Raw genomic sequence first — 72,089 nt, 5'->3', positions numbered from 1 at the left:
CAGATGAGTATTGAGGCTCATGTCTCTCATCAAATCTCTGACTGAGAATACTGTCACTCAGAGTATATGCAGATATGTAGCCTCTCAGCTAAGGAAACATCATATCTCATGAATACTGAGCAATTCCAGTAATTACTTCCTTATAGAATCGCAAGATTAGACGGATCCTAGACAGCTCGCCTGCTAGTATAGAACAATAACGTCTTCAGGATGTAACAATGTTTTCCCTGACTATATAGAAGGAATATGACGCTTTAACAAGCTCATATCACTAGATTCTTCCTGAATAATTAATGCTCCTAAACGATTGTACTAGTATAGAGCCATCAATTAATTATTCCTAAATCATTAGATTCATTCACTGAATCCTTGAAAAATATTCTACGTTATTCATAATATTTCGTTACTTCAATTCATGGTTTTCCCAACAGAATTCCATGGGTTAGTGATAAATATTCAACGTACGGGCATCTGAGCTACCTTCGAGTAAGCCCCGACCAAAAGGATGCAAGTGTACTCAACAATAATGTACTAATGAGCACCTGAACACGCGAACGAGCATCTCAAAATACGACGGCACAATGAACCTATGCAAAATAGGAAAGAAAATAATAACTAGTAAGATATTAACCAAGGCGCTGGGGGACAAGGCCTACCGGCCGGCCTGTCGTGCCGTGACCAGTCCCAGTCCCACTCCCAATTTTATATTTTATCATATTTTTATTATTTTCCTTGATCTCATGAAAATTCCCTCATTTGAGCAAAATTCCTCCGTTTCAAGGAAACTCCTCAGTCTCATGGTGTTTCCTTCACATCAAGGAAATAATAAATTAATTAGGAAAGGTGTGCGGGACCAAGCCTACTAGCCGGCCGGTTATGCCTAGTTATGGCCGGTCCCACACCTTGCATTCTTTATTATTTTATTATTCTTATTTTCTTGATCCCATGAAATTCCTTGATCTCATGGTATTTCCTTAATTTAATGATATTTCCTTCAAGTCATGAAAAATAATAAAAATTAGGGAAACTCGTGGGACCGAGCCCTAGCCGATCGGTCATGCCCTAGTCGTTCCCACACCCCCCTTATTTTATTATTATTATTTTGTATGTTTCCTTGATCCCATGAAATTCCTTGATTTCATGATATTTCCTTCAAATAATGGAATTTCCATAAAATCATGAAATAATACATACAATTAGGGAAAACTCACGAGACCAGACCCTAGCCGGCCGACCATGCACAAGCCGGTCCCACACGCTCTTATTTTATTATTATTTGTTTCCTTCATCTCATGGAAACTCCTTCACTTCAAGGAAACTCCTTGATTTCAACAAAAACTCTTTTATTTCAACAAACTCCTTGATTTCATGGTATTTTCATAAAATCATAAAAAATATAATAAAGTTAGGAAAAATGCTATGGGACCGGGCTCATTGGCTGGCCGGCCATGCCTTGGACATAGTCGGTCCCACACTTCATGATTCCTTCATTTTATTATTATTTTTCCTTCATCTCATGAAGTTTCCTCAGTTTCAGCAAAAACCCTGATTTTGTCCTATTTTCTCAAAATGTTGCTCAAACGCATATCAGAAAATATCAAAATTCTCAGGACTGAGACACGGACAATCTGGCAACGTGAGCATGTTACCTTGACCGACCAAGGTTGGCTCTTTGGCTTGTAAGAAGACGATCCCACGCATTTTCATAATTTGACCTAATTTGCGCAATTGCACGTATTTGGGTCCAAAACTCTTCCAAACAACTTGGAATTTCATCGAATGATCGTCAGACGATCCCGTGACCAACTAGGTCTGGTTTTATGACCCTTGGTCGGTCCCTCATCTCTTCATAATTAATTAGGTTTTATCACCTAAGGCTCAGACGAGCATTATTTTAATAATAATTGATTAAACCAGCATTTGATCATCCTTTCACCGACTCTTCAAGAGACCTTGGTATTCGCTCACTCGAGCATACATGTGCTACATGGTTGATACATGATCCCATGTAGCCGGTCCCTCCTTCACTTTGTGGTTAATTTTCAATGAACCATCAATTGATCAAATTAGGGTTTCGAGTCCAAGGTTCATAGTTCCAGATTCGAACACTAATAATTTTATGTTGATCTCATGATCAACATTTTATTAATTATATTCGGTCTAGTTGCCAGTATCTTAATTTAATATTTTATCTGGTCATGCTACCAATTATTCATCAAACGAGCAATGTTTGCTCAGATGAGCAATATTTGCTCAAACCAAGGAATATTGGTTCAACTATCAATATTTAACAATTCATCGAATGAGAAATATTTGCTCACCTTAACTATCGACATTTACTTGAGAATTATACCTCTGTCTCAACAGACATGTTCAATTCGTGCATTTCAGAACATTTGCAAATCATGTTTAACTCAGCAATACATGGACCCATCGTCCCATGAAGTCAGCAACTTACTAACCAAATACACGTCTGACTTGCAGACTCCCCAATCACGAGAAATCAATCGTGTCACATGGGGGATATTAACTAGGGTTTTGGTCTGGCGGTCTACGGCACGTGTGTTCATACACACGATGAGAATGTGAGCAAGTCGTGCAATTAGTTTAAGGAGTTAACAAAGTAGTAGATGGAAAATCGACCAAGTCTCCGCACGTTGAGCAACTGGCTTTAACACGATTTCCACTTCTCCACTCTTTGATTCCATCAACTGTCACACTTCAAGGATCATGGTGTTTACAATTCTAGAAATATAAATAAGTCTCTGAATCATGATTGAAAAGAAGAAAATCTTACGTTAAACATACAACACAAGATTAACAACTAAACGTCTGAGCAATTACTCTCAACAGAGCAAATTCAATCATTCAGAACTTCTCTTATTTTCATAATACACAACACACCTACAATCTTCGATCACTATTGATCTCACACCTTTCTCAGCTTCCCTCCTACAGATCGACCCATCCTCTCTTGTGACCGAATTTACTCTGGAATGGCCATTGTCTTGGTTTAGGCCGGAGTACTACAGATTGATCTCTCGAATTCAAATCACTCCCTTTTTGCAGTGCATCTGTGAGAGGTTTGACAGTTCACTCGGTTCAAGTAGTTTTCTCCGCATGGTCGTCTCCTCAATTCCGTAAAAACCAGCAACTCGTTTTCCCCCATCTACAAGTCCATACTTGGGTTAATTTCTTTGATGGGTTATGCTTAAAATAGTCAAATAATAATATTTGTGAACTAGTATTTAGTTTCGTATAATTTTCTCTCTAATGCAATTTGATGGTGCATGCTTGGATTTACTCTTTTGATGTGCTATGCTTAAGGTATACCAGTGACATTTGCGACTATAATGCATATAATAGGTGATGCCAATAGAACGGACGATAAATATATATTCAGAATTGTGTTTCATTTCAGTAATTAAATAAAAATAGTGGTGGATATCATAAAACCCTGGTTACCGATTCTCTCATCTTTGGTTACGTTTTTACTATTTTGCGTTCGTAGTTATATAAATTTCCAAAATATTGAATTTGATTGGTTATTTTTGATATTAGTTAGTGGTTTTATTTTCACACTCCTCGTGGGAACGACTTGTACTTGCCGTTATCTACTAGTTAGACACCGTGTGATTGCGGTTATCACATATAGGGTTTTCCTAAATCCTATCACCTCACAATAACCTAACTGATTAACAAAATAATTTATTGAGAAATCACAAGAGTCTGAGATGAAGAACTATTGTGATTACTTTTAATATCTAACCTATCAGAGATGATTCTCGAATAAATCTTAGAGAAGATAAAACTCAATACGCTAGAACAAGTAAGATCAAAATATGAAAATACAGAGAAAATAGTTTGATCTGGCTTCACGAATCCCAAATGAAATCTTCAAGTCGTTAACCTAATAATGGTTTTGGAAAAACCTAGGTTAAAGGAGAATCGACTCTAGTTTGCAACTAGGACACACGAGCGTGTCGGGATTGGGTTTCACATATCCTTTGGATCGTATTCCAAACAATAAAGGAACAACAAATTTGTTTGGTAACAACTCTCTTGATTCTTTCAGATGAAGATATCTCAAGTCATATGCAAAGGCTCTTCCGTTTAACGAATAAACTCCTTTACCTGGTTAGATCAATCTATCCAACATCTACCGAAGTAGCAGAGTTTAGATTTTCAATCAACCAATATAGGATAAACTATAAGGTGATGTCGATCTTACACAATTAATCAATTTAATAGATCCGATTCTAGTTGGATCTCATCCGATCAAGGTTTATGCACATCCAAAGATTTTGAAACCAAATCAGAAATCTTCTTTGTCTTCAAATCTTCTTTAATCTTCAATAAACACCTGCAGAACACCACTTGAATCTCTCGTGATCAATCACGCACAGAACGGAGTCTGTTAACAATGGATTATCACAAGACGTTGTTAGACCTACAAACAGTTCTAAATATCCCGTCGACACTTCGATCTAGTTTGAGTGAATCTTATATCAGAAACGAAGATTCTCAAGAATAAACAAACTAGGTGCAACAAAGTTCAAAAACCGTTAGTCAATCAAATCAACCGAAAACTAAAATAAACTGCAATTATCTAGTTTCCCACCAACGTTACTCGTAGAGCTTCTTGATCCCATGACAGTCTTTAAACGAGCGGTCGAAAGAGACTTCGCCTAATTAGGTTACTTTCCTCTCCGGATAGACGACTCCACCAGAAACAACAAAAACATGAAGTTTGCCTGGCTCTTAGGATAGTTTGCTCGAAATGCAAACTTGGGTATTTATAGACCAAGGATGTTTGGACACCAAGGAATTTACAAAACCGAATTATTCTCAAGATATGCAATAAATGCCAAAAATCGGTTTTCCGGAAATGCTTTGTCCAATATTTCCGAAATCTCTCAAGAAAATCTTCAATTAGTAAATGCACCTTACTAATTTTTATTTTCTAGAGATATGCATTTAATTGCTGGTAATTAAAGCATATAAAAGTAACAATCTTAATTAAAAAATTCTTAATTTATTTCGGTCCTGGATATCCTTGATTAATTAAGGAATATCTTTGAACAATAAAAGATAAGAGTTATTATTCGTGTTCAAAGTATGTTGACATTTTTTCTTTGTAAATCCTCTTTCATATTTACAATCTTGGAATCGATTACACCATACTTCCAAACGAGTTTAGAATTGGTTCATATGTATTCCAAGACAACTTGATAGACACATTTTTGTGTCTTAGTTGTTCTCAATTTTCTGTATTGTTGGTACTCAATTTTGTACTTATTATGGTGTTTTGTGTGCTTGTAGGTGTTCTTTTGGAAATAAATATTGTTGGAAAATTCGGCTCGAAAAATCACTCGGAGCACCCCCGGAGGACATTTGCTATACGGACCCCGGACTTGGCTAAGGAGCACCTATGGCTATATGTAGCCCAATTTTGTCCACGGCACCCATCTTCATCTTTTGAATTCTGAAATTGGAAGGCATTGTAGAGAGACTCAATGGCTCAGATTGATGGTGGGGGACTCTACTAAGGTTAACAGGCAGGATATAGTTGATTCGTCGATTGAAATTGACTAGATAACTCTCAAGAAGAAGTCAGAGCAACACGCACACCGTAAGAGATATTCACGTGATTACAACAAGTTTTACGTGTGCTTCACGTGTTTGGATACCACTTGGTCTCTGAAGAAGCGTGGAGAAGTCAAATAAGGAAATTTCAGAGGCAGCAGACGTGTATGAGAAGGATTTTTGGAAAGAAAATATTCCGAGAATATTACCCTTCACTGCTGAATAAAGAGAGATTATTGTGAGTTATTATGGAGGATTTTCTCCGCCCGTTGAGTATAAATATCATCCTGGGGTAGCAGAGAAGGGGCATAGAGTTTGGGAGAGTTACGGCACATCAACAGAGCCGGAGAGTTAAAATTCAGAAAGTCACCATTGCTGCTGATGTGAAGAACACGAAGAACATAACACGCACACCCTTGTGTCGTTCATGCTACAGTGATTGCGACGGTTCCAGCGCAGTCTTAGAAGCTACAGTTTCAGCGACTGTCTTGCAAAAATCTTATTTGCCACAGTAACAACGACGGTCAACATATATCGTTCTCTGTAATTTTAATCATTCCCACACTTTCATCATTTGTAAATCATCTTTGAGCATAAATGAAATCAACTTTTGAGCGTGTTTCCAACATGATGAGAGGCTAAATTCTCGCATAACCAAGGCAATGGATGAAGCTATTTACACATGAATAATGGGTAACTAATTCATTTTATCTAATTTTTTATTATAATTCACTCACACTACTTTTGCAGAGTTTTTAAATGTTTACATAATTTTCTTAATTACTTGTGATTCAATTTGATAGATTATACTTTGTTTAATCAATTGATAGTCTATGTTTAGGGAATACAATTAATATTTGAGAATATGTTTGATTATTTGTGGATTAAGAAATAAAGGATTTAAAGGCTAATTAGAGTTATGAAATATTTGACGTCATTCATTCATGTGTAATAGTGGATTCTAGTGTCTTGGTTATCTCTAATATCTTGAAATCAAATTTTGAGTTAAGTTTTCTTTATTCTTATTAAATCTAGAATCTTTTTCTTTCACAAGTCTCAACGAACTTATTACTACAACTCAATTGAAAATCCCACCACAACTATGTGATTGATCAAATATCAATTCACCAATCATGGGTTTACGGTTCTACCAAACACAAGGATCGTTTCTACCTCCATATGGTTACTGGGACCGGTTACATCAGTTACCAAGATCGTTATGGTATTACTTGTGATCGGTTACACCAATTACTAGGACCGGTCAAACCAATTACAAGGATCGCTTACACAACTCTTTTGTGATAGGTCACACCAATTACTAGGATAGGTTACACTAATTGCAAATATCGATCATACCATCTTAGGTGATTGCTTAGGATCGGTTATGAAAAAGCGGGGGTCTAAAAACCACACCAATATTTAGTTCGGCAAGCTTAATAGGCAAACTCCAATATACTTTCAAGAGAATCAACTAGACAGTCATACTCAATTTAGAGAAAAGTATATCAAAGAGTTTATATCTTTATTTCTCAATTCAATCCGCAATCAACAAATAGGAATTTGCGATCCCAATTGAATAAGAGAAATAACTTGGATGGTATCACAAACCAATATCCAAGTGTCAATCAATTCAATCAACAACCCAAAGGTCGGATTAAATAACTGATTGAACTTAACACACAACCTGTGATATTTCTATTATATAACAAAATATAATGCGGAAAACAAATAACACAGATACCAGAAAGTTTGTTAACGAGGAAACTGAAAATGCATAAAAAACCCGAGACCTAGTCCAGTTTTGAACACTACACTGTATTAAGCCACTACAAACACTAGCCTACTGCAAATGAACTTCGGATTGGAATGTAGTTAAGCCCTAATCAATCTCACACTGATCAAGGTACAGTTGCGCTTCTTACGTCTCTGAACCTCAGCAGGATTCTACGCACTTGATTCCCTTAGCTGATTTCACCCACAACTAAGAGTTGCTACGACCCAAAGTCGAAGACTTGATAAACAAATTTGTCTCACACAGAAAAGTCTATTGGAATATATAAATCTGTCTCCTACAAAAATAGCTATGAGTTTTGTTCCGTCTTTTGATAAATCAAGGTGCACATGAACCAACTGGTACACCGGACTTATATTCCCGAAGAACAGCCCAGTATTATCAATCACCTCACAATAATCTTAATTGTATGGAAGCGAAACAAGATATTATGGAATCACAAACTATGAGACGAAGATGTTTGTGAATACTTTTTATTTTGCCTATCGGAGATTACTCTCGAGCAAATCTTAGAGAAGATAGTACTCAATCACGATAGAACAGGGCAAGATCAGAACACGCAACTACAGATGAAATGGTTAGGTCTGGATTCACAATCCCAATGAAGTCTTCATGTCGTTAACCTATGGAGTTTTGTGAAAAACCTAAGGTTAAAGGAGAATCGACTCTACTCGCAACTAGTATCACACATGAGGTGTGGGGATTAGGTTTCCCAGTTGCTAGAGTTACCCCTTATATAGTTTTCAAATCAGGGTTTGCAATATAAGTTACCTTGGTAACCAAGCATTCAATATTCACTGTTAGATGAAAACCTGATTAGACTCAAGCTAATATCTTTCAACCTTTAGATCGAACTTAGCTTGTTATACACAAATGTAATGTACCCTCATTTAGATTTGAGCAATCGTACCTAAACGTGTACACTAGTTTGGCTCAACATTAGTTAACCAAAGTTAGTTATATGAACACTTTCATATCACCCTTATTCATCTTAACCACAACTAGTTCAGATGACTCAAATGAAACTAGTTATAGAGTTGTTAAATTGATATATTCTCATAGAAGTATACAAGAACACAATTGAAGCTAAATCAGTTTGATTCACTCGAATCAATCCATGAACATTATAGCCATGGTTTGCAAAGATTGCATTCCTTATTATATAAATGTATTAGTTCATGAACAAACCGTTCTAGAACAATAACCACTCAAGTATGCGAACGGGTACGCATACTTAAGAAGCCGGACTGAGATTTGGTTCATCAGTATCCGAACGGGTACGCATACCTCAAATCCCAGTAGAAAATTCCGGACCCAAAACTTACTTAAGTATGCGGACCGGTATGTGTTCTTAGGTACCCAAACTTTCACAAACCAACAGGTATGCACACGGGTATGCATGCTATGGTTCACAGACATGGATCACATATATGCAAGTACGCATACTGTGCTTATATACAATTGTTTTAAACTCTATTTCAATCATTGAAACTTTCTTAGAGGATGACAAAAGCTGTTTTCACGAACTATTAACATCAAAGTAATTTTCAAGTTATTGAAATAATCATTACGAAACATTCCAAGTGTACACCAAATGATTGTATCACACAAATCATGTAAGATGTTACTCGGTAATTTTCACATGATCATCTTTTGACTTTCGTCAAGAATATAAGATGAACTTAGTTGAAACGAAAGCTTACCAACACATATTTCGAGAAATATTTAAGCGAGTTAAATTCAGCTCGAAATCTCAAATGTGTATAATTGAATACTATATAGTAATACGACTTTTGTCTCAATATAGGAGATAAGTAGAAATAGACTGATAGGTGAGTTTCAGTCTCCACACATCTTTTGTTGATGAAGTTCCACAAGCTCTCCTTAGTAGTTCTTCATCTTCAAATAAAGAATGTCGTGAAGTCTAATGCTCAACTACACAATCTACCCTAGTCCGATACATTACTATACGTAGAGTAAAAATCAAGACTTATAGTTTTTATCACTAACATTGACAAACAAGCTTGAGATAGCAACGCTTGCGAGTTCGATCGAGCAGTGCTCTAACAGGTTACACTAATAAAAGTCATACCAATACATAAGTCAGTCACTGTGACTAGTTATACGAAGACACATAATAAATTATGATCGGTTCTACTAACTCACACATATTGGTAATTCGAAGATATGCAATGAATAACGATACCAATAAGCCTAGCGATTTCCCTTTCGATTCATAATATAAGTTCATGAATGTACTTCCTTTAAAAAAATGTAAATATTGTTTTATGGGATGAAATCTTCACCTTTACCCATACACATAATCACAATAGCATTCACATGATTATGTCGATGTCATATATACGAAGTTCAAAAGATAAGCGTTATACTTCGTATCCTAATTCCTTAATACCATGATCATGTGAGCGTGTCACTAATAGAGTATAATCATTCACAACTTTGCAGTTATGTTTTAAATATAGCACGACTTGAAAGATACATTAGGAATGAAACAGTTCAAATCAAATATTACTAACCTCAAGAGGAAGGATGATGTTGTCGTTGTAGCTTGTTACATCTTCACATTCTTCAAGTCTTCGAGTAATACTTGTATGTATCATAATCCTAGACTTTCCAGTCTAACCTATGCGAAGTTGTCTCTAGTACATAATCAAGCGACTCTTTAGATGAGTTTTGATTCACTAAAATACGACAACCAAACTTGACATACCTACGCTTGGTGGGTTCAACCGAGCTATGCTACAATCTCCCTCTTTGTCAACTTTAGTGACAAAACTCTTGATACATATAGATTAAAAAATTACAAGAATTCATTACACATACGCTTGATTCCAAGTTTCAACAGCACAATAACTAGCATAGATTCAATCCATAAATGCCGTTGTTGACATTTAAATAACAAAGCTAATACTCCCCCTAAAGGTGAGATAGGTAGATTTTCAAAAAAAATAGTTTTTCTTAACTGGAAACAATTGAATCACACACACACACAGATTTGCTCGAGATTTTCCGATAGGTAAGAAATAAAAATTAATCACAAGGTTCTTCGTCTCATTCTTTGTGATTCCACAATAACTTCTTCTACTACCATATAGTTAAGTTATTTTGAGATGATTGATGTTTCTAGGATGCTCTTTGGGAGTATAAGACCGAAATATCAATTGGTTCTTGTTCACCTTGATTTATCAAACGACGGAACAAAACTTCATAGGTACTTATGCGGAAGACATATTTATCTATTAGAATAGATTTATCCGCGGGAGACAGATTTATTTATAAGTCTTTGACTTTGGGTCGTAGAAAATCTTAGTTCTGGGTGAGATCAACTAAGGGAATCAAGTGCGCAGAATCCAACGTGGTTCAAGAGGCGTAAGGAACGACAATTGTACCTTAATCGGTGCGAGACTTGGTTAGGGCTCAACTACGTTCCAGTCCTAAGGTAACTTGTAGTAGGAAAGTGTTTGTAGTGGCTTAATACAGTGTGGTCTTCAAATATGGACTAGTTCTCGGGGTTTTTCTGCATTTGTAGTTTCCTAGTTAACAAAAATTCTGGTGTCTGTGTTATTTCTTTTTCACATTATATTTGTTTATATAATTGAAATATCACAGGCTGTGGGTAGTCCAATCATTTAGTAAATCCGACCTTGATTGTTGGATAGTAATTGATTGGCACTTGGGAATTGGTCCTTGGTACCATCCAAGTTATTTCTCATATCAGTCAGGCTCACAGATTTCTATCTGTTCGATTGTTGATTGTATTGAGAAATTGAGATATAACTCTTTGATATATTTCTTGATTTAACTTTCCTTTTAAGTTGGTGTTTTCAAAATTATATTGGAGTTAGTCCATACAGATTGTCGAACGAATTATTGGGTGTGGTTGTTATACCCCCGCTTTTTCAGAACCAATTTATGAACATAATGCCACGGTTTGTAAAACTAGTTCACATACCTTATCCCATTAAAGTTCTAGGGACTTTAGTTTGCAGACGAACCTGAGTTCATGAGTATGAAAATCCATACTTACCGATTTTATAACTTGACCATTGTGTTCGCAAACTGAGTACACGAACAACAGTTATGAACTTTGGCTTTGTCTAGCCGTTCGCAAACAGGGTACGCGAACAAAAGCTCCGGACTTGGCCTTGTCCATCCGTTCGCAAACAGGGTATGCGAACCCTTTTCACAGGTAAACTCGTTTGTAAACATAGTTCGCAAACAAGAGTTCCAAACATATATTGACTTAATATTTAGTTTCCGATAAATAAATTATCTACAACTAAACTCGTCAAGTAGATGATGAACTTAAAATCTTCCAACACATATTTCGATAAATAGATAAACTCGGCTCGAAATATCAAATGTGTATAATGTAAAAATCTATATAGCTATACGACTTAGTCTCTTTAGATGATAGAATAAAATAGACTTCTGAATGATAGATAAGTTTTAGTCTCCATATACCTTTTGTTGATGAAGTTCCTCCAAGCTCTTCAGTATAACTTCTTATTCAATTGGTGAACGCCGTGAAGTCTAAAGCTCAACTACACACTTCTATCCTAATCCGAGACATAGATATAAGTAGACTAGAAATTAAGTATATAATTTTGATCAACTAAACTTGAAAAACAAGCTTGAGATAGCAACGGTTGCGAGTTCGACCGAGAAGTGCTCTAACACAATGGTTGTTGGGAAATTTGAGCTTCTTCACGTGTCGTAGTGTTCTAAATCAATGTTGGGGCCACGATCTCAAAATATAAAGTACGAAACTGATACAGGGACACTGACACGGGGATTTGTCAATTTTTCAAAAATATGGGGATACGGGATACAGTGGGATACGTGTACTTATTAAAAAAATATTTCATATTAGGAAGAATTTGAGTTTGACTGAAACTCTTAATTTTGCTTGAAACACCAGTATTTGGAAATATTAAATTAATATTTTTTAAATATTTTTTATGGTAGAGAGTTATAATGGTTGTAAACCACTTGCTTTGCAAACCATATGGTCCATTGTTGTAGTAATAATTTTAATGCGGTAAATAAGAGTTCGTTGCTCGGACTTGTAAAGATTTAAAAACATAAAAATATATACAAACGTTTTTCACAGGATCAAGAGACACTAGGACTCAGGATTCCACCATAATCATTCACATAATCAATATATTTATTCCCGAAACAATTATAGCTCACATAAAAATAGGGACTCTAATTCTTGCCAAGGTAGATTTTTAGAAGATTAACTGTAAATCGAAAGCATGGCATATCAAAAGTACTAAGACCAAGCATAAACCATCAAAAGAAATGACAATCAATTAAGAAAAATCATAAAACTATTTATAAAAAGTGCAAGAAGTCATAAAAGAATTAAATAAATTATTATATGCGTGAAATATGGCTTCTTCCATCATCCCAGTATTGGGGTTTAGCTAATAATAATAATCATATTCTCAAAATATATTTTATGCTCAAAGTATGATTAAAAGAGTTAAAAATTATAAAACATTGTTTCTGAGACTCACAGAAGGCGTTCAGAGAAGAACGACAAAAGATAACTGCAGCTAACTGCGACACTTCTCTGATGTTGTTGATGCTGCTGAAAATAAGTCTGCCCTGGAGAGTCCGTTATTCGTGTTCTTGAAGCTTTTTAATGGCAGCAGCAGGTGAACATTGTTGTTTTTCCTTCTTCTTCGCTCCTCCTGGCTCTGGATCGACCCAAAACTCTTCATCCCCCTTCTCTGACATAAAACCAACTATTTATAGGCTTTAAATCCCCTTGAAACTCGATCAAACCCCTTGGAAATCTCCATTATTCTTTACGGGTTGTTTGAAGAATAATCTTCTTCTTGTTGCGTTACAGGCTATTTATAGCTATTCTCTCGTCTCAAATATCTTCTAGGACTTTTACGCAACTGTTTTGATGTATATCCCACGCAAGATATCCCATAAATCTCTCAAACTAATCTCAAACCCTAAACAGAAACCGTGTTCACTGTCTTGACTTTGTGTGGATTTTCTGACTTATCCAGCCCAATTAGATGGGTCTAATCGCTTCTAACAGGTCCCTTATGTCTTGTAGAGTCCGTGGGTACCAAATTTGCCCATTTAATCGCCTCCTAGGTCGCTCAAATCCTTGATCCAAAACTGTTGACGCTGCTGCCTTTTTTTCCGCCAAAATCCAGTTTTGAAACTTTGAAGATGACCTCCCCCTATCCAGTTCCGGTGTCCCTTTAGTACATACCCTGAAATGGGGTGCCCCTTAGTAATTAGGTTACCCCTTATCCAAAGTGAGAGTCCGTATAGTAATTTTCTCCCACGAGCGCAAAAACCACTTTTTAGCCAATTTCGCCGCAAAAGCTTATTTCTCCAAAAACACCTACAAAGACATAAAATAACCAAATAAGTACAAAATCGAGCACTAACAGTATAAAAAATTGGGACAAATTAGACACATAAATGCGTCTATCATCCATGGAACATGATTTGAAAAGATATGGGAATAAGAAGTTTTGATCAAAAGAGAAACTCCTTGAAATAGGAAACTCAAACAATATAATATTATAATAAAAAATGAAAAGGAAAAGGAAAAATGAGTGGAGGTCCAGCGCACGACTGGTCGGCCATGTGGTTCCACCACACAATTTATTTATTTATATTATTATTTTTATCTCTTCCCTTTCCTTATTGATCCAACTTCCATATCCTAGTTCTTCCATGTTTTTGGATGCTCCTTTGAGAATTAATACTAAATACACCCTGCCTTTTTCGGGACTTACTCGAGGGCGCCCCTTATGCTCGAAGGTGAATAGTTCATTACTTGTCCATGGGATTCATCGGGGGAAAACCATGAATTGAGGTAGATGAATATTGAGGTAAATTAGTGTATTTCTTCTTGGAATTCGTCCGAAGAATTTGGAGTTAGAAGAAATTAGTTAAATGCTTCACACTAGCAGACAATTTGTCCAACATCATTTAGTATATTCAGGTTGAGATATGAGATAGCTAGTCGTCATATTCGTTTTGAATATTTTTAGGAATTCATCCGGATGAATTAACGCTAGATTAACGCCGTGTAATAGCAGACAACATGTCTAGAGGCGTCTTAATTAACCGTCTTGTACTAGCGGATAACATGTCGATAAGTGATTAATTGATTTAGACAAGAGATGGTAGCATTATATTTTTTCTGAATATTTGATCATATAGTATCAGACATCTTTCAAATGTGAAAGGAATACTGAGCTTCTCAACATGACATACATGGAATATTGAGAGATCTTGAGCAAGAGGCCCTGATATTGACGTAATGTATCATTGTTTTGACGAGGTCATAAAATTGTCATTCACTTCTTTTACGGAAGGTGAAGACATAAAATCCCTTATGCTTCTAATGTGATCAGAGACAAATAATTCTCAATGTAATTTTACGAATCTAACCTTTGCAAAAATCCACCATCAACAATCTCGCTCACCCATCACTCTATAATATTATCTTCATCAAATGTTGTCATTTCTAGTTCTTTCTCTTCAAGTGAAAGGTTTCCTACTTCAAGTTCTCCCACATCTTCAAGTAGATCAAATGTATCTCCACTAATATCTCACATTCTAGTTTCTCCGATCCTTTTGTAAAAGATTATTGTGAGCAAATAAATTCTCAGCATCTAGGGTTCAATATTGTTTATTTTAGTTGAATGGATAAGGTTCCATGTGCTCCAATTTCTCTCTGAACAACATGAGGAATGATAGACGCATTTATGTGTCTATTTTGTTCTCAATATTCTGTATTAGACTCGATTAAGTACTTATTGTGTTATTTTGTGTTCTTGTAGGAAATTTTAGAGAAATAAGCCCTTGCGGCGAAATGGGCTCAAAAAGTGGTGTTTTACACCCCCAAGATAAAGTATTAAAGGAACCCCAGAAATGCACTGGAAACGTCACAGAAATGTCCCAGAGGAACCAAGAAAAATTACTATTTCCACCCAAAAATTACTATTTCAGCCCCAATTGCTAAAGGGACACCAGAACTGGATTAGGGGGAGGCCAGTTTTCTTCCCAAATTCAAATTCCAAAATTGGCGGGAAAATTTGGTTATTTACTGGCATATTTGCCAATCGATTTTTGAAGGAGTTTCAGGCCGATTCAATGGCTGCAACCCATTGGGTATCTTCTGCTGGGCTATACAGGAAGGATATGGGTGTTGGATGCGATCAAATTTGGCTGGAAAATCCATCAGATGAAATCATAGCAGACGCGTGCATGGAAAATATTTCACGGGGTTTTGATGAGTTGGAAGTGTGCTGCTCGTGTTTGGATGGGGCTTGGCTATATTCTGAAGTGTGTTTGAGATAAACAAAGAAAATCTACTCACCATTTACAGCTCCAGACGCGTATAGAGATAATTCAGGGAAGAAAATATTCCGAAATATTTTTCTTCAATGGCCGAGTAAATGAAGATTATTTGGAGTTAATGGAGGAGATTCAATGGTTCAATTACGTATAAATATGTTCCTAATGTGCTACAAAGAGGTTGTCGAGAGTTTGGGGAGTCGATAGGAGGGCCAGAGAAGCAGAAATCAAGAGTTGATGAAACTCTGTTGCTGCTGCTGCTGATGATGAAGAACACCAAGAACACGAAGAACGGACTCGCAAGGACAGTCGTTTATGAACAATGTCTAAGACGCACAACCGTGGGTCGCAGCGCAGTCTAAATAGCAGCATCACTTGCCATTTATCGTTCATTCTGTGACGCTTTTTGTGCGTCGCAGATTACAGTTTACACCATTTCTCTTCTTCTCATCATTTGTAAACCATTTTTGAGCCATAATAAATTATTTTGAGAGCATTTATACTATGATGAGCTAATTCCCTCGTAACCAAGGCAATGGAGGAAGCTATTCATGCAACATAAATGGGTAACTATTTCATTTAATTATATAATTCACCTAATCGCTGCTTTTGCAGAGTTTTAAATTGTTTGAATGATTGTCTTAATTATTTGTTATTCAGTTTGATAGGTTATGCTTGGTTTAATCTCTTGATAATCTATGCTTAAGGTTTGCAAATAATGTTTGAGAATCTGTATGATTGATAGTGAATTAAAGATAAAAAAGGACTTAAGAATTGAATAGAGTTTTGAAATATTTATCATTCAATTTTGCATAATAGTGGAATCTAGTGTCTTTGTTACCTCTCGCACCCATTGTTAATAATTTTGTATATAATTTTATTAAATCTTTAAATTTAATCTTCACAAGTCCGAGAGTTTGAACCTCATTACTACAACCACGAAAAATCTTTAATCATTTTGGCGCCGCCGACGCGGATTTGTGTTAGGTAGAATTTTTAGGTTTTTATTATTTTTTTTTACTATTATTTGTTCCTTTTTACGTTTCTTTTTGTGTCTTTGATTTACAGGTTCGAAGTGGAATACTAAGGACTTGGGAACAAAAAGCTTAAAGCTAAAAGCTAAAAGAGAAGAAAAAAAAGACATAATTTTTTTTTAGGATTTGTAAATAGGCTTTATTTTCATAATTTTTGTAATTTTTGGACTTTTTATTTGGACTTTATTCTGGACAATTGGACTTTATTCTTTTTTTAACCCTACGGAAGGGTATTATTATTAAAAAAAAAATTATATAAACTGTGTGCAGGGAAGGACGACGATTACTATATCGTCTCGGCCCCTCGGGTTCGTACACGGCATAGGAGTCGTGGCCCGAGTCGACGACAACGGTTCATCCCCCGTCTGGTACGGGAGGTAAGTCCAATCGAAACACTCGCGAATCCCCTGCAAGCGAGTTACTGTATGCCTTAAGGTGATAATTGTTTGAGGACGAACCGGACTGTCTTTATTTTCCTAGTAAAGGGCAAGGCCTGGCCTAAACAAGATAAGGGTTCGGATTTCATCACCGTTCCCTTCTTGCCCGTTTTAGGAAAACAAAACCTAACGCGAACCCAAGCTTTAAAATCTGATTAGAAAGAGACCTATAGGGTATCGAGCTTGTTAGGAAAATTTTCGAAGGATATTGGTTACCTTTTAAGCAACTTCAAAGTTCATGGACTTCTGGGAGTTGAAACAAGCCGCCTTGTAACGCCGGTGAGGCCTTGGGTATCAAAGCTCCATTGAGCTTCCCTCGCCTCAGTTTCATCTCACATTAGCTCGGATTGATCCAGAGGGTTGCTCAAACTGTAACGAATTCCCCTTCGAGAGATAGAAGCGGTCTAGAAAATCTAAGTGGAGCCATCATGCTTTTTGTGTTGATAAAAATCTTTAGGTTTGCTTTGGTGGAGTCGAGTCGGCCTTGTTTGTGATTGTATAGAAATCCCTCAGTAGTTTATTTCTTCGGTGATGAATCCTTTTGAGGAACGCCACCTGCGATGACGTTGCGAGAATATAGTCTAGAAATTCTCGTTATCAAGAGACGTCTTCGGAAATGACTCTGGTGAATATATGCGTGGGCAGCGATATATGGATACTCCACTTTTATTGAGGAATCACCTCTAACGATCTATGAGAAATATTATAAACATAGACCATGTAGTTGGGAACAAAGCTTGAGAATTCGTGAATATCAAAAATTATATTGTGATGATGATGAGGAGGAGGATGGTGATGATGATTATAATGATATTTCTAGTTCAAATCCAAATAATTTTAATAATTATTTACCTATTCAAAAGGACGAGGATTTGACTAGAAATACCCCGTTTTAGACGATGATTACGAAACCGATGATGGTTTAGAGGAACCAGTTTATCTTGAGAGTACTGTTTTCGAGTCAAACGATTTAGAAACAATAGTCTTAGAAGAACTCGTAGAGATTAGCGGGGATGAACCTGACTTAGAAAAATCAATCGCCCACTTTCAGGAATCTGATAACCTAGAAATTAGGGAGATTATGACCAGTCTACCTAGAGACGCCGAAAACTCTAAGTTTGGGGGTGATTATCATTCTCCATGTTCTTTAACTCTTAAAAATATCCCTCACTTGGGACTTGACATCAATGCCTCACCCATCTTACGAGACTATCTTCGTACTCGTTTTCCCGAACTTAATAATATTCAACACGAGTCTCAACTGTTAGAAACCATCCTCTGGTTGATGAGGTTAGCTCAGGCAATAATCCAAGATTGACTTTGTTTTCCCACCAAAAACGTTTCTACCAATTGTGGGAACTTTTGATTTTAAGATGTGTCGGTTATTAAGTTTTGAGACTAAACCTAATCACTTTAGGATATTAGGGTCGACACATTTTCTTAAGGAAGACCACCTCTTTCATTGTGGTCAGCTGTGTGAGTCAAATCTGATTGACTTAGAGGATCCCCAGTTATTCAGGTTGTTGTTATGTGCTTATAAGTTCTTAGTTGAGTTTTTCCAGACTCTAATACCTGAACCGGATCTTAGCTTTGAGGAAATCCAACCGATGAAAACCTTTTATTTAGACCCTTTTATAGAGCCTGAACCTGAACCACAACTAGATGTAGTTGTCTTAAGCAAGGGTATGTTCGGTATCTTCTTGGTCTGTTGCAGTTTCCTCTTCTTGTGGGTAACACTTTTTGATCCAGATGACCCACAGTTATTCCGGCTACTACTATATGATTCTACGTGGTGACTAATCCTTGCTTAGTCTGGCTGAAGACTTTAAACTTAGCACTTCTTGGGAGGTAACCCAATATTCATGCGACATGGTAATATCTTTCCTTATCTCTTTTGCTTCATTGGTAACAGTTTCTCCTTGTTCATGCTTTTAATTTTATCTTTAGAACATCGAGGACAATGTTAGATTTAAGTTTGGGGGTATGGGAGAAACATTTTAGTCGCATTTTTGAAACTTCTAGCGTCACATAGTACCCGGTTAGCTAAGTTTACATACTGTTTCTCACCGAAAAGATATAAATTGGAATGCTAGAGATAACAACCTATTGAGACATTAGAGAAAAAGACATTGAGATCCTTGAAATTCAGGAGAGAACTTGTTCCTTTTAGAGGGTAACCGTGATGGACCTAACCATCCATGATGGAAAGGCAAGTAGGTCAGAAGGAAATGCCAGAAAGACAGAGCAACCTCACAATGTAGTCTTAGTTACTGGATTACGACTCTATCTCAGTAGAAACTTATCATCATCAACAAGCGGAGTTACATCAAAATTTATGAAAAAGTTGAAGACGTTTAAGGTTTAGAAGCAACAATAGAAAAGAATAATTCAAAAATCAAAGTTGAAGACTTAGTTACAAGAAGTTGCAAGAGAAAATGATATAAGTTGTTGAAGTTCATGATACCAAGACATCACAAGTTGTGAAGATCCAAGTTCTAAAGTCCTTCTCTCATGGCCATGTAAATTTTTGTCTTGTAAAAAAACAAAAAAAAAAAGAAAAACAAAAAAAAAACAAAACAAAAAAACATCATTACGTTCTTTTTGTTCAATAAGGCCATAGGGAAGAAGAAATTTATAAGTCAAGCAAGAAATCGAAGAGAAGAGTTAATTGTCAAGGTTCTATGAGGTTCGAGAGTTTATCATCAACAGTTGAAGACCGAATAAGACGTTATTTCTACTGAGCACTGTGAGAGAGTCGAAGAAAGATGCATTTTGGTTGCTTTGTTAGTCTGCTTTCAATCTGGCACAAGATCTTTCTAGCACTGGTTTAACTCATCACACGTAATTAGTCCAGCTGTGTAGCAGATGTCTCTCTCATCTTTATCTCTCTCTTAATCTTATCCAGCTGTAAAGCAGCGGACGCATCTTACAATGTTTATCTAGCTGTGTAGCGGATATCTCTTTATCTAGCAGTCGTGCGGATGTGTCTCCCCTTTTCTTCAGTCGGCTTTAGAGCTGACACCTTTAATTTCTCTGGCATTCTAGTTACTTGGAGATAGGTTGAGAATATGTATGTCCTCATAGCTCTTTGGATACTTGTGACCAATTAGAAGTCATGGTTTTTGTGGGTAAACCTCTGTTAAACCCACCCGAGATTAACTCGGTTTTATTTTTTAGTTTTGCTCGAGGACTAGCAAATAATAAGTTTGGGGGTATTTGATAGACGCATTTATGTGTCTATTTTGTTCTCAATATTCTGTATTGTTAGACTCGATTAAGTACTTATTGTGTTATTTTGTGTTCTTGTAGGAAATTTTAGAGAAATAAGCCCTTGCGGCGAAATGGGCTCAAAAAGTGGTGTTTTACACCCCCAAGATAAAGTATTAAAGGAACCCCATAAATGCACTGGAAACGTCACAGAAATGTCCCAGAGGAACCAAGAAAAATTACTATTTCCACCCAAAAATTACTATTTCAGCCCCAATTGCTAAAGGGACACCAGAACTGGATTAGGGGGAGGCCAGTTTTCTTCCCAAATTCAAATTCCAAAATTGGAGGGAAAATTTGGTTATTTACTGGCATATTTGCCAATCGATTTTTGAAGGAGTTTCAGGCCGATTCAATGGCTGAAACTCATTGGGTATCTTCTGCTGGGCTATACAGGAAGGATATGGGTGTTGGATGCGATCAAATTTGGCTGGAAAATCCATCAGATGAAATCAGAGCAGACGCGTGCATGGAAAATATTTCACGGGGTTTTGATGAGTTGGAAGTGTGCTGCTCGTGTTTGGATGGGGCTTGGCTATATTCTGAAGTGTGTTTGAGATAAACAAAGAAAATCTACTCACCATTTACAGCTCCAGACGCGTATAGAGATAATTCAGGGAAGAAAATATTCCGAAATATTTTTCTTCAATGGCCGAGTAAATGAAGATTATTTGGAGTTAATGAAGGAGATTCAATGGTTCAATTACGTATAAATATGTTCCTAATGTGCTACAGAGAGGTTGTCGAGAGTTTGGGGAGTCGATAGGAGGGCCAGAGAAGCAGAAATCAAGAGTTGATGAAACTTTGTTGCTGTTGCTGCTGCTGCTGATGAAGAACACCAAGAACACGAAGAACGGACTCGCAAGGACAGTCGTTTATGAACAGTGTCTAAGACGCACAACCGTGGGTCGCAGCGCAGTCTAAACAGCAGCAGCACTTGCCATTTATCGTTCATTCTGTGACGCTTTTTGTGCGTCGCAGATTACAGTTTACACCATTTTCTCTTCTTCTCATCATTTGTAAACCATTTTTGAGCCATAATAAATTATTTTGAGAGTATTTATACTATGATGAGCTAATTCCCTCGTAACCAAGGCAATGGAAGAAGCTATTCATGCAACATAAATGGGTAACTATTTCATTTAATTATATAATTCACCTAATCGCTGCTTTTGCAGAGTTTTAAATTGTTTGAATGATTGTCTTAATTATTTGTTATTCAGTTTGATAGGTTATGCTTGGTTTAATCTCTTGATAATCTATGCTTAAGGTTTGCAAATAATGTTTGAGAATCTGTATGATTGATAGTGAATTAAAGATAAAAAAAGGACTTAAGAATTGAATAGAGTTTTGAAATATTTATCATTCAATTTTGCATAATAGTGGAATCTAGTGTCTTTGTTACCTATCACACCCATTGTTAATAATTTTGTATATAATTTTATTAAATTTTTAAATTTAATCTTCACAAGTCCGAGAGTTTGAACCTCATTACTACAACCCCCACAAAAAATCTTTAATCAAGGAACATGGCTTCCCAAGAAGCCTTGAAGCTAAAATTTTGTAACACTTGATATGAAGCACCATAAAATAACCACCAAGTCTTCTTTCTTTATAGACAAAAAGTTATTGAGTTTAACTATAACTATTCGATATGTTAATGAGTACAAATATCTATATATTTAGATTTAATGTATAAAATTATAAATATATAGATTTTGTATATAAAAATATATGTTAAATTATAGGAAGTATCCATTCTTAGAGTACATGAGAGGTATCCCTTAAACTTTTCGTAATTAAAAGACGACGATACTTTAAATTGAGTATCTGATATATATCCCTGGGTTTCTCCAAGTATCCAATACTAATACGCCGCCGATATGGATATGTTACTAATTTGGAAGTGTATGTGCTTCATAGATCTCAAAGCATTGGCCGACTATTGTGGTGGTGATATTGCACGACCTAGTGTCGGCATTGTTTCTTATTGATTTGAGGGTTTGTACCATTGTATCAATTGGTAGCAGCCTTGGGATATATGGTTTGACATCATGGGAGTTATGAAAGGTTATTGACGAATGTTGTCCCAAAAATGTACCCGAGATAGCCTCTATGAGGACGCAAATTGTGGTTATCCACTCTGTAATAATTAATTTATGGGCTTCAATAAGTTGTTTTAGAGTGTTTATTCAACCAAGGATTTCGTCTAACTTGATATTGGATATGCGTTCTGCAACAAAGTCTTGTTGGGCAGGTGGTATTAGAGCATTGCTCGGTTGAGCTCAACAAGCATTGGTATGTCAAGTTTGATTGTTAAATTTTAGTACCAAAACTCAAAGCTGCTTGATTTGATCACTAGAGTCAACTTCGTTAGATTATACTAAGAACATAGAAATGTTGAAGCTCACTCTTGTTACTCATGAAAAATCTAAAGACGTATCGGCATCAACTGATACATCATCCTTCAGTTCGAGGTTAGTAACAAAAGACTTGACTTGTTCTATTTCTATCTTTGTTCTTTCAAGTCAATTTTCATTGATAACATAACATACGTAGTATAGTTTGTCTATCTGTTTCTAGTATTGGTGACTTGGTCATTATACCATGAATAACTAAACTGTGAAGGAAATATTTAATAATTGTTTCATACAACTCGAGTACATAAAGTTACGAAGTATAATTCGATGGACTTTGTAGAATCTCCATAACATTAATTTAGTGCGTTGAGTTTCCAATTGAATCCAGTGTGTTGGAATTGTATTTAATTACATATATTAACGGAGTAGATTCGTTAAAGTTGTTTCGTAATTGAATAGGTGATTCAAAGGATCTACACTGGGATCAATCCCTTTAAAGGATCTTTATTAGGACCGATCCATAAAAGACTAGGACAAATTCTTATATAACTAAAATTGTATTTTCGATTTTTTTATCATATTTGGGTTTCCGTAGATATCAGACGTAGTTTGGTTAAAAAGGAAAGTTCACAAAACGTTGACATAGTGATTGAACATGTGTTAAACTTTTATTATTTAATGTTCAAACACTTTTAAGGCATGATCCTAAAACCGAAATAATTAGATATCTTTTAGATATTCGAAATTATGTTCTTACCATATCCCAAAAGTTTGCATATCTCTAGTTATTATATTAGTAGAGTATATGTATGTATGCTAGATAATATTAGTTGTCAACTAAAAGTGATTTCGGTAATAGTTGGATTACAACTGAAATTTGCCAACACCAAAAATATACATTTACTGCATATCTTGAGGATATTCAGATTTGGTAATTCCTTGTTGTCCAAAGAAGCCATGGATTTTGTGTGTGAAGCCAACTCTTTGATAGAGTTGATCAATCTAATTAGGTAAAATCTCTTGCGTTGCCTTCATTTAGAGTCTTAATTGTGATAAAGAAGCTTTTATTAATACCATCGGTGGGATTCTAAATCGTATTGTTATTTTAGTTTTTGACCATTGATTTGATTAACTAACAATATGGTTAACCTTGATGAAAATACCGTGGGTACCAAAATACACCACCAACTTTTTTGTAGGAAATTTGTATGGAAAAACTCAATACAACTCCTAGAGCTAAGCTTAATCAAGGAATAGTGTCTAGAGTTCTCTCTCTCTCTCTCTCTCTCTCCCTCTCTTGTAATTATAACGTTTAGATAACTAAATCCGTGAACCTAATTACAAAGAGATAACTTGGATGGTACCAAACACCAATATCCAAGAATCAATCAAGTCATATTCAACAAACAATCGGATATATCTACTACGATTTATTATCGTACAACCTGTGATATTTCAGTTATAAAGATAAACAATATAATGCGAAAAATGAAATAACACAGATACCAGAAATTTTGTTAACGAGGAAACCGCAAACTGTACTAGCCTACTACCAATTAACTTTGGTCTGGAATGTAGTTGAGCCCGAACTCAGTCTCACACTGATTCAGGTACAGTCGCTCTCCTTACGCCTCTTGAATCCCATCAGGACTCCGTGCAATCGATTCCCTTAGATGACGTGACACTAACTAAGAGTTGCTTCAACTCAATTGAAGACTTTAAACTAAATCTGCCTCCCACATATTAAGCATATATAAGTGATTTCCTTTACGATCAAAACGGATTTCGATCAAGGTGGTTTGGAAATCGATAGCAATATACAAAGTCTAGCTAACCTTAAAATTTGTACTTATGCAACCCGAATTGCATCCCTGATCATTATTCACCTCACAAGTATGAAGCTTGCGGAATCACAAAGTTTGAGACGAAGAGAACTTTGTGATTTCTATCTATCTTGTTCAAGTGATAAATCAACAATCAAATAAGATCAGGATACCCAAGTTATCAGGATAAAAGATAATTGGACATGGCTTCACGAATCCTTGTGAAGTCTTTGTAGTCGTCAAACCCTAAAAGGGTTTCTGGGGAGGATGACTCTAGATACAACTAGGACATACCAAAAAGTAGTGTCGGTATTCAAAGATCCCAGTTGCTTGGAGTCTCCTTTTTATAGACATTCAAAGCATAAGTTGCTTAGGTTTAAGCTAAGATAGATTTGGAACCAAGCAAAAAATATCCACCGTTAGATAAGTCTTTGAATATGATTTTTACATAAACAATATATACACTCTAGTTAAGTGAAACCGTAACCGAACCATGTATAAGGACTATGTTCAAGGTGGTTAGCCGAAACTAGCCGATTTGAACTTAAAAGCTTAATATTCATTTTCATGAACACTTAAGACATTAACCTTGAGTCACAATCATGTGATCAAATAAGTCTAGTGTTATTAGAGAATTAATCAAATGCTAATTATCTCGTAGAAATAATTTAATCACACTTGAAGATAATCGACATGGTTAGCAAATGCACAAAGTACAAATACCATAGTTTTTCGTGACTCAGCTCAGTTAGAGTACGTGCAGCTTTTTGTAAACATTAAACCAAACCAAGTTCCTGAGTTAGAAAAATATTTCAGGTATGCGTACCGGTTTGGAAATCTTAAGACTACGACCGGTTATGGAGTTCACGAAACTATTTTGGTTTGCGTACCAGTTTGGGTACTAAGACGAGTTCAGGAACACATAACTATTTTAGTACGTGTACCAGTTTGTAAACTAACTCGATTTTGTAACCATAGTTCCAAAATGGTTTGCATACAAGTGTGCATACCGATCCGGTTCATGAGTTGAACAAATTTTTACATGGTGTACATAAGAATGTGCGTACCACAAATCTGCAAGTCGATATATATAGCTAATCCGCTACGTGTATGAGTACATGTAATATGGGTTCAAACTTATAACAGTTTTCCCAGTTTGTAATACTGATAACATTGTCTTATATCCGAATCTATAATAGTTCTATATTTATCTCTAAATCGATTTGAAACAGTCCGAATCACATTAATGACACATATCAGTGTTCCAGGCTATTTTCAAATGATAAAAATTGAATCATGATTTTGATTGCGAACTATAAATTATCCTTAACCGAAATTCATCAAGTATGAAAAATGTTCATTAAGGTTAGTCATTATATTTCGAGAACTAATTATCAAGATAAACTTGACTCGAATTTTTGTCTATGCATGATAGTCTAATTAGTTACGCGACAACGTCTCAAGGATAGAAAAGTGAATATAATTTGAGAAATAGGTGGTTCAGTCTTCACTTACCTTTTGGTGATGAAGTTCTCCAAAAGCTTCGGTTGATCTTCGCCTTCAAACGGTATAACGCAATGATGACTGGTTCATTTATTAACTACCTCTATCTTAGACCGAGACTTAACTAATTGTAGACTATAAATCAAGATATAGTTTTGACAACTAAATATGACAACAAGCTAGAGATACCAACACTTGTGAGTTCGACCGAGTGATGCTCTAACAATCTTCCCCTTTGTCAATTTTAGTGACAAAACTATCAATACATATGGATAATAAAATAAAGTTTTTAATACTCTTCGGTCCATCATGTCTTGATTTCCTTGGTTTCTTCAACTCCTCGAACTCTTTGTAATTTGATGTTGCAATGATTCTGAACGTGTTCAACTCAGCATCATTGTTGTTGAAAATCTATATCTATAGCTATAAAAACTTTTGAAAACAAATATTCTCAAACGTCGTTATACAAAAATATAATATTATTATCTTTTTCAAAGTTCAATTGTATCTCAACCCTGAAGTGATACTACGGTGATATGTTTCTCCTCCTTAATCAATACTTACATCTTTTGCATAATATGTGAAACCTATAGATTATTGATTTACTTCCCCTTATATAATGATCCATAAACCATATGTATGTAGTACGAAACTACTAAATAATTCTCCCCCTTTTTGTCAACAAAATTGGCAAAGGTACGAAAATCGTGGGATCATAATGAATACAACCAAAAGATATGTCAAGTTTTAAGGAAGATTTTGGATTCTACGTATAACATAGTTAAAATGCAACTCCTCATATCAATTTATTTAGATGATATCACATAATAATAAATACTTAGCGCTCATATAGGATATCACAAAGATATAAACATCCCCTTTAAAATTCCACAGCCACACACCCCACAAAGATACAACAATTAAGCACAAGTTCATTTAAAAACTCTCCCTCATTAGATGTCATCCCCAAGAGAACAACATGAGTGACCTTGCTTTTATGAAAAAGAAGGGTTTTGTCGTACATTAACATATCACAGAATTTGTATATGGAAAATTGATAAAATAATCTCAACGCAAGTTATGGATAACAAGATAATTTTAATCGGTATAACTCAACATAAGAAAATCTTACGGAGTGTGTTAAGCATTAAAAACACAAAACTGTGATCGCGAACATATCAATATTTCGAGAAAATTCTCAAAGATTTTTTTCTATTTTCAGTTTATAAAAAACATAATGGATTTAACTTCTGAGCATATATGAAATATCAGCACGATTCTCGAAAAAAAGAAAAGGCGCGTATATTTCATAAGACTTTTGCAATAATTAAAACAATAATGATTACATACTGCAAGTTCATCTTCCAACAACTCTAAAATTTAAATAAATAAATCTAAAAACATGCAAGATGAAAATCGTTGGAGATAGATTGTGAAATCGCAATTTTTGTTATATCAAACCCTGGTTATCCTTCTCAAAAGTAAGAATAAATTCTCACAAGAAATTTCCTAGAAACAAAATAAACTAGATTTTTTCAGACTCTTCATTGGTATTGAGACCCTTGAGTTTATCATCAACTGTATCCACGAGCTCTTCTGAGAAAATATCCCATTTAAGAAGTTCACGAACATGAGATTTCATGAGAACAAGGCCAACATAAACCTTTTTCAACTCAGTCTTCAACATGTCTAGACCTTTTAGCGTTTTAACAAGTTCTAGTTTCGCTTTCTCAAATTGTTTAAGAAAATCATAAACAACATCTGTAGAGATCATCTCTTCCCGTTTAACATCTTGATGATCATATGCAAAATACCAATTCACATCAGACAGTTTTTCATATGAATCAACACCTTCGTCATCAACCAGAGTTCTCTTCTTTCCTCTTGTTTCAAAACCATCACAATTAAGAGCTTTCTCCATGCTTTCGAGGATTCGTGACATAGGAGACATGCTTGGTTGCGGAACCTTGGATGAGAATTTATCAATCAAAAGTCACGGTATATAAAAGAGTTTGTAAGGAGGTATTCTCTGGGATGTCGGTCGGTTCGTGACCTGTTATATTAAGGTTTTTGTATGGTCATAAAAAAGAGGTACGTGTACCTTCTAATGGTACGGGACCCGTTGTTCCTAACAATTTTTAGAACAAAACATTTGAGGGTAGAAAAACAATTTTTTAGAGAGTATACAACAATTTTTCAATACTGCACTTCTTCCTTATCTATCACAAATATTCTTCCTTGATTGTTAATACATTCTTAGCTCAACAAACGTGAGTTTAGAGCACAAGAGAACTAATATTCATGATAAGACTTTAATTAGAAAATGATAGCTCAAAAATTCATAACATTCGAATCTAATCAAACTTATCATGAAAAGGTTGCATTATGAACACGATTATTGCTCATCATATTCAAGTACTACTTGAGATAAATAATACACATCTTACGCAGTAATCCTTATCCAGCAGGATTTTTCATGAATAAGGTTCCAAGACTTGTGCCTAGTTTGCATAAAGGTGAGTTGTACGCTCACCACGGGAATTATGTTGTTGTTTTCTTTTGTTCTTCCATTTGAAACGTGAAAAACGATCATAGAAATTACTGTCATCAAAATAAGAGATATGATTTGAACTCTTACCTAAGATCACTTGACTTTAAACGGACAGTTTATCAATAAGTTATATCTTGTAATGATTAAATTCATGTTAACTTGTTGAGTTGTTTCAAAAGTTTCTACCCGTTTAGGAGAAGTATAGGAATTCTTTTGAACTCATATTTGAGATGGTGTCACCAAGTTCTTGTTAACCAATTTTGCATATTACCCTTTTGACTTGTTCAATATTCGTGGACCATGAAGTACTGACATTTCTAGAAGCAGATTTGCTTGAATGTGATTTCACCTTAAGAGGTTTAGACATCCGAATATTAGTTACACCCTTCAGAATTAAACTCAAGGTGTCCTGAAGACGGTTATACTGATATTTTTTCAACATCAGTTTACATTTTATTTGAGCATGTCCTTTAGTGTTGCAGTAACATCACACTTTCTGAGTTTCAATGAAAGCAAAATAGGTAGTTTTATCATACCTATCTTGCAAAGAACTTTTCCTCATCGGAGACACTTTTTTTTCTTGGTCAGAGAATTTTAACTCATCATCTCTTATTAAAGTTGTAGTACTTTGTTCAAAATTTTCCGATTGCGATTTGGTTAGCATATTATGAATGACAGGTGTTCTTACTTTTACCAACTCATCGCTCTGCACAGATAACGTATTCACGATAGTTTCTTTAGATTCACTATCGCAACATGGAGTAAGGTTCTTACGCGACAAACGTTCGATCTCTAAGGCATCATCTTTAAGATCAATTTCAAATGAAAGACTTTTCGATTTCACATAGGCGTGTTCATCAAGAAGAATCCTTATTTTGGAATCATGTTCCGAAAAGATACCGATAACAGCATTGACTTTGTGTTTCAGCCGAGTGACCTCAGAAACCTGAAATTTTATACGTTTGAAAATTTCAGAAATTTCTCTGGATGCTACCCGTTCTACTTCCGAGTCAGACTCATCAGTAAGATAATAGGGGTGACACTTGTCAATATATAACTGTTTTATGGAAACATATTGTTCGTCTCTAAGAGAGTTTGAAAAATCAGACTCATCTACAGAATCCTTAGAAACTGTTTCTTTTAAACCACTCCAACGTTTATTAGAGAATTTACTCTCGTCCATATAGTCAGACTGCTTCAAACACATACTTGTTAGGTCTTAACGTGTTTGCCTGCTCTAATACCAATTAAAAATACTGGGGTACCAAAATCCACCACCAACTTTTTCGTAGGCAATCTGTATGGAAAAACTCAATACAACTCTGAGAGCTAAACTCAGTCAAGGAATAATGTCTAGAGTTATATCTCTCTCTCTCTCTCTCTTGTAATTAAAACGTTTACAGAACTAAATCCGTGAACCTAATTACGAAGAGATAACTTGAATGATACCAAAGACCAATATCCAAGAATCAATCAAGTCGTATCCGACAAACAAGGTTGGATATATCTATGATGATTGATTAACGCAAAACCTGTGATATTTCAATTATAAAGATAAACAATACAATGCGGAAAAAGAAATAACACAGACACCAGAAATTTTGTTAACGAGGAAACCGCAAATGCAGAAAAACCCGGGACCTAGTTCATATTAAACACCAAACTGTATTAAGCCACTACAGACACTAGCCTACCACAAATTAACTTCGTTCTAGAATGTAGTTGAGACCGAACTCAGTCTCACACTGACAGCTACAGTCCCGCTCCTCACACCTCTTGAATCCCAGCAGGACTCTGCGCAATTGATTCCCGTAAATGACGTTACACCAACTAAGAGTTTCTTCAACTCAATTGAAGACTTTAAACAAAATCTACCTCCCACATATTAAACTTATATAAGTGATTTCCTTTACGATCAAAACGGATTTCGATCAAGGTGTTTTGGAAATCAATAGCAATAGACAAAGTCTATTTAACCTCAAAATCCAGACTTATGCAACCCGAATTGTATCTTATATTATTATTCACCTTACAAGTATAAAGCTTGCGGAATCACAAAGTTTGAGACGAAGAGAACTTTGTGATTTCTATTTATCTTTTTCAACTGATAAATAAACAATTAAACAAGATCAGAATACTCAAGTTATCAAGATAAAATATAATTGGAACTGGCTTCACGAATCCCTGTGAAGTCTTTGTAGTCGCTAAACCCTAGAGGAAGACTCTAGATACAACTAGGACACACCAAAAAATATTATCGGGATTCAAAGATCCAGTTGCTTGGAGTTCCCCTTTTATAGATATTCAAAGCATATGTTGCTTTAGGTTTAAGCTAAGATAGCTTTGGAACCAAGCAAACAATATCCGCCATTAGATGAACCTTTGAATCTGATTTACATAAACAAAATATACACTCTGGTTAGGTGAAACCGTAACCGAACCATGTATAAAGACTATGTTCAAGGTGGTTAGCTGAAACTAGCCGATTTGAACTTAAAAGCTTAATACTCATTTTCATGAACACTTAAGACATTAACCTTAAATCACAATCATGTGATAAAACAAATCTAGTGTTATTAGAGAATTAATCAAATGCTAATTATCTCGTAGAAATAATTTAATCGCACTTGAAGATAATCAACAGGGTTAATAAATGCACAAAGTATAAATACCATAGCCATTCGTGACTCAGGTCAGTCAGAGTATGTGTACCTGTTTGTAAACATTAAACCAAACCAAGTTCCGAAGTTAACAAAACATTTTAGGCATACGTACCGGTTTGGAAACCTTAAGACTATGACCGGTTCCGGAGTCCATAAAAATATTTTTGGTTTGCGTACTGATTTAATATTTTTGGTGGTTGTAGTAGTGAGGTTCAAACTCTCGGACTTGTGAAGATTAAATTTAAAGATTTGATAAAATTATATACAAAAATATTAACAAAGTGGGCGAGAGGTAACCAAGACACTAGATTCCACTATTATGCAAAATTGAATGATAAATATTTCAAAACTCTATTCAATTCTTAAGTCCTCTTTTATCTTTAATTCACTATCAATCATACAGATTCTCAAACATTATTTGTAAACCTTAAGCATAGATTATCAAGAGATTAAACCAAGCATAACCTATCAAACTGAATAACAAATAATTAAGACAATCATTCAAACAATTTAAAACTCTGCAAAAGCAGCGATTAGGTGAATTATATAATTAAATGAAATAGTTACCCATTTATGTTGCGTGAATAGCTTCCTCCATTGCCTTGGTTACGAGGGATTTAGCTCATCATAGTAAAAATGCTCTCAAAATAATTTATTATGGCTCAAAAATGGTTTACAAATGATGAGAATATGAGAAATACAATAAAACCAGAGACCTACGACCCTCAGTGACAAAATAAGACTGATGTGGATCTGTCGCAAACGCTGTGGAAAATAAGACTGCCTGATGTACGACCCACATGTGTGAGTCGTTATCACTGTAGAAAAACGACTGTTGTTGCAGGTCCGTTCTTCGTGTTCTTCATGTTCATCATCATCAGCAGCAGCAGAAACCGAGTTTGGGAAAACTCGAATTTCTTCTTCTCTGGCTCTCCTCATCCCCCCAGACTCTCGACACCCTCTCTAGTAGACCCAAAGAGCCTATTTATACCCAACAACAACTCCAAATCTCGCCAACAACTCCAATATAATTCTTCATTATGCGGGCAGTGAATAACAATATTTTCCGAATATTTTCTTACCAAACTTGGAATTTCTTGCGTAAACTTCCTCCCTCCACGCTCCAAATCGATTCTTCACGACCCAAAGTGATGCTCGAGCCATTCCACATCATCAGAAAACGTCCATAACTCTCCATGACGCGTGATTATCATCCTCCAGTGCATGCTTGCCCTGTTTTGAACTCGAGAATCAAAACACGTATTCCAGCCAAATTTGATCGAAACCATCACCCAAACTTTGTTCCTTATGCCAAATCACATCTTTCTGCCAATTTTCAGCGATTGAATCGCACTCTAACCCATTCATTTTGACAATCAAAATTCTGCCAGTTGAAAACTTCATTTCCCGCCAAAAAGCTGTTTTTGAATTTAAAGAGAAGATGGATGCCCCTTAACCAGAGCTTGGGTGCGAATAGCAATTGTGTGGAAATAGTAATTTTTGGGTGGAAATAGTAATTTTTATGGGTTCCTCTGGGACATTTCTGGGATGCTTCCGGTGCATTTTTGGGGTGCCTACGATACATTTCTCCGGGTTGTAAAACACTGCTTTTTGAGCCCATTTCGCCGCAAGGGCTTATTTCTCTAAAAACTCCTACAAAGACATAAAAGAACACAATAAATACAAAATTGAGCACTAACAATACATACAATAGAGACATATTAGACACATAAATGCGTCTATCAACACCCCCAAACTTATTATTTGCTAGTCCTCGAGCAAATTTATTCTAGAAAGGAAAATCATTTGAACCCCTAGGTGGCCCTAGTGGCGGAGTGTTGTCTCAGGAGGGTTTACCAGAGGTGTACCCACAAAACCTTTACTCCAGACCCTAGCTATCTACGCAGAACCTTGGAAGGCACTAAAGAATCTCCTTGGTTGGCTTACAATCACTGACTACAGGAGGAAGTACCCTGATGCGAAATTCCAATTGTTGTACACGAGTTTACACTCAAGCATACTAAAATTCATATAAAGTGACAGAGCTCTACTCAGATAGTTGAACTATGGACATCATATTCGGAGTCAAACTAATCATATGGATAGAAAAAGGAGATGGAAATAGAAAAATGTAGATGGTTTTGATGTTAACCAAATGATCGATGTTTCACATATCTGTCTGAAGGCCACTGCCAAAATGAACCTATCCTAATGGACTGAGATACCGGTCTGACTAATATCAACACAACTGGCATATACAAGGGAACCAGTGGTCAATAACTTAAATATAGATCAACAAACTGGCAAATACAAGGGAACCAGCAGTTGACTACACAGAACAATAACCATTTTTTTTTAACTTAACGGCATGAATAGATCTTTTTGATCCAAGCGCATGCTTCTTGTCAGCAGATTACACGATAGTTCCCACGGGTCCTGCATTCCACGCTTGCTTAGGCGACGGAAACAGGGAGAACACACGCATATTGCTATCCAAGTGTTAATACTTATTCCGATTGGTCTAACTGTAATATGCGTGTTAATCATTGGTAGGAATCAAGTTGTTTGTGGATGTACTTTGAAGGCTTAAGATTTTAAAGAATTTTTCTTTTTGGTATTGTGATACTTGTGATATTTGTGATACTTCGAGAACACTTGATTCTACAGGATCTAACAAGCAATTTATTTAGGTAAACGTTATACTTGTGGAAATATCAGGCAACCTGGTTAGTTGCTTTTCCTTGTAGAATTGCTTGGCTAGAGTTTGCTAACTGAGATAGGTTTATAATTGTCTTAAGTTTATATTGATTAAACAGAAGATCCTTAATACTCAACTTTATTTATGTCCATTGCGGGCTTGAAGGTATTTCTATCCATTGCGGGCTTGGAGGTATATAATGAGGTGGTTATTGGAACATGTTAGTTCTATCTGTTTCAGGTTACGATCTAAAGAAGTTGAGAGCAGAAGTTTTCATAGCAGGTGAAGTGACTTAAGATAGTGGACTCCATCATGTAATTTGTTCGGTAGATGGAGCGCCTGTCTGTTGGCCGTTCTCAAAATGAAGTATCAATCTTTCAACTGTGAGACCTTCATTCTTTCGAAGTAGAAAACGTTTTGCATAAGGAACCCGAAAAGCGTGATTGCTGCTAGAATCAGTAAGATCACCAAAGAGACCATGACTTTGATCAGAAAATACATTTTCATCCCCAAAATGGCATTCCAAATATACCCCAGTAAACTAGAAGAAGTAAGGTATACGGTGATGAAACTCGAGGACAATGAGAACTTCCCTGTCACTAACTTGTAACTTTGGTGGATAGCGGAATTCCCCTAAGGGAGTTTTTTTTCATGATTCCGATACAAACTGAGAGATGAGTAAGTGAAATGATTACATTGAAAACTGTACTGAAGACAACGAAGTGATACGCCAAAATGAGTAAATGTTTTAGCTAAACTATGACGTAGCCATCAGCTTTGAAAGAAGTCACGTCATAGCGATCCGGGAAGATGAGCCGAACCACAAAGCGCGCAATCAATTTGTTAACAGAGTGTAGAGGAACGACTAAAAAGTAGGGAAACACAATTCTTGGCACTCGTTTAAGCTTAGATCTGAAGGATATGTGTTTCTTGATGAACTTATGTGCTATTAAGAACATCACAATGCTGCTACAAGATAAATAATAATAATGGAACCTAAGCAACGCGATATAGTTTTAAATAACATCACCTTCAGCCAACACAATGTTGTTCTCCAAGATAAACCAAGCCCCTGGAAGAGGCATCACCAAGAAATAAACAAATAACAGCTTCCTAAATGAGAGCAACTTCACCATCTTGCACCCTTGCAAGATCATAGGGATTGTGAACACGCAGATCAAGGTCATCTGAGTATTCACAAACAATGCGCGCAGACTCATGACAATATAATAAATAGGATGCGTCTGAGGGGAACAGGTTGGTTATGTCGAATCCTTGACTGAGGGGAACAGGTTGGTTATGTCGAATCCTTGACTCAGAGTTCTAATACTCTTCCTCGTCTCATCAACTACAATCATTGTCCTTAGCTCATACAATAAGATAAATAATGGACGAAGTATAAAATGTACGAACATGATATGCTATAAATAACAAATTGAATATATAAAGTATAGATGTATGAACATAGACGAAACGATTAACTTATATGATTCTCACTCAGATCACTGTCTCCGGGATTGGGTTTTTCATTATATGGTGGGGATTACCGAAATAGTCGAATGACTTTGAGACTAATATAAGCCCGCGTAGCAGGAGGAACCTCACTTACACTTTCTCTGTCTCTCTCCTATTCTCTTCTCAATGTTTTTCCCTCCCCCTCCTTCCTCTTCACTTGGGAGAGAGGGGTATTTATAGGTTGGTTACATGGGGTCCACTTCTGAAGCCCGTTATAACCTTATCCTCTTGTGTCTTGTGCCGCTTACGCAGAGGTCTTCGTGTTATCGGTCTTCTCTGCGTGTTCCGTTTGAATATTTAGTGCTATCTGCGCTTCCTCCACAGGTTGACTGACACGTATGCTGTTTGAGGGTATTTAATGCGCGTAGTTGAGATGTCTGTCCGTGGTAGACAGTTGTCCTCTGCCCCTGTCTTGTCTGCGTCAGTCTGACTATCCCCAGCCGTAGATCTTAGATCTTTCTGGGGATAAGATAAAGTGAATCTCGGGTTATCCTTCAGTGCTTCGCAGTGTTCTAGTGTTTCCGTCTTCCTCGATCCTCTACCGTTGGATCTGGTGGGTGGCGATGCTATCTTGATAAGGCGTGTCTCTCGGCTGTCCACGTGTAATATCATATCTTGATGTTCTCAGCCGCATGTCCTCCACGTGTGTCTTTGTGGACACGTGTCGGAAGATGAAATGTGTACCTACAAGGATCAAATTTATTCCTAAACCAGATTGGTCGTAGGCACAAAGATACTGAAGGAACTGCGTAACTAGGAGTAGTTTACTTGGTATCATGTAAGTTACGGTAGTCAATTCGTATAACAGTTTAATTTGAGAGTATTCGAAACTAGACTAGGTCTCAATTTTTCTGCCTTGCAATTTCCCCAATTGATAATTGAGGAGGAAATAGGGTTTTACCTATTATCGATTTAAAAAGGGGTAATGAAAAATGACTATTTACTTCGAGGGGGAAACACAAAATTTTCCCAGAAAAAAGAAGTTATAATGCCTAAAGTTGGCTGACCCCTGGTTAGTAATACGTCTATCACAAACAAATCAGAATTCCACTGAATGACTCGGGGCCGAATAAAACAGGCGTATTACTCCAACCCCGAACCTGGTTCGCGTTTAATACGAGCCTTCGAGTTTGGGTATTGTTTGCCCGTCCAATGCGGTAGCTAGTTTAGCCAACTCAGACAGATTCATGCACATCCAATACCAGTCTGCCATCTTTTTCTTCATTTTTAAAGTTTTTTAAAAATTTACGAGTAGAGGGGTTTGATTTTGTTCCCTTGACGTCTGGTTTGCTATACTTGTAATCGACCATTGGGCCACAACGTAATTGCTGATGGTAGTCCCTATGCTATATATATGATGCATTTTTATTTATATATACTTCACCAGAATTATATTTTCATGCTGTATTATGTTAAAAACATGTCCTGTCCAATAATTTGATATGTCGATTTCGTATTTTTAAAACGAAATATACACATATATATGTCGTTTCGAACTACTGCCGAATCATGAACAATTAACTGAACTTTAAACCGAATTTAACCCTTTGGAATCCGAATAATACTCAGATGTTTGCAGTTCCGAATCGTCAATTAAGGGCCGGCCCTGCAATTACTACCCGAGAAAGATCCGTCTAGCTCAGAAATAGAGACATTCACGCCACCAAACCATCAAAGAATGTCTAACTTGACGTCAGTGAAAAGCCCAAGCACCCTGAATGGTAAATAAAAAGGAAACTGTTGTAGGGCTTGTAGCCCATGGATGTGCGGTCCAATATAGTGTCTAGGGTCTTCTTCCTATTTGTATATAAAGGAAATAGTATTCATGTAACCTGATTCTCTTGATGAATAAAAACCTTTTTCTGCCTCTTCCTCTTCCCCATTATTCTACTGAAACACGTTATCACGCACGAGTTCTACCCTGTCGCAAGAACTTTTTTTTTCCTCTTTTCTGTGATAGCATCAGATCTGGCGAATACTGTTTCGCAAATCACGATCTTCACTAGATTGAATCTTCTTTTAGTGGATTAAAAAGAAAACCACCGTCCTCATTGGATTTATGCTTCTGTCCGTGGATTAAAAAGTTAAAAGACCGCGTGAGAGAATTTGCACGCTGGCGATCCCGTTTCGAGGAGAAAGGAAATCTGGAATAACAAATCCCGTCCCAGATCAATCTATCTGATTCTGAACTATTCCGACCCATCTCTGTCCGATTTGTTCCAACCCTGCCCGAACCTATCTTGTTCCATTCTGGTGGTTGGTCCTGCACGTCCGCATGGGCTCCGGTTCTGTGTATGTTTAGATGGAACCAAAATATGAGGTATGTAATTAACGCGGGTTTTTACATTGAATATTTGTTGGGCTTATTCACCTATTTTTAGAACATGTCTAGTTCTGTTTTTTTTCCTTAAGATAAGCCCGTATTATATAGACAATCAATTTAAATTATGATTGCTGATCTCGACCATTAAGAATTTTGGTTTTATTGTTATTTTGTTCACTTGAAATGTTATTGGCTATGGTTGAATGATGTTTATCTTTTATTCAATTGGTTGTACCAACTCGATTCAAATATATTTATTTGGGGTTTAAAAGTACTTGAGCACAATTATCGTGTATTTGATATTTTCATCCCAAATTTGAATGTTCTGTGGGATGTAATCCGCTTGCTCGACTATTAAAGAGTCGGTAGTTTCAAAAGATACGTTCAAATAAAATCACATGTATTCCAATTTTTGTGGAAAAACTCATAAAAGATTATAGGAGTCAGAAAATTTCCATTTATTTATTTCATCCATGATACTAACGAACCAGTACATGTTGAAGTATGACAACAAGAGAACTATCTTTAGTTTTATATTCAACCTAAAGTAAGTGGTTGACATGTGTATTGAAATTCTCTTTGCCTATTGAGATAAAGAAATTTCTCAAATTAAGCTAAAAGTATCAAAATTAAAAATGGAAAGAACCTCGAAGTAATGAGGGTTATACGTACCGACTCATATAAATCATGTGAAAAGGGACATACGTATTATGAGACAAAGATGTACTTTTGTCTTTGGTAGTAATAACACCAATACACAGGTATCAACCGAGTATGAGATCAACTAAAATGTAATTGTATCTCCCATCATAAATGAAAGAGTTGGAAATGCACCTGGTCATATGTATTGGTATATACAATGTAATGTGTGTATCATAGTAGAAACCAATTTTCACATCAACTTTAATGGAAACAAAAACTTTGCCTGGCCAATTGACTATCTTATCGAGCGCAGAACTGCTCATTTTTTTCAAGATAGAACAAAGACGTCGCAAAGTCTCTAGATGTACCAAGAGATAAGCACACCTTGTTAAATTCCCAAGTAATCCGTGCAAATGGATATCATGTGGAACGTCAAAATGATGATAATGTAATTGATTGCATCTTTCATAGTCTCTACTATATTTGGAAGGAAATATATTTTAGGGAAACTACTGAGTCAATCTAGTGCAATGTAATTCACTATAATATTTGGATTATTGAATCCCTACTGACTCCGAATATGAAATGTTGGAAACTGACTCATACAGGCTTTGGTTATAACCATAAAGAAACTTTGGTTGTGACATGATGATTGTTTTGAAAGAACTCATACAAATATCACTTTATTTGAGTGAACGAAAATGTTAAAAATATTGACAGAATTCAAAGTGACGGCATATCTCTCAATAAGTGTTTTCTAAATTACTAGATGCACAACCCCCTTCCCATTATGCTTTTAGGTAAGAAAGCATATCACTCATTTTTACAAAGTCTTCAGTAAAACAGGATCGAGACCATCCTAAGATGCAAATGGTAAAAATTCCATATTACAAAGAAAACAAGGTGAAATTTAGAAAAATATTCATGCAGAATGCGGACCATTAAAGTGACTGATGGATCTGGTGAATGTTTTGACATTTTGGACTAGTTATAGTTCCCAAGAAATTTGCGTTTTGAAAACTCCTAGCACATATTACGTACATAATTCAAAGTGCAAAGGCTAACCACCCTTGTTAATGCTAGAGAATTTACATCAAAAGGACTTGATGAATATTGCATGTTTAATAGGATCAATATAGAGCATCTTATACCCAATGGTCTCGCAGAGGCTACCATCAAAGGTTACAGATGGTGTCTAAGGAATAGGTTATGCGTACTAACCTATCTTTTATTGATTTGGGGATATGCAATATTACGCGCATCTTACTTAATTCGTTTTTAGACCCCAGTATTAGTTAACCTTTTTTGCGTACCAGTTGGTAACTGGATTTAAGCCTGACATTCGTGTTCTTACGCATTTTTGGTTTCACTATATATGTGCCATTACGACTGCACATCGTACTATGATGGGTCTTCAAAAATGTTAAGTAGTTATGTTGGAAATTATTTCCCAATAATTATCCGCATTTTAAAACTTTTGGCAGGAGATCTCTTACCGCTAGATTTGCGGGTTATCATTTAAATGAGACAGTCTTCTCGTCGTTAGGGGGAGATAAGAAAAAGTATTTTCTAATAGAACGACATGAATTGTCGTGGTGTGTTCCCACTGTGTCTCATATTTATTCTTGTACTCCACAAATGTAAATATGAAGTGATAAAGAATATTAGGTTTTCAGAATGTACACTGATGTTCGCAAAGTGATGAGATCACATATACCAGCTGCAAACCTACATGCAAAGTTTCAAATCCTCAATACGGGATATACACCATAGACTAAGGTGTTACAACTACACTCAGTGGAAGTGTGGTTGAGACCGTGGCTCCATAAAGGAAGTTGGAGAGACCACATGGTTCGATCAATCCTCACCTAGAAAGGAAGTAGGTGAATAAGGCACAACTTATTTATATCATCAGAAATCATCTCATAAGATTGTCTCTCACTATGTCCATGAATCAATAATGGAGGACGCTCCGAAGTTTTAAATGATTCTAGAGAACAATGAAATCCCGACGGATTATGAGAATGCACATGAGTCAATGGAAGGATCATGCGTGCACAATGATGATATAATCCATAAATGGTTGCTCCAGAAGTAGAGCACAATGAGATCGAACCATGCTTTATTTTAATTAATTTAAAATAAATATCATATTTGGCCTACACAATCCAGGTAGAACTTAGTTTTTTGGCAAATATACAGGTATTTGGTGTGGTACTGCTAACCAACCAAGTGTAAAGCCTATTGGACATACATAATTAATTTTTCATAAAGCATAATGAGAAGAAAGTAGTCTTAAAGTACAAAGACTCGCCTCGTGGCGCGAGGTTCTCACAAATCCCTGGAATTGTTCTCTTGTAGTGAACGTTATAGAGTTCCGCTACTTAGTTAGCTCGGTAATATCAAAAGGACTTGAAATGCAGCATATGTATGTGGTTGTTACGTATCTCTAAAAGAATTAAGAGATAAAAGATATTTACAAAAGTACTTGATATACTTTTGTTGCCCAAATCAAGTAACTCTAAACCACATAGTGCGTTTACAATTAGATAGAACGTTCACTTAGAGATTGAAACAATCAGGCGGAAGTGTTATACCCGTCTAAGTGGCTATTTGATTTGGAGGAGATAGACAAATAAGTTATTTTTTCTTGCGTATTCACAAGAAAGTTCCTAATTTGGAATTGTAGCTATTTATATCGACGGTACAGACATGATGGGTACTCTTGATGTAATAAGAGACCTTAAAAGCTATTTAAAATCCGAATTTGAGATGAAAAATATATGGAAAGCTCGACCAAGTACTGAGCTTGTGGGATATTATTCCACCAGTTTGCATATGTCTAAAGTTGTCAGGAAATTTAACAAAGACATGCATCTTGATAGCACTCCCATGATTAGTCGAGGTTCAAATGTAAGTAAGTGACCATTTCGTCTAAAGGAAGATGACGAAGATGTGTTGGGAGATGAAATTCCCATATCTAAGTACAATAGAAACATTGTTGTACTTAGTATAGTAATATACTCGATTAAATTTTACATCCTTAGGGAACTTGTTAGCTAGATATAGCTCAGCGCCAACGCAGCGCCTTTGGAATGGTACAGTGAATGTAATCATGTACTTAAAAGTAACCATTGACATGATTTTTTTTTATCCCTGCAAAGACATAAAAATGATTGCCAAAGGAACTACAATCCAAAGGTTGTTGATTATGAAGGAACAATAATATCTTCTCCAACGAAAGTAAACATAGGGAGATATGGTAGAATATTTTCTAAGTCATTACCTATATTCAGTTTCGAAAAGTACATGACTAAAGAAACTGTGTGGAACAACTCTGAAAGTAATCAGGGGGGGATGCCGACATCAGCGGGAGGATCCAAGGATATGATGTCGACATGTTTTTACTTCGAAATTGAAGCTGAGTTGTACTCTTTTTCCCTTCGATCGAGAATAGTTTTTCCCAAAGGGTTTTGTTACTCGACAAGGTTTTTAGTGAGACAACACTTAAAAACATCAAGTATGTTGAACTTTGAAGATATAAAGATCGCGTTAATATTATTGAAAATATCTGAATCAAAGAAATGAATGGCGATAATTTGTTAAGCAACATAACTTCCAGAATCAACAACAGGGTCTTATAAACATTCAAGTCACCAGAGTAATGTGTGATAAACTCCTTTTGACTGCAATAGACTAATGAAAATTGTCTGACATCAGAGGGAGAATTTAATGGTGTGTTGAACTCTTTTCCTTCACCGAGGTTACTTTTTCCCGCAGGGTTTTGTTGCTCGGCAAGGTCTTTAATGAGACAACAACAAATATCAGGAATACAATTTCCCAGCTAAGGCTTTTGTCTCTCTCACGAGGATTTTCTGCCTTATGAGTTGTGAATCAACTAGTCAACTTCAATGGAGCAAAGTGATCATCTGCAACAGATCACCTTTACTTGCATCTGCCACGTTGTACTCTTTTCCCTTCGTCAAGGTTTTATCCCACCAGGTTTTCCTTGTCAAGGTCTTAATGAGGCGACGTATACGCATCCAACTATGTTCTAAGTTTAATAAATATTGTACTCTTTCTCTTTAGTTCAGGTTTTGTCTCTCAGGGGTTTTCCTGACGAAGTTTTAACGAGGCAATTAACTTAGACTCATCGATCTTTGAAGATCGTATTGCATGTGATGAACTACATGTAAAGTACGAGACAACATGTGAAGTATTACATGTGAAGAATTGTACCAAGATTTTATCCCACTGGGTTTTTACTTATCAAAATTTTAATAAGGCAATTGATTTCGGCACAAGTCATTAAAGAAAGGACGACGTTTGAAGAACTATATTAGAAGCAATAAATGTGAAGCAGTGCATATGAATTTCTATTGGACCGCACAAGGAGAAGTGTTGTAGGGCTTGTAGTCCATGAATATGCGGTCTGTCTAGGATCTTCTTCCTATTTGTATATAAAGGAAATAGTATTCATGTAACCTAATTCTCTTGATGAATAAAAACCTTTTTCGGCCTCTTCCTCTTCCCCATTATTCTGCTGAAACAGAAACTCATTATTTACCCTTCAAAGTTAGCGTCATAGTTAAGTCAAGTCAAAACTTGCTTAAACTCAAAAGGGCTTACTTGTAATTAACATACGCCTCTAACTATATAAGGCAACTGACCTGCCGAAATCCAGTTCTAGTTCCAGTTCTTCGTTAGAGAAAGAGAGGGAGAGAGAAAGATAAACCAAAGTTTTTGGGGCTTGTTTATTTTTTTTCCTTCTTACCTCTTATAAATCTCTCGAAAAGTTAATTCAAATACCGCCGATCGGAGGTAAATTCAAAGCAATAAAGGTTAGATATTCTACTTTTGATGGTCGATTCTACTTCTAGTTTTGATGTTCATGATTGTTATTCAAGGAACGAGAAGAGGATTCTACTTCTCTGAATTAGTTCCGTGATAATTACTTGTTCTTTCCATAATTAGGGTTTTAGGGGTATTGCTTTATATTTAAGTTGATGATATTGAGAAGCGGCATCAGTTTGCAATTCGATTAGGTTTTTTTCTGGTTTTGGAGTTGCGAAGGAAGTTTTTAATTAGGATTTGATTGGTTTTGAATTAGGGTTTTAATTTTGTTTTATTTGTGTAAATCTGTTTGGAGTTCCGAGTTGGTGATATTTTTGTTATCAGCGGAGAATGATGGTACTGTGTAGGCAATGCTGTACAAGTGGGAAATCAGTTCCCTTAAATTGATTGGAATTCTATTGAATTAGGGTTACAGTTCATAAAAGAGAAGACTTGAAATTAGGGTTTTTGTTTATCTGTGTGTTTTTCTGTATTTGTGGTAGTGATGGATGTCGATAATGGGAAGAGGATATTCAATAGACTAGGAGGAGGAGGAGGTGGAGGAAGAGGAACAACGGATAAAGTCTGCTACCATTGGAGGGCGGGTAGATGTACCAGGAATCCGTGTCAGTTTCGGCATAGTGAACTGCCACAGCCAAGTAGCAGCAACGGGATGGGATCAAAGAGATCCCATGTGATACAACCTTCAGATCAGGGGAATTTTTCTGGTGGAAACTTCTCTGGTGGGAATTTCTCTGATGCTGGCTCATTTTCGCGAAGAAAACCGAATACCTACAATCGAGCTGATACCCAGCCTTCAAGATGGGGCAGGGATCATGGTCAAGGCGGGGCAGTTAATGGAGGACCTAGAGGTCCAGGATTTAGGCCTCCTTTGAAGACTCAAGATAAGGTTTGCACCTATTGGATGGCTGATAAGTGTTCTTATGGTGAAGGTTGCAAATTCTTGCATCAGTGGTTTGTCAGTGATAGTTTTACTATGTTGACGCAACTTGCTGGACACGAGAAGAAGGTAGCTTCATCTTGTTCTATTTTCATTTTCCTCAACTTATGTGTATACTATTTGTAGTTTGTTCAGCTGTTTGATTGGAGGATTTGTGTTATAACAGGTCATTAGCGGGATTGCTTTCCCAATGGGGTCTGACAAATTATATTCTGGTAGCAAAGATGGAACTGTTAGGGTCTGGGACTGTCAAACTGGCCAGGTTGTTAGAAATTTCTTGATTTTATTTTTTAAATTTTCGTGGTCTTACCTTCTTTCACGAAACTCAATTGCATCATCATGATGTTCAGTGTGCTGCTGTAATTAACCTTGGATCTGAAGTTGGCTGTGTCATCAGTGAAGGCCCCTGGGTCTTTGTTGGAATTAATAACTGCGTCAAGGTACGACATTTCTCTTACCTCTGATTTTTATGTTTACTCTTCTGTCTTGCCTTGTTGCTTATGTGCCTCAGCCTTTTCTCATGTGTATCATTATCATAACTTGTAGGCTTGGAACACTCAAACCAATAGTGAACTCAGTCTTAGTGGTCCATCTGGACAAGTTTATGCCTTGGCCGTGGGCAATGAAATGCTACTTGCTGGAACACAGGTACTTTCTCGTTTTTCCTTTTGTTCAAACAATAATGATGCTTGTTTTTCATAGTCCACTCTTTTTACTCTTTGTTTTATGTAGATCTATCTATCCTTCATTCGTGTCTCACGTCATATTCTCATGGATTTAACTAATTTTTTTGTTTTTGTTACTTCTGCTCCAGGATGGTAGCATATTGGTTTGGAAATTTGTTGCTGCTACCAATGGTTTTGAGCCTGCTGCTGCTCTTCAGGGTCATAGTGCTTCTGTTGTTACATTAGTTGTAGGCGCTAATAGACTCTACTCTGGATCCATGGATAACACAATAAGGGTATGTTGTGCCTTCTGGATCCATGGATATTACATTCTAGGATATATTTTTTTTATAATTTATTAACCTGAAGGCTGTCTCCATCATTGTTTTGTTGATTGTGATACAAGAACTCCTTTTTCTTTTTGATATTATATGTCAGGTGGCTGAATCATGTCTTATATTATTTTCTCTCTTTTGTCTATATGCCATACTGAATAGATTTCTTCTTTATGTCTATATGGGAGTGGATCATGTTTATGTCTTATCTTTAACATTTGTCTTTTTCCTCCATCAGGTGTGGGAACTTGAGACATTACAATGCATTTATACTCTGACAGATCACACATCAGTTGTAATGTCTGTTCTTTGCTGGGATCAGTTTTTATTGTCATGTTCTCTGGACAAAACAATAAAGGTTAACTTCTTCTATTTTGCTTTCTTGACCATAATTCTTTCCTCTCGCATAACTGTTAGCTTACCTTTGTATTTGTTTGTTCAGGTCTGGGCTCTTACCGAGAGTGGAAAGTTAGAAGTCACTTACACCCATAAAGAAGAAGATGTATGCATATGCTCTGCTCATCTTTAGTATTTTATTTTGCATGCGTTCTAACTGAGTATGTTTTGTTAATTAAATGTTTCTGTATGTTACTTATGAATGTCGATATTGAATCTTATCCTGATAAGGATTGCTTTAGGTAAATGTTATTTGAATGTCCTATGTGAATGTCCTGTCCCAGTTTCATGTTCTCCGAACAATGGGATCTGTTATTAATGTTATGCACTGAGCTGTGAGCATAATTGCCTGTTTGAAAGTGCTACTAGACATTGCTGATCATTAAAATAATCTCTGTGGAAGTTTTAGCATGTTGTAGTACTTATATTTACTCTTTGTAGTCTTATGTGAAATGATGAATTTGTTAGTACGTTTTTGGTTGTTGGTTATTTATAAAATTTGCTTTGGTCGTACAGGGACTGTTAGCGCTCTGTGGGATGCCTGATGCACAAGGAAAACCTGTGTTGATATGCTCATGCAATGACAACACTGTTCGTCTCTATGACCTGCCATCGTAAGTTACAGCTCTTGTTGTAGAGTGCTTTATCCCTGATGTGTTTGTTTTTACTAGTAAAGGAGCTTGAGTGTTTACTGTCTTTCACAGATTCAATGAACGAGGAAAAATATATGCCAAAGAGGAGACTCGAGCTATTCAAACTGCTCCTGGTGGTTTATTTTTTACTGGCGACGGAAATGGTGATCTAAAAGTGTGGAAGTGGTCTGAGCAATCACCTGCAGGTGCAGCCACAATACAACAGTGATGTAAACTAGATAATGACTGTGTGGAGAGGTTATTTGAAGATTCTGGACAATAAAAAGCATCTCAGTCAGTAAGAAGTAGTCTGAGAAGTATCCAAGGCAGATTGAAGATTATTGTCAGCTATTAACATTCAGTAAAGTTCACAAAAGTGAAATACTTTTCTCATGAGCCAAGAAATCTAAAAAATGAAAATGATGTCAAAGCTTCCCTAGTTTTAGTTTGGGTTTCATTTTTGATGAAAGTTTGTAATGTTTATTTAATCAAGTTCCCCCCCTCCTCTAGTCTCATTAAATTATTGTAACATTGTATTAAAAGCAAAAAGCAGAAGTATGATGAGGAATGAAAGCAATTCTTTCTTTCTTCTATAAAATCAGTTTTTTTCCTTCTTCAAGTTTCAGTTTTAAATCAGTTTTTTTCCTTCAAGTTTCTGGTGTGGCATGAACGACATCCTCCAACTTTGGGTGTTTTATTTTAGACATTAAAAAGAAAATTAGGTGGATAATGCGCCCTCACGTGTCTGGCTCATCACCAAAGAAAAAGAGTAATACCATTACCAAACACTGTCGTGTTCATTTTCTGTCTTCCGATTCTAATTCTAATGGCGGATTTAATCCGTACAACACCAACACCATTCACAGGTATAGCAATTAGGTCATCAAATGGGGAAGAAGGAAAACAACTGGACAACAACACCAGCAGTAGTGAGACTTGGTTCATTTCCCTCCATTAATCTAATGGTAGATTATCATGACCAACGGTCTAGAAGGTTCCCTTGTTTGAAGGTTTCTAATCCAGTGAAGCAGTAGTAGAGGAAGAAGGAAGTGACACAACAAATTTGTTGGATAAAGTTGAGGTTTTTGATTTGAGTGGAAAAGGTGTTATAATATCAGATCTCTGGAATGATAGGAAAACCTTAGTTGCATTTGCCCGTCATTTCGGGTAATTTCTAATTTCCACTCTTATTCAAGTCATTTAGACTAATCAGATTTTGTATTCTTTTTCTGAACTGGGAAGTTGTATGTATGCAGGTGTGTTCTTTGTCGCAAAAGGGCTGATTATCTTGCTTCTGTAAAGGTAAATTTTATGGAGAAAATGATGTGTTCTTGTTTTTGTTCCTGCTGATTAATTTCATTGTCTTGGAATTTATATTTACAGGATAAGTTGGATGCCGCTGGGGTTACCCTTATTTTAGTTGGACCAGGTAGTGTTGATCAGGTATGCCGCAACATTTTTAAATTAACACAGTTGAGTATAGTGAATTATTTTGGAGCTGTCTTACGCGAAATACAATATTGCTCACCTGAAGTAGTGTAGTCCACCACACTGAAAGAGGATGTAGTTGGATCTATGCTAGAAGCCTAGTAGGGAATCTATGGCTTTTAGTTTAGTGCAGGAAGTATGAAAATGCACCAGTATAGCAAGACAAGTGTGTAAGTTAATTGTGCTAATATCCTAATCTTGTTAGTGCAGGCAAAGGTTTTCTACGAGCAGACAAAGTTTAAAGGGGGTACGATTTGTTTTTCTACAAAATGAACATTAATAAGTTATAGCAAGTTCAACTGCGCATGGTGCATTTATTGAAACTCATGATCTTTTTTTTTTCGAAATTTTATCTCGTGATCAAATAACTAGGATATCTACGTTTGAAAATTGGCTTGACTAGCCAAGTGAAACATGGATTTCTCTTTTATACAGATGTAAATAAAATGTAATGAGTTTAAATGTTCTACCTATCCAAATTGACATGCTATATTGGACAATTATGCTCAGTACTCAGCTAGAAAGTTTGAACTTTAAGCTAGAGTTCTGAATTTTGGATATTTGGGCATGAAACGTAGCTAGTTAACAGCTCCTAAGAAGTGTACAAAAAATGTATGTTGCAAGTAAAGTGAAGATTGTTGATACAATCCTCTGCGATAACTTTATACCTTTGATGTAGTTGTCTCGATTGTTGATACTATTCATTTCTCTGCAAGAACTTTATACCTTCATGTAGTTGTCGAAGTATGCGTTTCTTTTGTTAATGTAGAGTAACACTTACGGTGATCGTTTGTGCAGAAGTATATGCAGATCCTAGCTATTCATCATATAAAGCTTTCAGTTTTGTTTCTGGGATTTCCACCACATTCACTCCTAAGGTAATTAACTGATATGCTTATAAAAAAATCACTTTTCCCTCTATAGTCACTTGTTGTGATTTTTTCCTGTATTTTCAATCTTGGGTTCACCATCACCTATGACACTACTTTGATACTAATATTTTAGGCAGGTTTGAAGATAATTCAGTTATACATGGAAGGTTACAGACAAGACTGGGGACTTTCCTTTGAAAAGGATACCAGAACAAAAGGTGGCTGGTATGTGAACTAAACAAAACACAGTTTACGTATTCTTAGTTATTCAAGAAAAACTAAGATTCTGACACCAAGAAAAATGATATTCTCCTATTTATGCATACTCCATTTTTTGATCAAGAGACCATTCCGCAAGTGAAACAATATAATGTTAAATCGTCTATGCTTTTCTTAGGCAACAAGGAGGAGTAATTGTTGCAGGTCCTGGTAAAAGTAATATTTCATACATCCATAAAGTAAGTCCTTTTTATTTTCTTCTGAAAATCATTATCATCAATCTAAATTTTTTCCCCCTCAACATTAGTCACTCTCTTATCTTTAAATTTATATATGCTTGCCTAGAACAAAGAAGCTGGAGATGATCCAGACATTGAAGATATTCTGAAAGCATGTTGCTCTTAAGTTAATTTACTGATGAAGGTTTCTCTTTCATTCTGGAATTGCAGAAACCTTTGTATAATTATGATATATGTATCAGTCCCAAAAAAAGTTACATGTATCAAAAACATACATTCATACACAAAGTACAAACGTATGTTTTTCGTATAATATACAAGCTTACTTACATTATACAATATTTGACTCCACGGAGCTACTCCTTCAATGAGGATATACTACACTGTATAGCCTCATAAGGTCCCCAAATATGCGGAATCTATCCACATACACAATTAAATTGCAAGGCAGCCCATTTGAAGGTGTTCCTCATAACGGAACCCATGCACTTGCGTGTTTTGGATCACAACCACCGGTGGTGTCCCTGACTAGCCGTCGTTGGTTCCCGTTATCTCCGCACTAGTCATAATAATATGTGATGTACATGCTTGAATTTAACTCAATAAAGAATTTGAAAAAACTGAAATTTTGTCCGTAGAATAAAAACTTAGTATTCTTATTTATATCTATACTCATTACATAGATTATTCAAGTAGCTTTTCAAATATATAAAATTTACAAAAATCAAATGTATATTTTGAAAGATACAAGTTATTAAATTTTTTTGATCTATTTTTAAAACAATTATATTTTCTGTATATATATAAATATTTTTTAATGAACGTTTTTATCTTCAAATACATATAAACAATGGTCTGGAAATTTGTTGTTGCTACCAATGGTTTTGACTCTTTTGAGCCTGTTGCTGCTCGTCAGGGTCATAGTGCTTCTGTTGTTACGTTGGTTGTAGGCGCTATTAGACTCTACTTTGGGTCCATAGATCAAGTTCAGTGGCCTCACATTTACAAGAACCAGAAGCAAGTGTTCAAGGTTTAGAAATTAAGTCAACATCTGTGAGTCGTTCGTTCCAAGAAGAAGTGGAAGATCCACTTGTAGTTGAAGCAAATAACAAATTACATACAACAAGGTCAAATGTAAGGAGTGAATTTGAAAGAATTCAGAGTAGATGGGAAAAAGGTGGTTGAAATTATAGGTGAATGCAATCATTGTAGCAAGAGAATTGAAGCAACAAGTGTAATGACCCGACCCTTCACTAATATTGTCCCCACTTAGCCATTGCGTTCATCCAGAGTGTGGGGTGTTCAACGGGTATCGCTGCGGTAATTCAGTAGTAACTTCTTAGGAGGTCACTCATCCCATAATTTCTCCGGCACGAGCACGCTTAACTGCAGATTTTTCTGCCAACTCTGGAGCCAATTGTGCTGAAAAGGCCTCGGTGTTAGGAAAGGACAAACCATTACCTATATTCCATTCCATCAGTGAACCACTGCTGAAATCGGGGTACTACAATACCACCATCTTAATTGGAGCCGCCCTTGGCTCCAGAATATATTTTCAAGTCCAGATCTCCGACGTTCCCTGCCCCAGATGAGACAAGCACCTGAACCAACCCCGTCCAGCATACCTGCCCACCCTCGGCAAGTGACCTGTCATCGGCTCTCATAACATTCAAATTACTCGCTCCTCCATCGATATTGTTGAAAAAGCGTGGGTCTAACAACCACACCCAATATTTCGTTCGGCAATCTGCATGGACTAACTCCAATGTAATTCAGTGAGAATCAACTAGACAGTTAGAATCAATCAAGGAAAGATATCCAAGAGATGTATCTCTATTTCTCAATACAATCGAACATATATGAATATGTGAGACCGACTGATATGACAAATAACTCTAACGGTATCCAAAACCAATGTTCAAGTGTCAATCAATTACTACCCAGCAAACAAGGTCGTATTTCCCAATTGATTGAACTACGCACAACTTGTGATATTTCAATTATATAAACAAATATAATGAGGAAAAGAAATTACATAGACACCCGAAGTTTTGTTAATGAGGAAACCGCAAATGCAGAAAAACCCCGGGACCTAATCCAGTTTTGAACACTACACTATATTAAGGCGCTACAGACACTAGCCTACTACAAATTAACTTCAGACTGGAATGTAGTTGAGTCCTAACCAATCTCACACTGATCAAGGTACAGTCGCGTTCCTTACGCCTCTGAATCCCAGCAGGACTCTGCACACTTGATTCCCTTAGTTGATCTCTCCCACATAAATGTCTATTCTGATAGATAAATCTGTCTCCCACAGAAATACCTATGAAGTTTTTTCCGTCTTATGATAAATCAAGGTGCACAAGAACCAATTGATAATCCGGTTTTATATTCCCGAAGAATAACATAGAAATATCAATCACCTCACAATGACTTAACTATATGGTAGTAGAACAAGTTATTGTGGAATCACAAAGAATGAGACGAAGAGCTTTGTGATTACTTTTTATATCTTACCTATCAGAGATATATCTCGAGCAAATCTTAGAGAAGATAGTACTCAACACGATAGAACAAGTAAGATCAAAATACGCAACTACAGAGAAAATAGTTGGATATGGCTTCAATATCCCAATGAAGTCTTTAAGTCGTTAACCTATAATGGTTTTAGGAAAAACCTAGGTTAAAGGAGAATCGACTCTAGTCGCAACTAGTATCACACAAGAGGTGTGGGGATTAGGTTTCCAAGTTGCTAGAGTTCTCCTTTATATATCCTTTCAAATAAGGGTTAGCTAAGTTAGCTTAGAAACAAAGCATTCCATATTCACCGTTAGATGAAAATCTGATTTAAGATACAAGCTAAGTCTGATTGAAACCAAAGCAATATCTCTCCACCGTTATATGGTAATGAAATATACTATCATTTAGATATGGGTAACCGTACCTAAACGTGTATATTGAGTTGGCTCAATAATAATTAACCAAAGTTAGCCATATGAACACTTTTGTCTTAACCACATTCATCTAACACATCTTGATCAACTATGATGATCAATCAATCATGAAAGATAATCAAATGAATCTAATTATGTTTCATAGAGTTGTTCAATTGTTGACAATCACATAGAAGTATATATGATCCAATTGAAACAAAATCGGAATGATTCGTAATGTACAAAGTACAAGAATCAGTTCATGAACATTAAGCCACAGTTTGCAAATATTGCATTCTTTATTTCATAAATGTATTTGTTCATGAGTATGTAAACATACTAAACCAATTTTAGAACTTTGACCACTAAGTTTTCAAAGGGGTACTCAAACTTTAGTTCCAGACTTTGGTCTTGTCTAACAGTTTGCAAACGGGTACGCAAACTGTCGTCTCGGACCTAACTCGGGTAGAACCGTTCGCACACTGGTATACAAACTTGGTTCCCGGACTTTAATAGTTAAAACTGAATCTATGTAACTCATAATTTGGCATACTGGTATGCAAACTTGGTTTCCGGACCTGAATCATACCAACACAGTTTGTACACTTAGTACGCACACTGTGATGTTTTCCAGACAAAGGTTTTAGTTCTAAACTCCCATTTCAATCATTGAAACATTCTTAGAAGACGACAATGGCTATCTCACACAAACCATTAGCTTATAAGAAATTTTCAAGTGATCGAATGATCAATACGAAACTTTCCAAGTCGACATCAAATGACTGTCTCATACAAATAATGTAAGATGTTTCAAGGCAATTTAGGTGTTAAATTGTTTCCAACTATACTCGTCAAGAATAATGATGAATGTAGCTAAATCAAAAAGCTTCCTACACATATTTCGAGAAACAGATAAGCGAGTTATACTCAGCTCGAAATAACAAATGTGTATGATATGAAAGTCTGTATCGCTATACGACTTTTGTCTCAATAGGATATAGAATAAAATAGAATAGAATATACTTCTGAGTGATAGGTAAGTTTTAGTCTCCAGATACCTTTTGTTGATGAAGTTCCTTCGAGTTCTTCAGTAGATCTTCGTCTTCAGTTGTAAGCGCCGTGAAGTCCAAAGCTCAACTACACAATTTATCCTAGTATGAAACTCTTATAAGTAGACTAGAAATCAAGACTATAGTTTTGATCAACTAAACTTGACAAACAAGCTTGAGATATTAACGCTTGCGAGTTCGACCGAGCAGTGCTCTAACAACTGTCCCCACTTAGCCATTGTGGTCATCCGGCAGTGTGGAGTTTTCGACGGGCACCGCTACGGTTATCCAGCAGCAACTTCTGGAGAGGTCACCCAACCCTGGATTACTCCCGTCCGAGCATGCTTAACTGCAGAGTTTTCAACCAACTCTGGAGCTAACTGTGCTGAAAAGGCCTCGGTGTCAGGAAAGGACAAACCATTACTATATTCCATTCCATCGGCGAACCACTGCCGAAATCGGGGTATTATAACAAGTGCACAAGGAACCAACAACTTGAGATATCATCTAAATACCTGCAAAAAGAATCCGGGGAATCAGCCTGGATAAGAAAGATAACTGCTATAAAAACATGTAACACAAAAACTAACTAAGCTAATTGGAAATATGATACTGATGCTACTAGATTTCTGGTTTCTAAGCATGATTATCCAATAAATATGGTTGAACATCCGTATATTAGAGAGTTTGTCAGGTCTCTTAACCCTTCCGCCAAGTGTTACGGTAGGAATACAACTAGGAATGACATTATGAAACTGTATGCTGATTTCAAAGTTCAATTACAAGAAGATATTAATTCAATGACATCTAACTATAGTTTAACAACTGAGATGTGGACTTGTAAACATATAAAATATGGTTATTATTGCGTAACATGTCATTACATACACGACGAATACGAATGTAAACTGATTAAGAAAACAAAGCATACATTTTAGTGACATCACCACATACTGGAGAAGTTCTTGCATATTTTGTGAAAGCAGTAGCTCTATATTGGAATATAGATTATAAATTTTTTTCTTTAGCTGCCGACAATTCTAGATCCAATGATATTATGATGGAAAATATGAAGACTTGTTGGCGTGGTAGCAATCATATATTGTCTAGTTCTTGAGGAAATTTGTTTCAAATTAGGAGTATCAATCATATATTGCATTTAGTTGTATTATGTGGGATGAAAGTAGTTGCTTGATTTATAGACAATATCAGAGACTGTGTGAAATATGTCAAGTCTTTGTAGGCTAGAAAAGAGAGGTTTGAAAATGCTTAGGCACAAGTTAAGCTTCCTGCAATGTCTATCAGTTTAGATGTGGACACCAGATGGAACTCAACCTTTAATATGCTTAAGGATGCAATTGATTTGAGATAAAGATTTATCAGGTTAGCTATTGGATTCTGATTTCACTATACTACCAAGTTCAGAGAAGTGGCAACAAGGAATACATATTTGTGAGTGTTAGGAAGTGTCTTTTGTAATTTAAACTAAATTTGCAGGGATTAAGTATCCAACGACAAATATGTATTACAACGAGGTCTATAAGATTGATAAGAGCATTAGGCAATCAGAATCTACTCCTCATATGTATATCAAAGAAATGGGTTAAAGATGAGGTCCAAGTTTGATAGTTATTCGAAAGAGTCTAACTCGTTGATGAGCATTGGAATGGTTTTAGATCCTAGATATAAGGCCAGATAGATAAAGCTTGTTTATAAGAAATTATATGGTTCGCACAGATATGTAAATCATTATAACAAATTTCAAATAACACTGAATGCATTTTTATCTTCATATGAATGTGCAAGTAACTCTATAGATCCTGATTATTTTGGGAATTCAGCTAGTGGGATAATTTCACCTGGAATTGAGAAACAAGTGACTATGAGTATGATGAGTTTATGATGGAAAACAATGAGATTGAGGTTCAGAAGTAAAAGTTGGAGAAATACTATGAAGAAGCACAACTTACTAAAGGCACTCCCAAAGAAGAATTTCTGTTTGATATATTGAGTTGGTGGAGTAATCATGTTCCTAAGTACCCAATTCTTGTAAATATTGCAAGAGATGTATTGGTTGTTCTAGTGACAAGTGTAGCATCAGAATCCATGATTATTGCTGGTGGTAGGGTTCTTACAACACACACAGAAGTTCATTAGCTCTAGAAGTTGTTCAAATATTGCTCTGCTTAAGTGATTGGTTGTTAGATCTCAATGACAATGCTAGTACTGGTTAATAACTTTCTTTTTCTTTCCTTTTATATTTCTTGTACTGCCAACTAACACATTTCAGTTTCTTTGAAGTGCAGATATACGTTGAAGTTTGAATGTATAAGGACTAAAGGAGTAAGGAACGACGAATGCAGGCTGCTTACAAGTTACACTGCACACATTTCAGTCCAAGGATGTTTTTTTTTTTATTTTGCAAGAACATGTAATTTATAAATTTGTAACATTTTTGTGTGTTTACTTTGTGTTTGAATTGAAATTTGAACTGAAAAACATGTTATTCTAAAATCTGTCAGATATCAGAATTTATCGGAGAAATATCCGATATCCAATAACCTTAATAAAACGAAATCGGTTAGAGAGATTCCGTCAGAAGTTATTGGATATCGGATATCCGATGACAGTTATCGTAACGGAAGCGGCTGAGCCAGTTTCCTTTTCGGTAAGTTCCGTTGAAAGCCCTATGTGTAGGTCTTCCAAAAAATTTAACAAATTTTTTATGTATGATTTATAAGATATAAAAAATATCTCAAATTTTTACAAATTATTATCTATATAAAAATAGAGTTTTTCCGAGCGACGTGGTTAATCGGAGCTTCTGGTTGATTCTGGCCCCGTCATAAAAAAAATTTGGGCAATTTTCTAAATTTTTGGACAAAATAATCTAAAAAAATATCTTTTACCCCATAATATTAGAAAAAAAACAAAATCTTATAAATTACCAAATATATATTGAAAATATAAGAAAATCATAATTAAATACCATCAATAAAACATACAAACAAATAATTGAAAAGAAATAATGTTTATGCTATTCATCACGATTGATTAAAATGTGCACCATGACATTAATCTAAGAATTAAATCGTCCATTCAAAAAAAAAATGTCCAACGTCCAATTACACTTCTTAAAATTAAACCAGCCCTCGTTACAGCTTCAAGCCGCTAATAATTAAACTAATTTCAATTACAATTAAGATTGAGATAAAAAAAAAAATATTTATCAGATTTAGATGATTAGTACCTGTTGAAAATCGAATTGTACTTCTTCCTTCCTCCGGAAAAACTGACAAATCCTATCAAATGATCAAAATACAAAACTATTAAAAGAAAAAAAAATCAATTCTAAGAAGAAGAAAAAAAAATCGTGATGAGAACCAAAATAAAAAACTCAATTTTGTTTCAATGCAGTTTTTCATAGTAAGATTATTCATTACAATAAAAATAAAAAGTAAATAAAATAAATTATATTCTTAGCCGTAGAATAAATGCGCAATATTTTTTGGGCAAGAATGTTCCCACAAATATTTTTTGCGTGAGTAGTAAAACTTTAATTTGAACCAAAAATAAAACAATTTCCGAAAATGAATCAATAGATAAACCAAAATTATATATTTTGAGATTTTTTTGGTAAATATATAACTCAATTTCAAAAGATTTAATACGCGAACAAAATTAAGGAAGGAAAAATCTTCATAATTTTTTTCTTAGAGAATATATAAGACATAAATTCCAAAATTAGTAATCTCTTCCTGTATAAAAACGCTTGAGCAAAAGCCAAACCTCATTTTTTTGGTGTGTTTTTTTTCGTTTTCTTGGTTAATGGATGTTTACGATCGATTATTAGTCTGATATATGGTTGCCATTTATTTTGCAGGATATAATGGAAGTGTGTGCAGACGACTGGCGATGCTTCTCCCCTTTGAAAACTGGTCGGGTGATTTTTATTTTCTTGCTTCTAATTGTTTATTCAAGTAGTATAATAGTATAATTATGAGTTTATTCTATGACAAAAAACGCCAATAGTTTCTTTGTTCCATAATCTTTTCTTTTGTTTCTGTTGGGTTGATTGATGAATGTGAGAGATTGTGTCTCTTTTATCGGTGGTTATTCCCATTGAATCGGGTAAGTGATTTAGTTTATCTTTTTGTTATTTGAGAATTTTCAAATAAAAATTAGTGGTTATTTACTTTTTGAGCCCTGAATTTTTCGATTAGGATGGTAGAGAAGCTTCGTTTGTGGCAGAGATAGTTTTGTGGCAGAGATAGTAGAAGTAGAAGAGAATTCATCTCGGCAAGTGTAAAATGTGACCATTCCCCTCTTATGACAGTAAGAAAACTATTGCTTTTACCAAGTATATTTACCTGAGGAGTTTTTTCTAAAACGCGTAAATATGATTGTTGGCGTTTGTGAAAGATGCGATAAAATTTTTAGGTTTGTTTTATGTTTTTTTGTTTATTTGATATTAACCCCAGCAAGTAGGACCCATGATACAGTGGGGCTTTTTTAAAACTATAAAGTCTTAACAGACAGAGCAAATGAACTTCTTTCAGTCTGGTTTGAACTCTAACAAAATGGATTACAACATATATAATATTAACCTGTAGATCGAAATCGAATGGTGTTTCTCTTTTGCAAAGAAACTGTCAAATAATCAAAAAACATATACAAAATCATTAGCACAAAGGCGTATATTATTTGAAACAAAATACATTAGCATTTAATGGAACAAGCTAACAGAAAAAAGAATAAACTCTTTTCTTATTTTTTCCAAGCAAAAACAATATATTAGATGGATTTTCATAGTCTTTCCATATAAAAACATATAAGAAAATAAAACTGTTGCATACAAAACTGTTGCGGCAACTATCATGACTATCCAAATATAGCGTAGTCATACAAAATTATAAAAATTATATACCTTTATTTTTGGGCCAAGACCTCATTTTTATTTACGCTGCTTTTTCTTCTACAATGTTGTCTGTTTTGCAGCGGTTGTTGTTGATGGTACCTCTCCTCGGTGTTGTTTGTGTTGCAATTGTGGATGGTACCCCTACTTGATATATGGGTGACTTAATAGCTGGTTTTCTTTGTTTTTACCCTTAGATCCACTTTTTCAGGTGGTGTAGGAACCCTTAAATCAAAATACATGGCGCGGTATGTTGTCTGTTTTGCTTGCAGTTGTTGTTGTTGATGGTGCCTCTCCTGGTGTTGTTTGTGTTGCAGTTGTTGATGGTAACCTCCTTGATATATGGGTGAGTTAATAGATGGTTTTCTTTGTTTTTACCCTCAAATCCACTTTTACAGGTGGTGTAGGAACTATCAAATCAAAATTCAAGGGCGCGGTATGTTGTCTGTTTTGCAGTTGTTTTTATTGATGGTACCTCTCTTCGGTGTTGTTTGTGTTGCAGTCGTTGATGGTACCTCTCCTTGATATATGGGTGAGTTAATAAATGGTTTTCTTTGTTTTTCCCCTTAAATCCACTTTTACAGGTGGTGTAGGAACTGTTAAATCAAAATATAAGGGCGTTGTATGGTTAACCTTTTGTTTTGTAGAATTTTTTACCCTCTCATTCTACTTTTATTGTTGGTATGTATAAGTCAGAAAATGTAAGATCCCATATTCCAGATATATGGATAAGTTTATTAATTTTATCTTTCTTTTTTCTATATTGTTTTGTTTGTTTTATGGCCTTCATTGAGTTTATCCGTTTTCCAGGTTTCGTTTTTTGGAGTGTGACTTGCATAGTTGGAAGCTATATGGACTTTTATCATAGCATCACATGGAATTCTGATAAATACATTCTGAAAAATCTAGGGTGGTGTTATCTCACTCAAGAGATTACCTAGGTAAATACTAAAACTTAAGCTTGAAGTTGTAGATTAGTGTGTTTTTTTTTTTGTTTTATGATGCAGAGAGTCAGATGACTGATTGTTTCCGTATGTTCCACCTGCAAGCATATGTGCAATGTTAATATCAGCTTTCTTTTTCTTTTATTACGAGATAGGATAGTATGAGATGCAAGATTAGGTTATGTATATATACAAGTGAAAAATACTAGAAACACCCTATTATATGGGTTCAATATTTTGAAGCCCCACCAAATGGATCATATATTGTCAACTCCATACTTTCAGAAAATGATATTGCTAGGCCCAAAGAATCAAATTTTCTTCAGATCTGGCCCATAATTAATTAATACGAATTTTAATAATACCAAGAATACCCTTTAGTATTTATTCAAGAGTAATATCATAATACATTTTCATTTTTCTATTTTCTTTCTCTCTCATCTTGATCTCTCTCTCTGCTGTAGAAAAATAGTTTATAGGGTTTCTGAGATTCATCTTTATCTCTATCAGGGTAAATTATTGTCATTGATGGCGACGATGGAGATCACAAATCCACCACCAGGAGAAGGAGGAGTATCAGTTTCAGTAGAAAAAATAAATCCACGAAACAGATTCGAATTAATAGATCCGCAGATTCAACATGAATTCATCAAAAATCTAAGTATGAGTATCATCTTCTATTAATGCATTTCGCTTTCATTTCTTGGTTTGTTAAGACTCTCTCATACGCTGTATTTGTCTCCTTGGACAGTGAAGAAAAAAAATCAAAGCTCTTGTGGAGCCGCAGAGGAATAGTCAAATGAAAATGAATTGCATATATCTGTCAGGGATTTTTTTCCAGATTCGTAATATGATTTTAATCTTTATTTTTGATTTCAGATTTGTAAACAGCTTTGATTAGAAACATTTTTACTATTTCAAATGATATTATTTGATGAACTCGTAACCGGAGTTTACATCTGTTTACATTGGTTTTTAGATGAAAATCTTGAAAACATATTACAAAAATTTGCTAGGTTTCTTTATTGAGAATCAATCAATCTCTTTATCTTAATTCTCGACTGAAATTTTGTTTTCAGATTTGATATCAACGAATCGTTATCTTATTAATGCTATAGATTACGTAGCTTATGCTGATGAGATTAAAGAAGGGCTAAAACGTTGTGTTGTCCAATTCTACAGCAATCTAGTGAATGATAATTTTTGTTACAGTATGTGTAACCTGAGGTTACACATATATATCATGTTGTATTTTTAGCATGGAATTTGTATTTTTCAGTTTGTTTTTTGTTTTTTATGAATTTACTGTGAGTTTTTTGTTTGATACTGAGAAAAGGATGAAGAAAAAATCTTGTTTCAGAAGAACAACTTTAAATTGATGATGTAGACATGCTGTTTTTTTGTTACAGTATGTGTAACTTGAGGTTACACATATATATCCTGTTGTATTTTTAGCATGGAATTTGTATTTTTCTGTTTGTTTTTTGTTTTTTATGAATTTACTGTGAGTTTTTTGTTTGATACTGTGAAAAGGATGAAGAAAAAATCTTGTTTCAGAAGAACAACTTTAAATTGATGATGTAGACATGCTGTTTTTTTTTGTTACAGTATGTGTGACTTGAGGTTACACATATATATCTTGTTGTATTTTTAGCATGGAATTTGTATTTTTCTATTTGTTTCTTATTTTTTTTGAATTTTTTGTGAGTTTTTTGTTTGATACCGAGAAGAGGATGAAGAAACAATCTTGTTTTGGAAGAACAACTTTAAATTGATGATGTAGACATGTTGTTTTTGTTACAGTATGTGTAACTTGAGGTTACACGTATATATCATGTTGTATTTTTAGCATGGAATTTGTATTTTTCTCTTTGTTTCTTGTTTTTTGTGAATTTTTTGTGAGTTTTTTGTTTAATACTGAGAAGAGGATGAAGAAACAATGTTGTTTCAGAAGAACACCTTCAAATTGATGATGTAGTCATGTTGTTTTTTGTTACAGTATGTGTAACTTGAGGTTACACATATATATCCAGTTGTATTTTTAGCATGGAATTTTTATTTTTCTGTTTGTCTCTTGTTTTTTGTGAATTTTTTGTGAGTTTTTTGTTTTATACTGAGAAGAGGATGAAGAAACAATGTTGTTTCAGAAGAACAACTTCAAATTGATAATGTAGTCATGCTGTTTTTTGTTACAGTATGTGTAACTTGAGGTTACACGTATATATCCAGTTTTATTTTTAGCATGTGTAACTTGAAGTTACACATATATATCCTGTTGCATGTGTATTTGTAAATAGTTGTAGCATTTGTATCTTTAAGACACATTTGTATCTATTGCTTTCTGCATATGATATATTTCTCCTGTTGAGTATGTTGATGACTCATTTTATGTTTAGCTTGTCGGAAGCTATTGGTTATTAAGTTGTGGTGGTGTTGATGGTGGAGGTGCAGGTTTTGGAGGAGGATGAGGAAGCAGTGGTGGTGGTACTGGATCATATTTGGAGGATAATTTGTATTTGGAGTTAGTGGTGGTGTTTTGGTATGAAGCTGAGAGGTTTGGTATGGATGTTAGAGCTGTATTAGACACTGTAAGTTGGATCTACTTTACATTATGCTTGTCTTAGTGGTGGTGTTTTGGTATGGATGTGTTAGACATTGTAATTTGGATCTACTTTACATTCTGCTTGTCTTAGTGATGGTGTTTTGGTATGGATGTGTCATTTTTAGTTACACATGCTAATTACATGTGTAACTTCTAGTTACACAATCTAAATAGATGTGTAATTTCTAGTTACATATGCTAATTAGATGTGTAACCTTTACTTACACATACTTTGCTTTAGGTAACTTACGCTTGCAAGTTCATGATAAATGGCATATTTCATATGCAGGTGTAACTCCTAGTTACATAAGCCAGATGCATGTGTATCTCCTAGTTACACATGTTATATGCATGTGTAACTCTCAGTTACACAATTCAGATGCATCTAATCAGATGCTTGTGAAACTGAATATACACTGTTGTATGTACTGTTCATTTTAATCTTATAAATACTGATTGTTTGTTGTTATATTTTAGGTTTCAGATAACTTCTTAAAAGCTAATTGCTTAAATGTGGTAATGGTCTCGCTGGAGCTGGAGTTGACGCTGAATACACAAGTCAGATGCATGTGTAACTCTCAATTACACTAGATAGACACATATGTAACTCTCAATTACACTAGACAGATGTGTGTGTAAATTCTAGTTACACATGCTAAGAAATTGTTGTAAATGAATATTAAAGTAATACATGTATTTCTTTTGTGTTTTCTTTTTGATGTTTATTTTCTACATATATATATACAAGTGTAACTTTGCATTACACATATCATAAGATGTGTAACTTCTGGTTACACATGCCATATGCATGTGTAACTTCTGTTTACACCTTCACACTGTATTTTAATAATTTCGGGCCTAGATTTAATAATTTTGGGCCTAGATTTAAATTTTATTTAATTATGGGCTTGACAATATGCATAAGGGTATCAAGGTCTTTTAAAAACTCGGGGCCTAGATTTAAACTTTTTTTAATTAAGGGCCTCATATTATGGGTTATCCATGGGTTGGGTCTGAGCCTAATTTCCCCATACAAATATCGGACTACATCAAACCATATTAAAAGTCTTACGTGTAACCAAATTGTACACTTTGGTATGTAGTTTGGATTTTCTAATTAATATGAACACTTTCATAGTTTTGTGTTTACTACGTTTCCTTGACTATGTAGGATGAAGATGAACTTATTACAAGACTATGTGGAGTCAAAATTCATAATAATCCATATTAGTGTTTTGTGTTTCCTGAAAAGGAAAATAGCAGGATGTTGGATCGGGATCGGGTAACAAAGACATTTGACAAACTTTGGACCCACCGGGTTGACCACTGAAGTTCAATCTGTGGTGATGCACCACGAAGCCCTTCAAAAAGCTCTTCCAGGAGACAATTTTGGGTTCAATGTTAAGAATGCTGCGGTGGGTGAACATGGACATGGTGATCATGGACCGAGGTAATTGATTGGATTTTCTTAGTTTCTGTGAGTTTTTGGTTCTTTTCAATTAGACCAAGGTGTAAGCCGCTCAATTATGAATGTAAGTCGCACATTGCATTATTTAATGCATAGAGCAGTCTGTGCAACACTTTTAATTTATGTCATTATGTTTTAATTTTGCAGCGGAGAATTAATTTTTTTGAAATGGATAAAGTTAGTAACTACAAATCCTGACTTATACTATTAAGTTCTTACATATTCTTATTGCAGATTGATTCATTACATTTTTGTATTTCCTATAATGTAGTTAATTTTTTCCCCCTTTATGTTTAAATTGGACATCATGGTCTACACTTAGGTTTGTATTTGTTAATTGGTTGATGGTAAGGATGTTTTTACCGTGAAGCAGACATGAAAATTTGCAAAAGAACATGTTTTGTAGACAGGACCATGGTGAGTATATTTATTATTTTTGGTTTTTCCAATATTTTCAGTTTGAACTATGATGTATGTTCCCTTCTATTAATCTTAGTACTGCTCGCAGTGGCTCTTTGCAATGCACTCTTTAGTGGATCCCTGAAGCATTAAGTTGTAGGCCATATAGTTTTAGGCCATATAGTTTCCTTTGTAATAGTTTTTCGTAACATTTCAATTAGAGAAGTAGCTTCGGTGATTTATTAAAATTCACTTCATTGTTTTGTTCAGGGACTGTTGAATAGATGTCATGGCTTGCTGGTGGTGTCATAAACCATCATGATGTATGCTAAATTAGTTGGTCTCTTCTTTCAAAAATTTCAACAGACAACATAAGTATAAGTAGAGTTCATAGAATGTCACACAAGCCTCAAAATTGATTACAAAAAATAGTCAGCTCAGCAACTTTCATGTTTTTACAAGTGTATAGTTGGTCTATTTGTTTTCTGTTTGCTTTTCTTTATGGATTTTCGTATACAAACTTTTTTTGCATAGGAATATTTTGTGGGAAGCTACATAGTTTTTTGGTTAGTACAGATGCCCTTTTGAGTAAAGACAGCGCACTGAAGTTGCTTGACACATATAAACGCTTGGTGATATTACTTCTCTATTCTGGTTTATAAATTAGTGTAAGATATGGTGTGTTGATGTGAACAATGATAGTAGTTCGCGTATATCTAGCTATCTTTCATTTGTAATTTTTGATTTTTTTCTTTTTTTTCTGGGTCGGAATCGGGTAACAAAGACATTTGACAAACTTTTCAGTCCACATGATCATATTTATCCAATGACTAATATTATAAATGAGGAGGCAGTTATAACAGACAAAATTTTTTATGCAGCTCTGAATCAAGCCGAGCCAAACAATTATTAAAGGAAATATAAATAAATGATGTACTAATTACTCATTTAGCTGTATATATTTATGGGGATATTGGAAAACAATTTCATCTTCTCCATTATTCTAACAATCAGTGACCTTATTCTCAAACTAAACAACAATTTGAAGTCTCTGTAGATTTCCGTTGCTTTTATAATAAGGATTATGTGTTAAGGACTATTGTATGATGTGGGTGGAAAATATCACTCACTAATTGCAATATTAAGACACAACATATATAATCAACAATTTCTACTATCGAAGATTGACTTTTGAGAGGCGTCCGAAACGACTGAGCATTAAATGGACTTTAGTATAGGATACATCAAATAACCATTTTGTTTGAATCAATCAACATCATAATATTATCATGAATCAACTAATGTTTGTTAAAATTAGTAAGGTTCATCTCATCAAAAATAGGGCAAAAATTAGATTAAAAAGAAATAAAATTATATCAAATTACTATGATGTGAGGAATCTTCAATCAAAAAGGGTTTGCACAATTGATGATTAGTGTACCGAAAACCAAAATTTTATCACTGTTTGATAAGTTGATTGATTCTATCATCTTGACCATATTATGGTATTTTCTAAGATGAATACTTGAAGAAGATATTTATCGTTTCTTAATATATGGGCATGAAAAATATTTTGTCAAATGTCATCCTGACTTTTTTTTTTCTCTCCTGGTTGATAGTTTTAATGTGTGAATGATTGGTTTTTTTCTTTCTGTGGGGGGTTATTATATATTGTTCGGCATGAAAAATTACTTTTTAGTTTTTTGGATCTCGGGCGATTTCAAGATTTAGTAATTCATTTTGCAGCCAAGCTAAAAATTTAAGTATTCCGCTACTATCGTGAAAGACAAACATGAAATGAAATCGCAATAAAAAATTGAACCAAGTTTTTCGTTGAAATTTATATATCGGGTAAGATATTTTTTTATATCGATAACAAAGTATTATGACCACTTGGTAGACAATATGCGTAATTATTCCCTATTCTTGGTTACGTATTTTCTGAGTGAAAATTAAAAATGCACGGTATCAAGTATGTGATAGGACATCAAACCCGTTGTTTATTTATTTTGAAAATAGCACAATTGCATAAAGAACTATCGAACTACCGCAGTTGGACAAAAAATTATTAAACAATCGAGGAACTGCTAGCTAGATATCCATTTGCGGTAGAAGTTTATAATACATCAAAAAAAGAAAAGTTACATGATAGACCATATGTAAGAATTTATACTAAAAGGTCAAGGTTGTTTTGAGAATTTATGAAAAACAAGAACATGAGATCAAGAAACTCTAAGAATGTCGAACTTTGGAGAATTTTAGCTAATTTATGGAGCTGGAATAATAGTATATAGACTCATAAGACGTCGCATTGCTCTTTTCTTCCATTGCATGTATTTATATTAGTTTACTAGGCTATGACCCGGGCCGTTATGGTTGTCTATAACTTTTTCTTATTATCTTATGAGGACCAAATTTTTGGTTAAAAACATGGTGTAGTTTCTTACTTTCTTACTGTATATAAGGACTAAAAATTTTGTTAAGAATATGGTGTAGTTTTAGATAGAAAAATATGGTGTATTTTCTTGAATATCTAATAATCCGGTGAGCTGGTGCTTACAACATTACGTAATCCACATCCGAAATTTGCTAAACCATTCAAAATTTATTAATGTGGATAAGAAAAATTTACAAAAGCAATTATAGTATAATGGTGAAAACAATAATTGTTAAATCCTGTACCACGCTGCAGTTCTATGAGTACCAAGTAATAATCTTTTTCGTCTACAACTTGTAAATCCTGGACCAATGCTTATTGCGTACATAGAAATGCTTTATTACATACAGAGAAACGATTTCTTTTATACAACGTACATTCTAACTCTTAAGGTCTGCGAAGAATCAAATTCTAGCCATGAATCAAATACATTTTCATTGCTAAGCATTTTTTTTTCAAATTACATTTTCAGTTCTATCTAAATTGAGAGTTACGCTTTACATGATGTGAGTGAAGATTCTCGTGTTGTCATACACAGCTCTCTGAGTTTGTGCCTTGGCTATACCTCTTACTCTTTCATTGGCTTAACAATCTGCAGAAATATAGAATTGTACAAACAAATTAGTATATTTCAATCTGTGCCATACGACAGTGAATACATCTGTTCATAGATATTGCTTAGCAATGTCTGTCAAACTTAACCGAACATGTGAAAAATGCTTGAGACAGGTTACCTCGAGTCCCCAAGCCATTGCACAAATCGTTCAATTAGTCAGCATGAGATCACTGGGATTTGCTAGACTTTGAGCCACTGGATAAAGTAATGGCATGCATGTGAAAAGTCTGTAGGGGGGAAAGTGGAGAGTCAACAATCAAGCTGGTGGCCGCATAATATTTTCCACACCGATGAAAGTCAAAAATCATCGCTTAAATATAAGTAATAAGTTATTCAAAAATTCAAAATCATGAAGTACGAAAAGAAAGAAAGTGTGCGAAAATCAGACTACCTACACCAACAGACGCACCAAATTTCAGGAAGCAATGATGATGTTTCAGAAATTGCAAGAAAATGTGCCTTGTGTGATTTTGAGATATTTGTTGTATAAATATTTTATAGATAATTGAGATCATGAAGTAAGAAAAGAAAGAAAGTGTGCGAAATTCAGACTACCTACACCAACAACGCACCAAATATTTTGTTGCATATATCAGTTACTCTAATAGTGCCAAGTTTAAAATAGATTTTCATCGTAACTGCTGGGTTACCGCTGGAGCATCCCTGCCCATTACAGAGTTCAGTGTTCATAGCATGGTCTACAGACAAATATACGTTATATTTGAATATGAGACAATACTACCGAAGCATAGGCTATACCTTAGTCCCAGTAACAACGACTACGACTGAGCACGTTGATTGATTTATCACCATACAGGGTGATGTTCACACTATAACCACTGCACCAACAAAGAGAGGCCCATTAGAGATTATAACAGGGTCAGAAAAAATTTAGTCTCAAACTAATATACCCTTAAAGTGCAAAAAATAAGTAGTATCCTCTAACTAACCTGTTAGATACTTTAGCAAGAGGCTTGATCTCGGTGTTCCATTTGGAAACCGTAGTCACGAACTCTCACGAAGAATAAGGTGATTAAGATTATCTAGTTTGGTGTGATATTTTGCAAGTACTGACTAAAAAATGTAGTCATATACATCTCACTTGTTCAGTCACGATATTGGTGGTAAGTACAAAGTACTTTAGTTAACTCTATTGATACACAGAAAACTAAAGAGCTTCCATATAAAATCACAGTACTATAACTTAACGGATGGAATGCATCCCGAAAGACACTTACATCTCTGTCAAGGCAATGGATTGATGCAATTGTGCAAATACTCCATTAGATGGACCTTGACCTTGAGCACAGGAAGCTATCTTTGATGTAACAAACCTTACACAAAAATAAAAAGTATGCATTACACTTTACAAATATCAGAAAGTGTTAAGACCTTGTGATGTCCCATGTGGGCACACAAAGAACAAAACGGTCTCACTAATTTATGGAAATTGATGAAGGGTCAAGGGTCTACAATACTATCTTGATACATACATTCAGTGGTGCCAAAGTGCTATCCAGTGCTATTATACTTTTTTTTTCTGCACCCATTTATTTGATTACTTAGTCAATCAAACAACTTCAAAAGAAGCCTTCGCTTGGCCTCTAAACTGATAATAGACATGTGGATTACTGGTGAAGTTGTTCTGCATTTCAAAAGCATACCAGCTTCACTATCGAGTTCATTCAACATCCATTCTAGGGCAAGGTTGAACTATAGGGCTGTGAATGGTTCAAATCCAGTTCACCTACCCAACCACTGTAATTCTGTGTCGAGCTATAGGAAATTCAATGGGTCAAATCTAGTTCCGCAAAGAAAAATTGGACGCAGGGTGTTAGGTTTACAAATGTAGGCAAAGCAGATATTGGCATCTCAAGAATGAAAAAAATGGAGGACTCACCCTTGTTGAAAACTGTGATGGTGCCCAAAGTGCACATATGACACACAAAATGGAGAACAATAAGGCATGTCAGAAGGCAGGGATAATCCATGAAGTCTGCCACCTCTCATTGTACACGTCATTTTCCTTGAAGTGGAGCTGCATAAGGTATGGCCAAGTTTATTTACTAAATCCCAGTTATTAATACAAATATAAGGAACGGGATAAGAAAACACGATGAAAGAATTTAAAGAATTAAATCAACATTACCTCATAAAGGTACCACCAATCGGAAAGCAACAACCACAACATTTATGAATTTCGTATAAGTTTCCAACTTAGCCATCACCCTTCTTGCTTGTATGACCAAAAGCATGGAAGTAAAATTTTGGACAAATTTTATCAAGTCCCAGCTTCTTTGACGAAACTGCAACCCTAAAATGAACTAAGAATTCAGTACACAAAGCATCATAATTCTTACAACAATAAACTACATGAATTGAAGGAGCTCTTATGATTGCTTTCAATTGTTCATATATCTTGGATAGGCATGTCCCTTATTACGTCATTCTCTATATATTCTCAAAAAAAATAAAAAAAAATAAAAAATCCAATCTAAACCACTTATGTCCCTTTAGGCAGAAGAGGTGCACTAAGATGCAGTCACATGCTGATTCTGTTGTTATATCTTGAGATTTTTAAACAGCTCAACTTTCGTTAACCATTAAACTGAAATAATTTGTTGAATGAAAATTTCCCACCACGTCAGCGAACTTTTGAAGAGAAAAGCCTATATGCAACAACAAACATGGGAATAAAACGAAATGGTCACATACTTACAATACGAAGCCTGCATTGTTTTATCTTAGTTCATTCTCTATGGTGCATTTAACCATACAATTTATCACAAAAATGGGAGTTCATCAAAAATTGAGTTTGGTAGAATCAGTCTTGGCAAACTGCTTAAGCTAAACATGGATCAATAAAAAAAATTCTACTGGACCCATTAGCAATATTACGTTATTTCCTTCAAATTTCACATCTCAGTCATTATATTAGCAAATTACATTGAGATACCCTAAAATCAAAGGGAATCATTTAAAAATGAAGAAAAACAAAAATAGACAATAAATGTAATTCAAAAACGAAACAAATAACACAGACTAATACCTGGGATCGTATAGAATGACAATGAAAATTTTGTGTCTATACTGGGCTTGAAAATCACAAAATTTCTATAGAGGAGACAGAAGATGGATCAAATCAAGAAAGAACTGATATAGCTTACCTTGTTGAAAGTATTATGGACCATTTTCTGAGTTGGATGGTTCTTTTCGGTTCGACATGAATAACCTCGATAAAAATATTGACATATTGTTACACTAACAACTAATTCATGTTCCTTCCATCCAGTACTGTATTCTCTTCAAGACTGAAATAAACCAATTAGAAATTATATCAATTATTACACCAATTGAAATATATAACCGACCACATAGAGTTTCTCAAGTAAGATAAGGTCTCAGAAATTCGATCATAAAAACGTTGAATTGACAAAGATACCATGTGAGATCAGCAGTAAGACCATATCCATCGATCAAAATCAAATGTACATTATTCCACAATGAATCAAAAAAGAAACCTAGAAAATCACTGGAAAGACCTTATCCATCTCATATAATACACTGGAAATTCGATCTAAAAAAGGGCAAACAGATAAACAATAAGAAAATCAACAAAATCAATTAGAGATCATTACCTTTTCTTCCGAAAGCAAAGAGGGGGATTGAAACAGAATTAGGATCAGAAGAAAAAGAATACTGCCCTTCAGCGAACAATCCAAGAGTTCCTTTTCTTTCGTTGGGTTGTGATCCTTGTGAATGATATTGATTGGAGTATTATTTTCATTTGGGTGTAACCGTGTAACGGCAGAACGTCGAATGAAGGAGAATCAAAGTGAGACGTACGGAGTGATAAAAAAATTTGACTGACCTAAGATTTTGCGAACACAACAACCGAATACTCTGATGATTTTCTGAACACAACAATGCGACTGAAACATGGTGTGATGCTGAACTCGTCTAGGGTTTATGTAGGGATGTTGCTGCATGTAACGTATAAGGAATTATTAGTGGGTCTTTAAAGAAAATCGTGTTTGTTTCCTTAAATCAGAGGAGCAAGGTTTGAAGAGAAGATTATGGGAGGATTTTGAAACGTAAGAGGGAGGAGATTTGATGCATTGATATTATTGGGATGATAATGATTTCGTAACTGACAAAGATGGGTTGATCTGAGCGGTTGGATGTGGGCGCAAAACGTGGGTCGATTCTCAGCCACGATTTGTCTTTCCACCCTGAGAGAAAATGAGAGCAAATGACAGCCATCCATCATTAAAAACAACTTTTTAGGACCGTGGGATGGCCAAAAACACATTTGTTTTTGTTAGAATGATTGTGTATTTTATATCTTATGAACTTTATCGTATTTTAGTTTTTTTAATCATATTTTTGAATTTTTAATCAAATTAATTTTAAAACAAGGATACAAAATTTCATAAGCGAGAAAACTCGTGCATCACACGGGTGAAAAATTAGTTTGTAATAAAATATATCATATTTAAGTGAATTTGACAATTATACTCCTAAAGAATAGAATTTACATCCATCCCCATTATATATATATATTTTTTTTATCTATAAGGATATTCTTGCAGAAAAAATCATTTACTTGACCGTGTTGCCAAATACTATCTTTACCTGGCTAAATTGGGACCTATGCCATTTAATTGGGGCCTATTGTTACATGACAAAATAGGGTCATTAAGAAGTAATTCATGGAAACCCTTTATCCACTATTTTTATTAATGCCTCATATGCCCTTGTTCAATTAGTGCTAATTCGAAAAATTAAAAAGTGTTTAATCAAGTTAATTCTTAGATTAATTATGAATCACCACTTGTAAAAATTTTAATTTTTTTTCAAAAAACTCGATCCAGAATCGGTTTATGTTAGTTCATTTGTAAACCGATTTTGGGTTGGGTTTTCTGTAAGTTATGATGCAAACCCAGAATCGGAGTTTGATCAATACCCACATAAACCGATTTCTAAAATCGGGCTTTTGTAATGCACATGTATACCGATTCTTAAAGTTACAGAAATTTTCTTCATAACAATCGGATTACATATATATACATGTAATCCTATTCTTAAAGTTACAGAACTTTTCTTTTTAGGAATCGGTTTTTATATATGTATCATGTAAACCGATTTTAACAAAAAGAAAAAAACACAAGAAAACAATTATCTTTTCCATGTCAAAATCGGGTTATGTGGGCATTAACATAGACCGATTCTGGTTCAATTTCCTCCGACCAGAATTCCATCCAGGACAATCGGTCTTTGTGGGCAAAACAACAACCGTTTTTAAATGAAATCGGTTTACAAATGCATTGACGTAGACCGATTGTTATAAACCCAAAAAACTTTGGTTTAAAAAAATTGGATTGTTTGAGTGATTACATGTTATTGAAACCTACTCTAGAGGATTGGGTTATTAGAAAAGTACTTGATTCGAGATAAAACGAAAAATTACATATTTTAGTGAATTTGGTGATTATCAACAATGTTTTTGATTTTAAATT

General features: G+C 35.2%; 2 protein-coding genes and 2 long non-coding RNA genes across 22 annotated transcripts; 3 read left to right on the top strand and 1 right to left on the bottom strand.

Annotated features, from left to right (window-relative positions):
* Window positions 1-43,247: 43,247 nt before the first annotated feature.
* LOC113302351 (zinc finger CCCH domain-containing protein 17-like) lies at window positions 43,248-47,000 on the top strand. Of its 2 annotated transcripts, XM_026551263.1 has the most exons (10): window positions 43,248-43,405; window positions 43,901-44,427; window positions 44,525-44,620; window positions 44,709-44,798; window positions 44,905-45,006; window positions 45,173-45,319; window positions 45,597-45,716; window positions 45,801-45,860; window positions 46,271-46,368; window positions 46,459-47,000. In XM_026551263.1, the coding sequence occupies exons 2-10, from the start codon at window positions 43,903-43,905 to the stop codon at window positions 46,613-46,615; spliced, it is 1,395 nt and encodes a 464-aa protein (XP_026407048.1). In that variant the 5' UTR covers window positions 43,248-43,405; window positions 43,901-43,902; the 3' UTR covers window positions 46,616-47,000. The 2 variants fall into 2 exon arrangements, with proteins under 2 accessions (XP_026407048.1, XP_026407047.1); XM_026551262.1 differs by having other exon boundaries at window positions 43,255-44,427.
* Window positions 47,001-47,115: 115 nt separating this feature from the next.
* LOC113305860 (thioredoxin-like protein AAED1, chloroplastic) lies at window positions 47,116-49,533 on the top strand. Its single transcript, XM_026554854.1, has 9 exons — window positions 47,116-47,252; window positions 47,410-47,553; window positions 47,643-47,688; window positions 47,770-47,829; window positions 48,085-48,121; window positions 48,673-48,752; window positions 48,880-48,971; window positions 49,144-49,204; window positions 49,311-49,533. Exons 1-9 carry the CDS (start codon window positions 47,116-47,118, stop codon window positions 49,368-49,370), a joined length of 717 nt encoding a protein of 238 aa, XP_026410639.1. The 3' UTR covers window positions 49,371-49,533.
* An 8,645-nt stretch (window positions 49,534-58,178) lies between these two features.
* On the top strand, window positions 58,179-59,997 carry LOC113304049. The gene is made up of 5 exons (XR_003338014.1): window positions 58,179-58,450; window positions 58,561-58,636; window positions 58,915-59,045; window positions 59,559-59,709; window positions 59,800-59,997. It is a non-coding gene; the product is annotated as an uncharacterized LOC113304049 (long non-coding RNA).
* Window positions 59,998-66,165: 6,168 nt separating this feature from the next.
* On the bottom strand, window positions 66,166-70,675 carry LOC113302349. 18 transcript variants are annotated; one of them, XR_003336806.1, is made up of 8 exons: window positions 70,209-70,675; window positions 69,738-69,881; window positions 68,720-68,884; window positions 67,521-68,608; window positions 67,330-67,409; window positions 67,126-67,233; window positions 66,689-66,797; window positions 66,166-66,546 (listed from the first exon to the last, which is right to left on the bottom strand). It is a non-coding gene; the product is annotated as an uncharacterized LOC113302349 (long non-coding RNA). The 18 variants fall into 18 exon arrangements; XR_003336807.1 differs by having other exon boundaries at window positions 67,130-67,233; XR_003336805.1 differs by having other exon boundaries at window positions 67,143-67,233.
* Between the last annotated feature and the right edge of the window lie 1,414 nt (window positions 70,676-72,089).

The sequence above is a fragment of the Papaver somniferum genome, chromosome 8, assembly GCF_003573695.1.
Source record: "Papaver somniferum cultivar HN1 chromosome 8, ASM357369v1, whole genome shotgun sequence".
Lineage (NCBI taxonomy): Eukaryota > Viridiplantae > Streptophyta > Magnoliopsida > Ranunculales > Papaveraceae > Papaver > Papaver somniferum.
Note: the sequence above shows the minus strand (reverse complement) of the source record. Positions and strands in the feature narration are given on the sequence as shown.

Coding starts and splice junctions, on each gene's coding strand:
- LOC113302351 (XM_026551263.1), top strand. CDS start 43,903: ATGGATGTCGATAATGGGAAGAGGATATTCAATAGACTAGGAGGAGGA. Junction 45,320..45,596: donor CCATGGATAACACAATAAGG/GTATGTTGTGCC, acceptor TTCCTCCATCAG/GTGTGGGAACTTGAGACATT. Junction 45,717..45,800: donor CTCTGGACAAAACAATAAAG/GTTAACTTCTTC, acceptor TTGTTTGTTCAG/GTCTGGGCTCTTACCGAGAG.
- LOC113305860 (XM_026554854.1), top strand. CDS start 47,116: ATGCGCCCTCACGTGTCTGGCTCATCACCAAAGAAAAAGAGTAATACC. Junction 47,253..47,409: donor AACACCAACACCATTCACAG/GTATAGCAATTA, acceptor TTTCTAATCCAG/TGAAGCAGTAGTAGAGGAAG. Junction 48,122..48,672: donor GCAGACAAAGTTTAAAGGGG/GTACGATTTGTT, acceptor TCGTTTGTGCAG/AAGTATATGCAGATCCTAGC.